Source organism: Cupressus sempervirens, chromosome 6 (genome assembly GCF_028749045.1).
Source record: "Cupressus sempervirens isolate cs-2001-9-10 chromosome 6, ASM2874904v1, whole genome shotgun sequence".
NCBI lineage: Eukaryota > Viridiplantae > Streptophyta > Pinopsida > Cupressales > Cupressaceae > Cupressus > Cupressus sempervirens.
Window position 1 is genome coordinate 561,465,175 of NC_143123.1, and position 72,089 is coordinate 561,537,263.

Consider the following 72,089-nt stretch of genomic DNA (forward strand, 5'->3'; position numbering starts at 1 on the left):
TAGACTCAGATGTATGTTTTGGCAACTAGTACCATATGAGTAAATCTAAGGTCTACCTGCCTAGGTTTTGCAAAGCCTAAAGTAGAAGAAGCAATTCAGCTTTATAGTTGGTATAGGTTCTAGAAAAATTGTGTCCATCATAGGAGATAGCTACCCTTAGATGCAACTTTTTCTTGGCTAAATGGTAGTTGAAATCTTTGTTAAATTAGGAGCGAAAAAAGTGGCATCACTACTAGGGATATGTATTGAATCTATATAATAGACAAACCTTGAGAATTTGAAAATGGATTTAATACAACAAGAAGAAAGGAATAAAAGAGTTTGCTAAAGCAATAAGGTTATGATTTTTTTTCCATTTCCTTGTCGAAGATTCATGTCTCCCAATATTGTCTCCCAGTATTATCTTAGCAAATTACCCAAGCTTCTATTCACAACCTCTCTCTATCCATTTGTCTATAGATGGAATGTAGAACTAAACCTTAATTTAGTACCCATCTTCTTCCACAAAGTCTTCCAAAAATAATTAACAAACTTAATATCTCTGTTAGAAATAATACTTCTTGGTAATCCATGCAATCTCACAATCTCTTTGAAGAAAGTTTAGCATCATGCTTAGCATTTGATGTTTTCTTATAAGGTATGAAATTAGCCATTTTAAAAAATGTATCCACAACAACAAATATAGAATCATACCCCTTCATTATTTTAGGCAATCCAAGAACAAAATCCATACTAATATCACTCCAAGGTTTCTCAAGAACAACAATAGGTGTATACAAACCAGTATTCTAACTTACTCCTACAATTTGATAAACTCCACAACTCTTCACAAATTTCGAAACATCCTTATACATTTGTGGCCAATAATTCTTATCCTTCATCAAACTCAATGTCTTATCAATTCCAAAATGTCCAACCAATCCACCACTATGCTTTTCCTTGATCAAATTAACTCTCATAGTACTTCTAGGGATACACAACTAAATTCCTTTCAACAACATACCTTCTTGAATGAAATATTCATCATACTTACTTATGTGATATGTTAGATTTGGTGTTCTGAACTCTCTCCATGCCTTCTAAAAATTAGGGGTAGTATCATACAACTCTTTCATTTCATCAAAACCAAGAACTTCAACCTTCATCTTAGTTAATAAGGAATGTCTTATGCTCAATGCATCAGCAACTCTATTAGTAACTCTGCTCTTATGCTTGATAAAAAATGTAAAACTCTACACGTACTCAACCCACTTCATATGTCTCTGTTTCAATTTATGTTGACTTCCAAGTAGTGTAAAACTTTATGATCAATATACAACACAAACTCCTTAGGAATCAAATAATGTCTCCACTTCTTCAAGGCTTGAACAATAGCATAAAACTCCTGATCATACACAGATTACTTCCTTTTAGCATCATTCAACTTCTCACTAAAGAAAGCAATAGGTTTACCTTCTTGACTTAGTGCAGCTTCTATTGCACTACACTACCATCACATTTAACTTGAAATACCTTATTGAAATGAGGTAAAGCTAATACAGGCAACTCGGCAACCTTTTGTTTCAAAGTCTCAAAACTATTATTAGCTCCATGTGTCCACTTGAATTCATTTTTATCTCCTTTCATTGTCTCAACCATAGCATTACAAATAGAACTGAAATACCTTATAAACTTCCTATAAAAAATAGCCAAACAATGAAATGATCTTAACTCACTCACATTCTTAGGTGTAGGCCATTCCAAACTTTCTTTAACCTTCTCATGATCCATCTTCAAACCATCAGCTGAAATCACAAATCCCAAATATGCAATCTCTTCTTGCATAAAAGAACACTTTTTTAGATTAATCATCAACTTCTTCTCTTTCAATCTCTGCAATACTTCTGTGGCATGCTCAAGATGTTCTTCCTTAGTCTTACTAAATATCAAAATTTCATCCAAATAAACAATCACAAACTTACTCGAGAATCTTTTTAGAACTTCATTCATTAACCTCATGAGAGTACTAGGTGCATTAGTCAAACCAAAAGGCATAACCAACCATTCATACAAGCCATCTTTTGTCTTGAAAGAAGTATTCCATTCATCACCTTCTCTAATTTTGATCTAATGATAACCACTCTTCAAATCAATCTTTGTAAAATACTTTGCTCCACTCAAACAATCCATTATATCATCCATCATCAGCATAGGAAACCTATATTTCACTTGGATCTTGTTGATAGTTCTGGAATCAGTACACATTCTCCATTCTTCTTAGATGCTAATATAGTAGGTACAACACATGGACTCAAACTTTCTCTGATAAAACATTTTTGCAATAACTTATGCACTTGCCTGTTAAGTTCTTTATTCTCTATAGGTGTTAATCTATATGGTGCTTTATTCGAAAAACTAGCTTGAGGAATGAGATTCATACAATGACTTATACTCCTTACTAGTGGTAAACCATTTGGAACATCTTCTACAACAATATCCTTCTACTAATTTAGCAAATATTTAATTCAACAAAACAAACTTGGTTCCTTTTCATTTCTTTTTTAAATTGTTTATGATTGACCATGCAAATTTTCATAGTATTATAATTGACCTCATCTGGACTTTCAATCAAAGGTAGCAATATTTTCTTTTTCACATGCGCCCAAAGAGTATATTGATTCAATCTTCTATCATGTATAGCATATCTATCATATTGCCAGGTCTACCCAATAAAATATGACAACAATCCATAGGCATAATATCACATAGAACTTCATCAAAGTAATGTCCAAGCTTGAACTTCACAATACATTGTTCACTTAAGAATATCTTATGCTCATGTTTTATCCATGAAACATGACAACTAGTCGGATGCTTCAACCTTTGCAATTGTAGCTTTGTAACCAGCTCTTCTAATGCCAAATTTGAAAAAATTTCATTGTCAATGATTACCTGGCAACATTTTCTAGCCATCTTACATTTGGTTTTGAAAATAATTCTCCTCAAAATAGGTTCCTCATTACTTTCCTTATTACATAAGGTTCTTCTCACCATTAGATTTTCTCTAGCCTCAGGTCCACTTGGTGAACCCTCATTATCTCCTTGAATCACAATATTTATGTTACCTTGCACACTTTTAGAAGATCTAAATTCAAAGAATCTATGCCCTTCTTTACCACATTTGAAACAATTACCACAAAATCCACCTCTAGAATAAGAATTACCTCTTCTTCGGTAAGAACCAGTACCTCCTCGATAAGAATCACCACCTTTCCACTCGGTCTTTCCTTTGTCATCCTTCTTCCATTTAGATTTTCCCTTGTCTTGCACATAATTGTCATATTTATCACCTTCTCCATAAGATCTACCTCTGCCTCTTTGGAATCTACCACCTCTACCTCTTTATCTTTGTTCATGCTTTTTTGTCAAGATCTCCTTAGCTTTTAAGGAATATTGGTATGCTTCCTCCACAATTTCCAATTTCACAAAACTTATTTCATCTTGAATTCCACATCTCAATCCATTTATGTAAGTTGCAATTTTCTCAACATCATTATCCACATGTCCAGATCTGATGTCCAATTTATAGAATTCCTTAGTATACTCCTTCACAATCATGTCTCTTTGTCTCAAATCCTACATTTTTCTCAACAAGCTAACTTGATAATCAACAGTAAGGAATTTTTTCTTCACTTCACCCAAGTTCTAATCTTTTCCTTTTCTCACCTTTGTCTATGAATTTGTAAATTCTCCCACCACAGTGAGGCGTGTCTTTTCAACCTAGTAACTATAATCTTCACCTTCCTATTATCAAGAGTTTTTTCATACTCAAAGAACTTCTCCATTTTAGAGATCCAATCTAACAGAATACTAGTATCCAATTTTCCATCATAAGGAACAACTTCTATAGCAGGCTTTGAATTTTCCCTAGATAATACTCTCAACAACCTTGCCTCATCTTGATCTTCTTTAGGTTTTGGATTAGGTTTTGGTGTTATTTCTTCATCATTATCCATATCATCAAGATGTGCTCCTCTCCTCTAGGTTGTCTCTATAGCATCTAATCTAGCTACAATTTGTCTCAATGTATCTAATATTGCATTATCAACATTTCCTCTACCTTGAACCATTTTTACAAATCAGGTTCTTGCAAGATTGTAACCCTCTGCAAGTTGTAGGTCAAATCCTCGGATTTACTACCCCACAACCAAATTCACTTAGGGTTTTATTTAATCCAATCTCCACAAGGATGGACCTCGAGCTCTAATACCACCTGATGCAAGGAGGGAAAGAAATAACTAGGGCCAAGGGCATACCTAGCTATCCAAACCACCTTGCAGAGTAAACACAATAGAAGCAAACAATAGAGAACAACACCAAGGAGAGATCTAGAACAAAATATTGATTGATTCATTAAATAATTAGTATACATGCCCAGCTGTAAGGCCTTCTAGGTTATAACTAGTTACAAAATACAACTTCCAGATCCACAATCCAACATCAAATTTGCATTTGTAGACACATATGCATTCCCTCTTCAAACCCTCTAAGTTCTGCCCCTTTAACCCAAGCCTAAGCACTCTATTTATACTTGTTAAAATGCCTTACAGAAGATTCTAGAGCATTACATAATAGAAAGGCAAACCTTAAAATGGTCAACACCCATCTCTAAATAAGATCCTATTATTAAATTCATGATCAAAATTAAATGTGCAAGTTGGCTCCCACTAAGAACCAAAAACATAGACAACTTGGCTAAAGAAGGAACTAAGTATCAACAAATAATAAGCTCACTCAGCATATACTAGATGACTCAACACACACTAGATGACTCTTCACACACTGGATAACTTGGCACACACTGGAACTTGGCAGCAACTAGAAACTAGCACTCGATAGTAACTAGAACTCGGTAGCAACTGGAACTTAGCAATAACTGGAACTCGACAACAACTAGAAATTGGCACTCGATAATAACTAAAAACTGGCACTCAACAATAACTAAAACTCGGCAGCAACTGACAGAATGAACAAAAGTGTAGGATTACAAGGAAACCAAGGATGCTCCTACATAATGAGCCAACAACCTTCATAATTATTAGTATATTTTATTAAATAAAAATGGAGAAAATTTAGAAGTGTGATTATATCTTTTTGTTACTTTCATGTTTTTTTGAGCTATATTATACATGTAACATATGATTGCACATTGATGTATATTTTTAAAAATATAAGTGGGTTTATTTTTTTTAAAGAGGAATTTTACTAGGCTTACACTTCAACAAATTCAATCCTTCAAGGTCAATTGAAACATCCCAATTAGAGCTCAGGAAGTTGTCATTAATCTTGAATATCAAGAGCTTAAAGAGAAATGCATTCTAGAGACAGCCTAAAGTAATTAAAGGTATCTAACTTATAATCATGGGCGACTCCTATGATCAAAAGATTAATGGATTGGCTAGAAGGTAATTGAGGAAAAAGGTTGCACATGTTAATAAAGAAACATGTATTAACCATTCATCCAAGGAGGAACCCATGCTACACCTATGGTAATTGATGAAAATACAAATATTGAACCAACTAAATGGAATACCTAAAGTGGAGGAGATGGACAACAATTACATAAAAATAGGGTCAAAACAAAAAGTGTCTATGAATTCAATGAAGAGAGTACCCCTATAAAACAAAAGGAAAGTGATGATGATCCTAATGTAATGAATTAGTAGACTATGTAAGATTACACCATATCAACCATAATAGAAATACATTCCTCTCCTACACCTACTACCCTTGTAACTCTTTCATGTTCACTGGGAGTAAAAACAACCAGAGCCAATCTTTCCTCCCCTATTTGGGTAACCCAAAAGGTAGAGAAGAAAATGAGAAAGGTAACCCTAATTAATTATAAATTACACTATATTTATCTACTCTATAATAGTACAAAGAAGATAAAAATGAATAAATAGATGTCTAGGTATGTTGTTGATGCTAACACAAGACATCATGCCCTAGAGATAGTTGAACCCACTAAAAGTGAAAATTTATATGGGTATTATAACACAAACAAACTATAATATTTCATGTGTTGATATTGGGCCTACCAATCTAGATTAGTGAGGTAAAACTAATGTCTAGCAAAATGTCAACCTTATAAAGAACCACTAGCATCTATTAGAAGTTTTCTCAAAGGTGAATCCTTCACTCCTTTACACATTCAAGATATAGAACTCCTTGAGAAATTCAATGATGGAATTGGTAAGATTCAAGATTTATTACAGTCAATAGAATAGATGTGGGAATAGGGGATTACACTCATAACTTCTCTCAAGAACCTATATATAAATGTTATGAGTAAAAGGAAAGTTATAATTCTAGAATCATAGAAGACGAGAAAAGAGTAGAGAAACTAGTATGTCCTTGATGGGAATCTTAGGAGAATACTAGAATTAAAACCCACAACATTATAAATCAAGAAAACAATAGATAATCCTACAATAATTAACCTCTCGTGGCTATACTCTAATAAATCAAATATTTTCTTGTATAAAAAGATCCTTAATTGTCTCAACCAAACCCTTGATAAGTACACATCATGTTGATTTGACTGATGATTATGAGGAAAACATTGTTGAGATGGAAGAGGTGAAGAATAAATTCAATGAGTTATTGGCTCAAAATATCAATAAGGTACAAGAAGGCAACACAAAGGTGTTAGACCAAGTTAGTAACTTGCATTCATTCCTCAAAGCTCTCAAGTTCAAAGGCAGGGTGATTCGAAAGGAAGTCAAAGCTACAAAAATGGAATTATCTAGTTAGAAAACTAAGTTTCAAGTTACTATTTTTACTAACTATCAAACCATCAAATTTTACGCCAATAGGTACCTAGAGTATCACTGTAAAGTAAGGGAAACTAAAGTAGTGAAAGGATTATAGTAGTCGATGTCACATTTATTGAAAGCTTAGAGGATGTGGGATCTAGAAAATCTTTTGAAGTTTTATGATTTTCCTTTTAAACAATCTTTAATTTCTTTAAATTTTAAAGAACTATTTATTAGTAACATCCCTTCAAACCATTACTTTGCATTGTTTAAATATGGGTTACAAACACATTTTTAGGATATTTTGCGTAAACTCTGACTGAATTATTAGAACATTCCAAATTTATGTTTTGATTTCATGTTTTAATGGAAAATGATAAACTGAAATGCAACTATCATATTGAAGTTCTACATGTTTGATTTATGAATCAAATGGTGTGAATTATTTTCATGTGATAAGGTAGTAGTAAATGAATGCATCAAATTTACTCTTGTTTTTATTTGTGAGATGTTGAATGAATTTCTTTCAAAGTAATGAACTATTATGCAATCTTTAAAAAAAAAATTCTTTCCTTTTTTTTGTATCAAATGTCTTTATAATATTTGAAGTTAAAAGCCTTACTTCTTCCTTTTAGGTTTAAAAAAACCCCAACATTGTTTCTTTACCATTAATTATAAGAAGGTAATTTCCAAATTTTAAAATACGCATACAACTATTTAGCAATAGTTTTTTTTTTTAATTAGTTCAATTATGGTTACATTTATCATATTATCTAGGTTTTAGAAGATAGAGCTAGTTGATAAATATGTAAACTAACACTTTCTAAGATTGAATCTAACCTACAAATTAATCCCCCTCATAGTTCCATCCATATTGAAATCATTAATATTAACCCATTGCAAATGAAAAACCCTAAGAAGAAAGGAAATTTACTAAGCCCTCGATAAAAAATTCCCTTGAAGATGAGATCTTAGATAATACTTGGAAAAAATAAATTCTTTATGAGTAAATCAAGCTCATCTAAGATGAGGAAAACTAGGAAGGGTATCACAAGTGTAACTCTGATAGTTAAAATTAAAGATGCCAAAGAGAAGGTAGATGAAATGGAGACTCATACAAATAAGGAAAGATAATTAATAGTTATGGCACAAATGGGTAAGAGCCATAGAATCGATGTTGCATTCTTTTCTAGTTCTTTATATCTAAGGGAAAATTAATAGATTGGATTAATGAACTAGAGGATTACTCTTTAAAACTTGAATATGTTAGATATCCTCAAAGAGTTTGGTTAGCATAGACTATGTTGAAAGGTCATGTTTCCTTATGCTGAAATATTTTTAAAATATATGAAATATAATGGTGAACCTAATATCACTTAGTGAACAGTTATGGTTTTTATACTTAAGGCTATGTTCATGCTAAAGGATTATGAACTAAAATTATTTTAGAGATGTGATAGTTGTCGACCTAAAGGAAAAGAAAAACTTGTGATTACTTAATTATAAGATTTGTGAAAGGATAAGAGGCAATGTAGTATTCAAAAGTACTTCTTTTGGATGTGGAAATGTTGGACATAGAGATTTCTAATGTTTGGTTGGTTCTAGTAAAAAAAAAAAAGAACATATTGGTACATGAGGGACATGTTGAAAGGGAAGCTACACCTAAGATGAGATAATCTCTCATGTTTAGAAGGGTTGTGTTGATTAATAAGAAATTAGAGCCTATGAAAAGATTGAACTTATTTTCAAATTCTTTTTAAATTATAAAGTAAATATTTCAAGGTGATAAAAGATGGTGGAAGTATGGATAACCTTTTGTGTAAAGAAATGGTACTAAAGTTAGGATTGAGGAGTGTTGGTGTAAATAAGTATTTACTATTTACACTTACTTAAGTTTACTTAGGTTAATGCATATTTTTATTATTTATTTATTAGTCACCTAGGAGTATGTGCACTCTTGTGAGTTGTCATGTTGACAACATAGGAGTTCGCACCTCTTTTATGCACATGGTGTGTACAACACAGGAGTTAGGCACACTAATTAAGCACATGGTGTCTACAACCTTCTCATTCTTATCCACTCATCTAGAATGATGGATAAGGCATGTGCTTAGTTGTCATGATGCTTATCTTATCTCCTGGTTCTTTCTAGAGACATTCTAGGTGCTTCTTGAGAGGCCTTTATATACAGGCACTCCTAGTGTGTCTGGAAATCATATAGTGAACAGAGTAATGTATTAGGACATACTCTGATTAATTAATCATATCTATTTTTGGTCTACTATTGTGTTGTGTTTGAGTTCTTAGTTCCTAGGTGAATTTTGCCCTAAGGAAAATTCTTACATGGTATCAGAGCAACTTGGAGATTTTCTCATCACATAGTCATTCAAGACCACTATTGCTTTAGCACCTCAGCTTGAATATGGAGTACTATAGAAATTGGGAGCATCTAGAGCTAGATATAACCTTGCCATTGTGTCAAGAATGCTGATTCGGTGAAAATCGGCTATAAATTTGACTACCCTAGGCCAAAGTCAATTGTGAGGCAAATTATTTGCAAACTAGTAGCTGAAGGCCCGATTTGTAATTTTGGTATGATCATTTCAAATCTTTACATTTAATTTTTAGATCTGCATCTCTACTATTTTTTTTGGATCTACATTATTTTCTGGAATTTTTTTGTCCATCGGGCCATAGGAGAGATTTTTTGCAGGTGATGATTAGTGCTTGCTAGTGCAAATTAGATATTTGCATCACATTTAGAAGGTCAAAAAAACCCTAGATCAGATTTTGTTTCATCCAAATCAGACATCTAAGGCAAAATCTAGAGCCATTTGATTTTTGGAGGCGTGATGGTGGCGATTCAAAAAAAAATAACAGCAGCAGCGATTTTCAAACAACGATATCTCCCTCATACGGACTCTTTTTTGCGAGCAATTTTTTTCTACCTTTTCATGATCTACACATTGGTGTAGGTGGTTTGAAATCTCTGTTCCTAAATTTGTTTGCAACTCGCAAATCCCAATTTTTGCCACTTAAAATGCTTAGTACGGGCTCATCTGAACTCCAAATCAAATTCTATTTTTTTTGAAAGTGCATATTATTTTGTCTACTTTCTAGATATGAAATTAGATTATAGGTTCTATAGACAGAAATACTGCTTTAAGAAATAGGCCCTAAATTGGCAAGTGGCTATCAAGTGCCTAAATCATACATTGGGGGGTTCTTTGATTCATTATTCTTTGATTCTTTGGGGGGTTCATTGATTGATCTCATGGAGGAGTATTGTTTCACATGTCGGTATGGCATTAGACACAAGTTGACAAAAACAAACTATCAAACATGGAGGGATACACTCCTTGATCATCTTAGAAGAGAGCATAAGGAAGTATTTCCTTATTTATGTTCCAATGACTTGATCTCTGATGAAAAAAAGCCACCTATTGGTAGACTGATCATTATCATTCTTACCAGTCTCTCTTCTTCTGATTATCATAAGCTGGTTGCCAAGATATGGCCTCCACATGATTATTGGATGTATCTTTGGGAGAAGTATGGAGATCCAAACATTCTTCCATTCCCAAAAGATATTTTACCTCTAGTTGCAGCTGACTTCTCTTCAGATGAGATCACACCTCCAGCTCCTATTGCTCATATTGATCATGTTCTACCCATAGATGCTTCAGATTCAGTACAGCAGGACCCTTTATGTCTTCCTACTCTACCTTCATGCAAAGATTTCCTTCCCTTGTAGGCCTATTCATGGAGTCTAACATTGAAGATGTGAGAGACACTATTGATGATATTTGTCTTCTCTTTGAGGCAAATAATTCATTCATTTCTGTAGTGACAGATTCATGTACTTCAACACTGCAGGGTACACTTTGTCTTCTAGGTGATGACTTCTTGTCAGACATTTCAGCTCTGTTCATGGAGTCACACATAGAAAATTTGGAAGACTTCTTTGATGATTTACTGCTTCTCTTTGCTGAGGATGATCCTTCTACTTTTGTTGCGAGGGCCCACCCTAATCCTCATGTCCATTCTCTACATGATCAATCTTTTTGGGCTGATGTGATTGTGGATACTTATGTACAGCATCTCCAGGAGGTCTATTTGTCATTTGAGAAGACTGTTGGTTTTTTGAAATAGGTTCTACATCACTTCTTGTTTGATCTGCACTTCTTCTCAACAGTTTTGGAGGAAGCCATCATCAGCATTGACACAGGGACACTTGAACAGGTTTCAGAGATAGCGTTCATCTTAGAGATTCCTTCTCTATACAGGAAATGCATCTACTTTGTACCCTTACCTTTGTTTCTTCCAAAGGGGAGGAACATAATTCAAAATTCATGGATTAGCTTCTACATTGGAGCATTTCTCTCTAGTTGGCACACTACCTTTAGGAGGGTCTTGATTACTCCATCCATCCATGCATCCCTTTTCCTTTCTTTTTGGGGGAGGGTTTTTCCCATGAGGTTTTCCCTCTTTCCCCACTTTATGAGAGATTCATATCATTATGTACGTGGGTACCTAACTTGGCCTAGTAGTCAGGACCCATTATGCATCTTCATCCTATTTTCGTAAGCTTAAGGGCATTCCCCTAAGTTGCACTTAAGGGGGGACGTTTGTGTAAATAACTATTTACTATTTACACTTACTTAAGTTTACTTAGGTTAATGTATATTTTTATTATTTATTTATTAGTCACCTAGGAGTATGTGCACTCTTGTGAGTTGTAATGTTGACAACATAGGAGTTCAAACCTCTTTTATGCACATGGTGTCTACAACATAGGAGTTAGCAAACTAATTAAGCACATGGTGTCTACAACCTTGTAATTCTTATCCACTCATCTAGAATGATGGATAAGGCATGTTCTTAGTTGTCATGATGCTTATCTTATCTCCTGGTTCTTTTTAGAGACATTCTAGGTAATTCTTGAGAGGCCTTTATATATAGGCACTCCTAGTGTGTTTGACAATCATATACCAAACAGAGCAATGTATTAGGACATACTCTAATTAATTGATCATATTCATTTTTGGTCTACAGTTGTGCTTGTGTTTGAGTTCTTAGTTCCTGGGTGAATTTTTCCCTAAGGCAAAGTCTTACAAGGAGACTCAAAGATTCTTGTCCTTGTAGGATTAATTTGGTTTAAGGGTGATCATATGGTGGAAGTGAAAGAATTGTGTTGGATTAATTTAAAAATTGAACCATATTGAGATGATGTATTGTGTGGTGTGGCTAACATGAGTGTTTTCCTTGTTTAATTGGGCAAACCTTAACAATATGATGATAGTGATATTCATTATTTCCAAGGGAATATTTTATTAATTGTAAAAGATGCTTAAAGATTCACTTTACTTCCTTTGAAGAAGAAATGAAAGATAAGAACTTTTAAGTATGTTGAGGATGTACAATTTAGGATATCAAATTGCTTTGGATCAAAAGGTGATATATTTGTAGTGGGTGGTTGAAAAGGTTTATGAGATGATATAGTTATTGAAGAATTTGATAATTGAATATGAACTAGTGAAATTGAAGTCTATGGACGATTGGATGATTATGGTACAAATGGGGACTGGTAAGAAGCTATTGGATAAGTAATAGAATCTTACAAGTGGATTAGAGAATGCAAAGTAGTTCAATGATGTGAGAGGTGGAGTCAAACTAGAAAAGATAAAGTGTACATTGGTTAGTGATTACTAAAGTGATAAAGCTAGGTGTAATGAGATTGATTAGGTCAAAGGTTGTGAAAGAAAAAGACAAGAAGAATTTGATGTTAGAAGATATTCTTCTTTAGATCTTAGATCATTGGCCATCTTCATTGTGGCATATCTAATTGTAAATTTAGGAATTTTCTTCTAAGGTTCTCTTGCATTCATTGCATCACTTGTAGCATGTGGAAGAATGCTCCCTTATTAGTTAAGTGGATGGTTGAGAAATATGATACTCATATGTGTTTTAATTTTGATGAAAACTCTATTGATTATAGTAATAGAAACGGGTATGCTAATTTATTTTTGTTTATGTGTCTTGGTCCTTTTGTTGATTTTTGGTGTTGAAAAGTTCTTACTCTTGAACTTATAATGGCCTGAGGTGTGGTTGTAATGTGCTAACTTGTGTCCTCTCGTATTATGGCTCTTTCTTTGTTTTTGATAAAGAAGACATAGAGAGAGCCTTGAATCCCAAGAACCATTAAAAATATATATAGTGTTACCCTAGACCATTTCGGCCATGCAGCAAGTTAAAGCATCATAAACTAGCTATGGCCCTTTCTTTGTTGATTCAATCCAAAATATATATAAGTAGATAACTAGTTTTCTTTAAAAGGATGGACAAACATGTAACTATCTAAATTCATGGATTAACAACTCTATATGTAGTGGGTATATCATTAATTACAAAGGTTGACATTCCCTCCCATTAATTAGCATGCCTTATTTCTTTTGCTTTTCTCTCATATTAACTAGCCCACACTTTATAATTTATTATCAAATATTACCAGTTTATTTTTTAATACATTATGAACTTAATAAATCTACAATAAACCACTAGACATATTTCTCTATTTAATATGTATTGAAATCTTAAAAATATATACAGCTAATGAAAAAGGAAGAGTGTTGATTCACAAATTATAGCATTCTAGAATCAAAATTCTCAAGAAAAAATTATATGTAACAAGTATGATATTTGAAAGGGAGGTTCAAAGATATTTCTTCTCAAAAACTCATCTCCTTTAAGTCAACTAAATAAAATTGAAGACTAATTTTTTATAATTATTTCAAAATGCCAAAATATGCACAATATGATCATTACAATTTAAGCCAATGCTGATCTGCACACACTTCTATATATATGTGTGTGAAAGAGAGTCCTATTTAAGAAAAACTATGTATAAGAATATAAAATAAGGAACTAAAAAACAATCAAATATGATTTATTTCAATTATTAAAAGATGAATCTAGGAAGGGAAGGAATTTTAAGATCTCAATCTACCCGGAAGGTAGTATTGAATTTGAGATAACCCTTATACTCATCTGGATCAGGATTATCAGTAATAATGGAATACCCACGAGCATACCTGAACTTTCCCGTTCCTCCCACCACAGAAAGCTCTCTTCCAGAAGGCTTTGTCCACATATCTGTTCCATGGAATTCAAGCGTACTCCCATTGTATTTCTTGTTCTCAAAGACAAGAGAGAACATCATGTGAATTGCATAGCCTTTCACATCTAAGCCGGCATAAAAACCTTTGGCCCTTCCCACAAGAGAGGAGAAGCGAGATGGGCATTCAGTCAGAAGGTCATCCATAACCAAAACAGTTCCAAACCTTAAGAGCTCTGATGATGTCCCATTTACTCCTGCCACTACTACCGCTGTTGGGTTGGCTCTCTTCACTATGTCGTGCATGTAAAACACAACATTCTTCTCTGCTACCAAAGCCCAAGAGAAGATATTAGGGCATGGAGGACAAGCGTGAGGATTAACATTCTTGCAGCCATGAAAGATCTGTAATCACAGAACAGGCTTTCTGATACAACTAAGAATACTTACAATATTTCAATTAATAGAAAGAGAGAAATACGAATGGCAGAATTCCTGACGAGGCTGGACAAAAAAAAATTAGTATTATAGTCAGTCCACATTTGAAGGTTGGTATGATAGGTGAGAATCAGTTGAGTATATTATCTTTCTGATACAACTAAGAATATTTACAGTACTTCATTTAATAGAAAGAGCGATACTAATAGCCAAAATGATTGTGTATAATAGCTAACTCACTTGTGGAGATTAAAATGGGGCTGGTTTGAATAATTGGTGGGAATGAGCTCTTCAATGGAGTATGAAAAATGTGATTGGTAGTTGGGCGTGATTTTTCAGTGGAGTACAAAAAGTATTATGACTGTTAATCTTTACAAAAAGATTTTGGTAAAAACAACAATATTGTACTAGCCAATAAACACACACTAGCTCTTGCTTTCTTTCGGTACTAGTTAGAATATCTTATAAATAAACAGTTATATATGAGAAAGAAAGAAAGAAAGAAAAAGTTCTCAATGAAATGCCCATAGGTATAAAACAGAGTATTAAGAAATAAAATATGAGATAACATCAAACAAATTATAAATTCCGAAAATCTTACATTAAGAAACTTTGTGAATATCTGATATATCTTGAAAAGAATTTAAGATATGCAAAATTAACTATGCTACCTTTAGACGCACAATCTTCACTGTTATGCTTTCATAATCTGTTAACCCTTGATAACAAAACTTTTGAAAACAAGAAAGAGTACTAACGAGACTTTGAATGGAAATTGAGACAAGCAGAACATTTCACGGGGTGCGAACAGTCGGCCTAATCAAAGCGTGAATTCATTGACACTATTTTAAGTTTTAAGTTGCTCTATTTTTATCCCCTATTTTAAATTCTGCAACTTTGGTAACCTGTAAACACTTCATAACAAAAAATTTTATGAAGACAAATAATATTAATGATACTTTGAATAGAAAGTTAGACAAAGAAAGGTTTCTCTCCTCATATTAGACTACTATGTTGTAGACATTTTGTGAAGTACATATTGGAAAAATAGAACAACACAAACTAAACAGAAAAAGAAAGATCTTCCAACTTAATTTTATCGAATAATAGATGCAAATTTATATAATAGCTTGACCCAACAACATTTCTAAATGACTACTAATTAGATTGACAGCAAACTATTTCATGATTGACAACACACACAAAGTTGACAACTAACTGAAACTTATTGACACCTAACTCTAACACATCTACAATAAGAACTTGATTCAAACTAGAACTCTTTGACCTACACCTAAAACTAAACTTGTGTTGCCAGCAACCCAACAGATTTGCCACATGTGCAACAATTATTATTGAGTATTGTTGGAACATTAACTCCAACACCCACACTTAATGTAACAACTAAAGGAAACATTTTGTAGAAATTATACTTTGAAAATATGTTATAGAGGAGTGAGACTTTCTCATAGTTATGGAGCTATCGTCCATCTTCGAAACACCATTGGGCACACCATCTCCACATGAAATGTCTCATAACCCTCGTAAAAGTACGATGCCAAGCTTCCAAAGTTTCAAATCTCTCTAAACTATTGGACACATTATCTCCACATAGAATGCCTCATAACCCTCATAAAGGTTTGGCAATAGTGGGATGAGATACAAGGACTTGACTCTTGGATAGAATCATCCATTCACCATGAGCATGTTTGGTTTAGTGTAAGTGAAGCTATAGAATTAAAAAATTGTAAGGGTATAAAGGAAAGTCTTTTTGGTATGCAAGAGTATGTAAATATGATATAATACTATGTACAAGACTTGATGCTAGATAAGAGAAGATGTGTGCTTCATCAGGACTAACACAACAGTCTGACGTTGTATATAGTTCTTACTTTTATCATAATACATTATTTTTATTGGATGGTGAGTTCAAAAGATGGGTTTACCCTTCATCCTTGAGTAGTGAGCTCCCTTTTTTTTCTCTCAGCTCCTAGCAAGGTTGCAAACCTTTAACATGGCCTTGTATCCTTACTACGACAGAAGTGATAAACGTAATGTAATGACTCCTAATAGAGTCATCTCCTTTAACAAGGACACTCTCATACTAGTGCATTATCTAGCGAATTTAATCCCCACCAGGGTTTCCCCTTGGCCATGGTTTCCTTAAGAACAAATCATGGTATTACGTCTTCTGTTGTTGTGTGTATTATTTATTGTTATGCTTTATCATTTCAATGCTTATATGCAATTGTGACAATATATTTAATTTATGAAGATGGAGATGTTGAACCCTTGAGATATAAGGACATCTAAAGAACATTTTTAAAGTTCCTTATTTGATCTCTTAAAAAAATTTAAACTTTCAAAAGAATCTTTTAATTGTTGAAAATCTCAATTATCCTTTATTTTTCTTGTATATATGGAATGAAAATCTTATGTATTGTATTAAATTGGGGAGGGATAACACAAGGATTGTGATTTTATTTGTTGCTTTAATATATTTTGAGATTATTTAATATACACATTATCAAAATAGCACATAGATGTAGTTTCAAACATGCAAATTATTTTCCTTACTTAAATTAAGAAGATGGAAATGATAGATCTTTGATATGTAGGAATATAGAAAACACTCAATCTAATAAATCCTTATTTAATTATTTGAAAATTAAATTATTAGTATCCCCTCCTCCCAACCACCACATTTTATTCTTTTTTTCATTTACTACAACACAAAATACTTGATAATGCTCCCATATTTTCTTAATTTTCATTTGATTGTGTAGAAAGTTTAAATGGTCAATAGTTTGAATAATATTGTTTTTAATTCTTTTCAAAAGACAAATCTCCTAGCGGTGGTGCTTTTGGTCGGCGTTGCTCTTCTAGAGGTTTTGGTGGTCAGCATTGCTCTACCTCGCCTCTGTGGAGGTCTAGTCCGAGGTGGTCCCCAATGGCTCCTCCTACTCCTGCTACCGGTTGGACCTCCGCTCACTTAGACCCCAAGTGGGTGTTTCCCCAGCTAGACTTAGCCATTTCTCCTCCCAAGCCTGAGGGAGAGAAAGATGAAGATAATGATGTTGTTGCTGATGATAGATGGGCTTGCCCTGAGTCATCTACTCATCCCACCCTTGGGTGGGGCTCTGATGATAAGGATCCTCCTCCCTCAGCTGGCACTACGCTAGCAACATGAGGATTTCTTTGTTTTCTATTGATTTCTAAAAGTTTTTTGATGAATAGTTGATTTCCGGCCTGTGGCCGTATGAACTCGCAAGGTGATCTTGTTTCCCCTAGCCCCTGTTTTTGTGAATATGTAACTTTATTTATTTATTTTTTTAATATAAGGAAGGGACTATTCATCAAAAAAAGACAAATCTCAAAGGTTAAGCTCATGGAGGAAACTCCTAGTTAAGAGCACTCAAGTTAGTACTGGAATGAATGACTTCCATAGATTCGTGCCAATCACTTGTCATAAAACATAGCTCAATGAATTTGAATCAAAAATTATACAATAAATCTTGATAAAAATATCTATGAATAACTAATGTTGCGCTAGTCATAATAGACTCGCTTAAAAAACTCAAATATTAGTAGAATAGGAACAAAGGGACGCGCCCAATCTAGAGAGGAAAGTCATGAGAGAAGATTATAATCTACTCGGAGGGTAGTGTTGAATTTGAGATAAGCCGTATACTCGTCCGGATCAGCGTTATCAGTTAAGATGGCATACCCACGAGCATACCTAAATTGCCCCGTTCCTCCCACCACAGAAAGCTCTCTTCCAGAGGTCTTCTTCCAGAGATCTGTTCCATGGAATTCAAGTGTGCTCCCATTGTACTCCTTATTCTCAAAGACAAGAGTGAACATCATGAAAATTGCATAGCCCTTCACATCTGAGCTCGAATACATTCTTTTGGCCCTTCCCACAATAGAGGAGAAGCGAGATGGGCCTTCAGTCAGAAGGTCATCCATAACCAAAACAGTTCCAAACGTTAAGAGCTCTGAGGAGGTCCCATTTACTCCTGCCACTACTACCGCTGTTGGGTTGGCCATCTTCACTATGTCGTGCATGTAGAACACAACATTCTTCTCTGCTACCAAAGCCCAAGAATAAGATATTAGGGCATGGAGGACAAGCGTGGGGATTAACATTCTTGCAGCCATGGAAGATCGGTAATCACAGAACAGGCTTTCTGATACAACTAAGAATGCTTACAGCACTTCAATTAATAGAAAGAGAGAGAAACTAATTATAGCCAAAGATATTGTGTACAATAGCTAACCCACTAATGGAGCTTAAAACGGGGCTGGTTTGAATAATTGGTGGGAATGATTGTTGGGCGTAGCTCTTCAATGGAGTACGAAAAATGCGATTGGTAGTTGGGCGTGGTTTTTCAGTGGACTACAAAAAGTGTTATGAATGTTAATCTTTAGAAAAAGATTTTGGTAAAAACAACAATGTTATACTAGCCAATAAACACACTAGCTCTTGCTTTCTTTCGTTACTAGTTTGAATATCTTATAAATAAACAGTTATATATGAAAAAGAAAGAAAGAAAGAAAGAAAAAGTTCTCATTGAAATGCCTATACCTATAAAACAGAGTATTAAGAAATAAAATATCAAATAACATCAAACAAATAATAAATTGCGAAAATCTTACATTAAGAAACTTTGTGAAAATTTGATATATCTTGAAAAGAATTTAAGATATACAAAATTAACTTTTGAAAACAAGAAAGAATACTAACGAGACTTTGAATAGAAATTGAGACAAACAGAACATATCACGTGGTGCGAACAGTCGGCCTAATCAAACCGTCACTTCATTGACACTATTTTAAGTTTTTAGATTTACTATCTCAGAGGAGGCACATGCTGCGAGGTCTGGTGCACTGCCAGATTTATAAATCTGAAACTAGACTAGTTTAATTATTTAAGCCTTGCAGGTGTCTGTAATGAAAATCTTGATCTATAGATTTATTTCAAGTATTAAATTCAATGTTGATGTCGTCTATCCTAGGCTTCAAATTCATCTTCATCAAGGGTAACAAGTTGCATCTCAACAGATGTGGAGCAAATTAAACAAAAACAAAATCATTTACTTACTGTAGCACTTATTTATTATTATTATTTAATAGTGCATTTGGTTTGGTAGTAGATTTTCTCCATACTGTCCATTATAAAAGACAGAGGCTGCAATGGTATAGTTGGATAGCACATGTTTAATAGGATATTTGGTTTGGTAGTGTCCATACCTTCTTATCGTTTATAAATATAAATAGTCTAAAAAAGTTTTAAGGACTTTTTTTAAGAATCTTATTTCAACATTAACCTTTTTTAAAAATTATTTAAAAAATTTAAAAATACATTATATATGTATATATATAAAATAAAATGTGTTTAGAGATATCCTTTTTGAGGTACTTATTAGATCTTATAATTTGATGAAAATAGGTCTCTTTAGAAAGATAGCTATTGTTATATTTTTTATCTAATAAGTATATACATGCTAGTAGCAATGTACGACACAAAAGAAATTATTTGAATTTAATTTATAATCATGTGATATTTGAAAGTTTTGTATATTGTAAAAGCATTGATAAAATAGGGGTTTTGCTTCTTTTCAAAGGCCAATGGGTTATAGAAAAGGGGGAGTTTCTTGTTTAGTTTCCTAATAATCTTGGGTGGATATAAACTTTCTTTCCATTTTCAAATTGCATTCTTAGTATGTACAAGAATAATAGTCTTTGGACTATTATATTTTATCAAAAGACAAATGCAATATATTATATATCTTTGTGTGTTTTAATATATTCATTTAAAATATTGTTGATCTTGGTGTCAATTCAATTGTCTCTAATAAACTCTTCCATTCACTAAATTGTGTTAGTGTGTGCAAGGAAAACTTGGAGTTTCATGTATTACACGGTCTGAAATAGATTATTTTGATACTCCCCTTGTTGGAAGCGTGAATGCTGATGATATTCCTATGGGGGAGTGTTGTAGAAACATGATTAGATCATTATTATAATGATATGTTATATGTATGGCTATGTTTGTCATTGATGTCAACATAGCAGTTATATGTGGTATCTAACAGAAGAACAGCGAAAAGATCAAGTTAGTATGGATAGACAATTGAGCATTTTCACTAAGCGAGGTTAAAGGGAGATTATAATATGTGTCTAGTATACGTAGCTAACCTCAAAAGCATAAGATATTAATTCTAGAAGAAGTTATGTAAGTTTTGGTGATGAATGTTATGAGATAGAGTTTACAAAGGCATGTTCTGGTAAACTTGTTATATCTTATAGCAGATTTGTTATACTGAGAAACCAAAGTTACAGATATGAAGAAGACATGTTGGAGATGATGTGGTTAAGTTCGCTCGTCATAATGTTATGTGTAAGAAAAATTATTCAAGTTGCATGGTAGAAGATTAATGTTATCGCTAAGTGTAATGGGTTCTCAATATGATCTTATAAAAATTGATTGAGAAGGTGTAATAGCCAACTCAAGGAATTATTTTATGGACTCGCCATAAAGGAAGGACATTTTCCTTTATCATGTACAAAGAAGGAGTGAGATGTACAAATGATTGTAAGTAGCACAAGGAGTGGAATGTGAAGTTAAGAAAAGCAGAGTGAAGGTCAAGGAGACTTCATTGTCAAAGTTTCATTGTGTGATCCGAACTTGGATACTATGATCCAAGGTTTTTTGACCTGGTCTACAAAGTCTAATAGTGATTGGTACAGTTGACAGGATAGAGGAAAGAAGTCAAAGTATATTGCATACAATTATTCTAAAAGTAATAGTTGAAAGATCAGTTGGACAGTGAATTTGGTGATCTTGCCCTAGAAGCTATTTGGATAGTAGGTCCTTCTATCTTCTACAACTCCTAACAGGGTTGGCATAAATCCTAACAGGGTTGGAATCTTCTAACAAGGATTCAAAGTCTCCTAACAGGGACTCATATGTACTAAATATTGTAATAGACTCCTAACAGGGTCCATCCTCTAACAAGGAATATTTATATTAGTACATCATCTTGTGGGCATCATTCCTACCAAGGTTTTTCCTCTAATCAAAGGTTTCCCTAGTTAACATATCTAGTATAATTGTGTATGTGCATCTTGTTATGGTTATTGTTTACTTTGGTTGAATGGATAAGATTGTTGAAGGTAGATAAATGTTTAATTATTGGATAACTGGTTCACCCCCCACCCCACCCTCTCAGTTATCTTAGTGGACTATTGTTTCTAACACTCCTCACTCTACTAATTGTGAATGTTTAGTTGAGAACCTTTGAGTTTCAATTTGGATTTACTCATTTGTAAATTCTCTCATCTATCCCATAAAATGTATAGATGGTGGCTCACATTTGTGCCTTCCAGTTAAAGGCATATCATTAATCCCATTCCTTGGATATCTTTTGAGGCAATTGTACTTCTATAAAATTTAAAGGGAAGTGATTAATAAAAACTTACCCAATAGTAGGTTTTAGATATCATCTTTTGTCTTTGGCATTATAGGATCATTTGGTTGAATTTGTGGAAGGATGAATCTATTCACTAATAGATTTTTGGTGACTCTACTAGTGAGGCCAAAGTGAAGATCAGTACCTAACTTGTTCTCTCCAATTTTCAAGTTCTTTGTGTATGTAGGTGCACTGAGCCACTATGGTGGAAAGAAGGGTTGTAACTAAGAAAAGACTATTTACATTCAATGAAATTTATTAGGTGGATAATATGATGTTACGTGAGTTCTTGGATCATTTCAAAGAAAGCATCAATCTTGTCACTAATACATTTGGCATTGATTTACGACGGCTATGTGTCATAATTATGATAGTAATGTGTCGCCATGATGATAGTAATAGACGTCATTGTTTTTTAGTCACAAATTATGATGTCTATCCTATGTCGTCGCAATTACGATGCCCATTCGTCGCTATACAACTACTTTATTGTGACATCAACCTTGTCACAATGCTTGTGCCAGACGTTGCAATTGTGACGTCTACCACAAGCATTGCGACGGGGTCACTATGGTGACAACGCCAATGGTCGTCGCAATGCATGTAGCGAACGTCGCCATTGCGACGTCTGCCACAAGCATTGTGACACTGGATGTCACAATTGTGCCATCTGCCACAAACATTGCGATGGGGTCATTGTGGCAACAATGCCAACGACCATCGCATTCAATCTGGCAGACATTGCCATTGCGACGTCTGCCACAAGCATTGCGACGGGGTCGCTATGGCGACGATGCCAACTGTCATCACAATGCTTTTGGGCGACATCGCAATGGCAATGTTCACCACATGCATTGCAACGAGGTCGCTGTGGTGATGACACCAACGGTCGTCGCATCGCATGTGGCGGACATCACCATTGCAACGTCTACCACAAGCATTGCGACATGGTCGTGGCGGCGATGCCAACTGTCATTGCAATTCTTGTGGCAGATGTCGCAATGGTGACGTTCGCCACATGCATTGCAATGACAATTGGCATCACACCACAGCAACCCCATTGCAATGCTTGTGGCAAATGTCGTAATTGTGACATCCGCAACAAGCATGATGATGGCAGTTGGCGTCGTCGCCATAGTGACCCCATCGCAATGCTTGTGGCAGACATCACAATGGTATTTAATCAACCATGTACCTTCTCACAAGCATGGCGATGGTAGTTGGCATCATCACCACAGCGACCTCGTCGTAATGGTTGTGGCAAACATTGTAATTGCGACATCCACAACAAGCATAGTGACAACAGTTGGTGTCGTTGCCACAATGACCCCGTCGCAATGCTTGTGGCAAATGTTGCAATGCTTGTGGTAGACGTTGCAATGGCATTTAATCAACCATGTACCTTCTCACAATCATGGCAATGGCAGTTGGCATCGTCGCCATAGCGACCCCGTCGCAATGCTTGTGGCGGACGTCGCAATGGCATTTAATCAACCATGTACCATCTCACCATTTTTATTGGAAGGAAATGAAAAATTCACCAAAGGTGAAATTCTAGGTATAGCTATGTAGGGGTTACCAAGTGGTTATCTTTAGTTAGTTCGAAAAATGGTCATTTAGCATTTGTAACCCCAACATCAAACCATTTTTATCGAATAGGATATGTGCAACAAAGTTAATGAGCCAAAAATAAATACTTTCTTATTTTTCTACTCACGAGTGAGGCATCAACATCATCATTCATTTGATGCATGTAAGCATCACGCATCACGCCAGTCTTTGCATGGCGTATTAGGTAAATAGAATCACATTTATTCAACAATTTGTGTTTTGTCATGTCCTTGAGTAAACTTTTGGGCATGATAGAAATTTTAGACCGTTTATAATTAGTTTCTTTTTTCATTTACACAATTTAATGGCAAGGTTGAGGAATTTGATTAAATTGCCCATTGACTCCTATATTTTGGTTAGTTTATGACATAGGTAAATATTTTAAAGTTTATTTCAAAAGGTTGCTAACTTGGTATGCAAATAACACCACTTCAGCTTGAGACATGATTTAATACCAAGATTCTAGTATGGGTACAAGAATGTTAACAAGGTTTGTAGTCAATGTGTCTAATCATGGGTTTAGACACCGCAAAAGTATGATTCGCTTGTGAAATATTATAATTTAGTTTGATGTTGTAGGTTGTAGTATGCTTTTGAATTTACTCAATTTTGTTCTGAGTCTTATAGAAGATGCTACAAACCCAGGCTTCACACCTATATATTATAATGAAAACCAGGCTTCACACCTGTATATAATAATGAAAATAACTGAAGTGTCAAAAATTATGTTTTGTTGCTAAAAGATATTTCAAGCATGTATCAAACAACTTATATGCTTGAAAAGTGTGGATTACACATGGATGTGGCTCTTTTGAATTTGACAATGTCTCACTGCATATCATGGTTTAGTTTTATGTTGTATTAGATAAATTTGGTGCTTTCTTTTCCATAATTATGATGCTAACATTTATTTCAGGTGATTGAAAAACTTTACCAATTAAGGTGGTCTCTTGTTGATGGTGTCGGTGCTATTATTATCTCACCAACAAGAGAGCTAGCACTTCAGATCTTTGAGGTGCTACGAAAAGTGGGAAAGCACCATACTATAAGTGGAGGCCTTTTAATTGGTGGGCGAAAAGATGTAGACATGGAAAAAGAAAGGGTGAATGCCCTCAACACCTTGGTCTGCACACCAGGGTGGTTGCTTTAGCACATGGATGAGACTCCCCTCTTTGACTGTTCACAACTCCAGGTTACAATTTCAAAGTTCTCTTTAGACTATTTATGACAAATTTGCAAATGATAAAGGATAAAAAAAAAAAATTGATTTGCAAGTTATTATATTACTATGATGGGGATGAAATTTAAATAATTAAAAATATTGTATATGTAATTCTAGGCAAGGCTATACTTGTGCAGCAAAGATGTGAAGGCTCACTATATGCATGTAATGACCAAGTTGCATGATAATTTGTTGAATTTAGGAGTTACACAACCTGCTTTCTAATTAAAGTTTCATATAAGAAAATGTTGTAATTTAAAACTCTTAACTAACATCTCTTTATCTTTATGATGAGTCTATTTTGATATACACTATACTGTTTGTGGTTAACAATAGGTGTTGGTGCTTGATGAGGGAGATCGCATTTTGGATTTGGGATTCTCAAAATCAATGAATGCAATCCTATCACAACTACCAAGAAAATGTTAAACTTTGATGTTCTCTACAACTCAGACACAACCAGTGTAGGATCTAGCAAGGCTTAGTTTAAAAGATCCTGAGTATATAGCTGTCCACGCTAAGTCTATAGTAGCTACTCTAGCACACCTACAAAAAATTGCAATTATTGTTCCTCTCTCACAAAAACTTGATATGCTATGGAGTTTCATTAAGAGCCATCTCAATTCAAAGATATTGGTATTCCTTTCAAGTTGCAAGCAGGTTGGATTCAATAACTCTTTCTTGCACCGCTTTTGTGATATTTGGTTACCTAAATATTTGTTTGGGATAGAGTATGAGAGCTTAATATAGGTAATAGTAGATGATGTGATTTCATTCCAATAATTTGATATTTGGTATAGGTTAAGTTTGTTCATGAAGCTTTTAAGAAGTTACGTCCTAGTGTTCCAATAAAATGCCTTCATGGGCGCATGAAACAGACTCAAAGATTACTAGTACTCTACAAGTATACAGAGGAACAACATTATGTTCTTTTTGCAACTGATATTGCTTCAAGAGGCTTGGACTTTCCATCTATTGATTGGGTTGTTCAGGTAAGTTTAAGGTAGAGGCGTCAATGCCTTTCTGCCATTTATCTGTGCTGAAGTGAAATGCTCGAATGATATTATAATCCTATTGTATGTTGCATTCTACGGCACTAATTTCAATTTTTTATTTGTAAATTTAAGGTGGATTGCCCAAAAGATGTACCATCTTATATTCATCGTGTTGGTTGTACAGCTCATTTCACAGCTGGAGGTTGTTCTATTACATTCCTGATGCCTTTAGAATTGAAAATGTTGAACCAGCTCCAAGCAGTTAAAATACCAATTAAAGCAATTAAGGTACATTGTTTATGATGGAAAGCTGAAAGTAGTTTCCCATAGAATTCATGGTCAAACTTCATGTTTCAAATGTCTACATAAGATTTTTAATGTTATACATCATATTGAAGAAAATGTGTTGTTTATCTATTTTGGGTGACCATGCAAGCAAATGAAAGCAAGCTGCTGTCTATATCAGGTCCACTAGTAGGAATTCTATCGAAAGATCCAGATCTTGAAATACATGGCACAGCGTGCATTTGTGACATATTTATGGTCCATCCATTTGCATTCTGATAAGGAACTTTTTGATATCTCTAAATTACCCATAGAGGACTTCTCTGTCTCTTTAGGTCTCCCAACTACTCCTCGAAGCTGTTTCTTAAAAAGAGGTGGAAAGAAACTAGAAAACATGGGGGGTGAACCTGAAAAAGAGATTGAAGAGGGAGAGGGAATTGGCAATGATTATGGCAGTGCAGATGATGGCAATGAAGAGGTCTTACTAAAGGTAGCAAGTGGAAACCCAAAAATTAAAAAAACATCATTCCAAGTTGGTTAGGGATAAGGATGTTGATACTGCATCTTTGGAGTATGATGAATTGATGCCCAAAAATGAGGATAAAGGGGATAATCTATTCTTGACCCAAAATAGACCGGTTGAAGATGGAGACACCAAGGCTATGAGGTATGCAAAATGGATATAGGTTAGGTCAGGGAATTGCAATTGCAATTTTTGTTTGTACTTTGACACTTACAAATGTGCTTAAATATTTTACAGTCTGGCAACAAGGGTCTCAAAGTAAAAGAAACTCAAGATCAGTGTCAATAAACCAGTTGGCCAGTGTGTTGTCTTTGATGACGAAGGGAATCCAATGGCCCCATTGGCAACATTTGCAAACAAGCAAGTTGGTGGTGTTCACAAAAATTAGATCATAGGTGTGATTTTTAATTTTATCAACATATCATTTAAGATATTACAGATATCATTTTGGATAAGTGAAGTTTGGCAAGTTGTAGAGTGCATCATACCAATTTGATTTTTTGATTTGGTATATTTTTCAGCAATCAGCTGCATAGATTTTGGTTAATTTACATTTGCCCATATTTCATTGGATCAAATAAACATGGTTAATATTGATGGAACATAGTTCATAAATATTATCTCATGCTTTAACTTTTTTAGGGAATATAGATAAACATTTGCCTTTGAATACTTGAAACTAATGGAATTGATATGAATCCTACTTAGCATACAGACTAACTTGGGATTGTTGAATACATACAACTACTGCATATAATTGTCTTCTAGACATGGCCCAAAAATTGATATCGAAACTAAAAAGAAAATTTATGCCAAGAATGCACCACTGGTATGCATCAAAAATCTTCTCAACCTAATGCATTACTTCTAGAACCAAGCAAAATTGAAGTTTGAACAAATTGGCTTAGGAGAAAGAAGTTATGTTTCCTTTGTAAAGAGTCGTGAACTCTTGGACCATAGATGCTTGGGTGAATGACATATACATTACATTGAAGTGGTGTTAGATAAAGACTTGAACTCAGAGGATGAAGTTGTGGTATTTGAAACGTTTGTCAGTCATATTACTGAAGGCATAAGAACATGAAGTCACAAGGAAGTATGCTTGCTAATCTCTTAGGTGCCCCTAAATATCTTCCCTTCAAGGGTTTGACATTTGTGGAGTGCTAGCAAGGGGGAGGATGACTATTTTTATTGATGGTAGGGCAACCCAAAACTTTATTGGTGAAGGTGATATGGAAATGAGATCATGGATATGGATGCAAACTAACATCTTAAATTTTCCTTAGCACAGTATTGGAACACAAATAGCTATAGTCCTGATAGGAGAGCTTAATGTTGGGATTCTATTCCTTTCTTGCAATGGAATTGAGATTATGAAGTGTGTGAGTATGAGATCTAGGGCTAATGTTAATAACATGATAAATAACAATAAACTATTTTTAAACTAGCTTTGGTATAGCTATACAGAGAGGAACCTAGATCTCAAAAAATGAAATGTGAAGTGTTGGACAACGACAAACTATGAAAAGGAAAACATAATTTTAGGCTAGATTTGGGATTGTTGTGCAAAGAGGAACCTAGATCTCAAAAATGGAGTGGAAAGTGTTGGACATAGGTGTTGGGTGCCCTAGTTTGAAGGTATCTGAAACTGACATAGATGAATTGTATTACTGTAAGAGGCTTGCAATGATGTCCCCTAGAATTTCAACCTAGAATAGCAGGATGGGGATTCTGAGTAAATTAGTTTGAGCTTTTTGGCTTGTTCAAAGTCTGTTGCAAACTGTAACAATCTTCTTTGTTCTGTTGTACCATCTTTGTTGTCGGATCTGAACCTGCACTCACAAAAAAAAGGGGAAATATAGTCGTGTTGCATGGGGGCTTGCCTAAGTCAAATCCAATGTTGGTGTTCCCACCTCCATGACATCTATTATGATGAAAATATGTGTCCTAGGGAGGATAGCAACAAAGCAATAATGAAATACTGAAATGAAATTATTATACCATAGATATGAAACCCTCCCATGGAGTTTCACCTGAAGTTGTGGATGTAATGCTCTTTATGGAAGTCCTGCAAGTGTTAATGCAATAGCATGTCAAACATGAGTCCATACTTAAATGGAGAATGCTTGTAGGTTGCTACTCAATATGCAAAAATCATGAATGGTGGAGGTTGGAACTCACAAATCTAGCAATTTGGGCCCCTTTTGGAGGGAAATGAACCAAAAAAATGGGTCATGATGTGTCTTGGTCTGAAACAGAAGACTTAGGCTTAGAATTAACATTTGACGATGATGAAGTTGCATGTTTAACAATTAAATTATAGGGTAACATAGATGGTAAGTGGGTTTAAAATGATCTATAAAGGAAAGAAAACTAAAGTAGGTTCCAAATAGAGTGTAAAGTTGTGAAGGGTATACAATTTATGACACTATAAAAGGTTTGTTGAGGAAGAAAAGCTTGAAGATAGAAGAATTTGAAGGTTTAAATGCTAGTCATCCCATTCACAAAAACTATCAAGCAACTCAACATTATAATGATTGCATTCTCTAGGGGAGTATTCAAAGAAACATTGAAGTATGGAATTTAAGTTCACAAACGATGGAAATGAATGTCCTCAAAGGGATCTCAAGTGAGCTATACAAGAGGTGACAACAAAGAGGATGGAGAGAATCATTTGATGTGACCAACTGTAATGTCTCTTCTAAAACACAAACAAGTTCAGATTCCACAACACCATTGCAAAAACTAGGGTTAGAAACTTATCTTACCAAGTAGGAAATCCCTTTCATTATGGTTAAATATAAATATTGCAACCATGAAATAAGTATAAATGTATATAAAGCTTAATTAAATTGTTAATAACTCGTGTATAAATAAAAAGATATGCAGATGTATTATATACTTAGACATATGGTAAGAAAATATTTGTAGCATATAAACTTTTATGGGCCATAACTATAGTGAGTGATGAATAAGAAGATATGATGAGGTGCCCTTTTTGTCACAGCCTTAGGCCTCAAGGCAAATACTCTCTCCCTTGGCCCCATGCCTAATTAGTTTGGTGTACCTAGCGGAATCATTATGACATTCCCCTTCATCATTCTATCTTAGTCCCTCCACCATAGCTAAGGTCCTTTAGCTATTGTATAAACCCTACCTTATAGGTTAGGGAAAGACTACAACAGGGTGCCCTAACTTAACCCTAGGTCTAGGAGTGGAACCTCTCATTCCTCTTGGCCTAATATTTTAATGAAGTGGTGTACCTAGTGAAGCCCCACCATTCTCCCTGATTGCCCTTTCCTCCCACCCCATCATTATTGTGATTGGATTGATAAACATACTTTCACATCATACAATTATAAATCACAAATATTGAATATATTAACATAGATCTAATTACAGTATGTGAATTATGGTCTTACTGTATAGCATGAATATCTAACACAAAGCCCTCTGTTTCTTTATGTCTATATCTTCCAGATGTGTGTGTGTGTGTGTGTACTCCATTTGATTAGTATGCAAACACACTTTAATATTTATGCATTTTATCCAGATTGATATGAGATCAAGTGAAATAATTTACACACTAGATACATTTATGTGTATCCCTACATATAAATAGCAATTTAAATAACTTGTGTTCAAATTTTTAAATAGCAATATGAAGATCTTGTGCTCAAAAATCTCAGAATTAGTCTTACCTTTCAGCGATCTTCCTCAGACTTCCTCCCTGTCGTGGTTTGCTGCTGACTTTCTTTGATGCCAATAGAGGTGGATATTTCCAACACATTTATACTTCCTCTTGGTTGGGGAAGAGGCACGTCCTTTCCCATGGGGCTTTATTTAAATCACACCCTTCCTTAAAAGACATCAATTCATATATGATTTATTCATGTTGTGATGTCTAATTGAATCACATGCTTTTAGTAATAACAATAGAGTAAATTAAGCATTGAACTAGAACTTAGCTATTCATGCCATGAAACCACAGAAGCATAAAGAGAGCAACCATAGCAATGCACACACTATCATGTTTAATGTTGATAACTTCATGAAAGAAAGTTTAATTCTAGAACATTAATTTGTCTTTATACTAATCTATATTGTTGTTTATGCTAAGATTTAGTCTTTAATTACTTTATTTTTGTGATGTAGATGAATCTAACATGAAATTAGTGGTAAGAATATGAATTGTGTGTGTCAATGTATTATTTTTTACCTTTATCATGGCAATTGTTCTATCTTATGGTTGGATCCTAGGCAACAGCATATCCTAAGGTGGATTTAAGGATTTTTCTCACGTAACATAGGATATGTTCCCATTTTAGTCATGCAAATTCTAGGACTAAGTCTTGGGTAGATATAAGAAATTATTCATGAGTGCCCTGTTATACAGTGTGTGTGATTAAATAAATATGCAGCCCATACATGAGGTTGCCACTGCTCCTACTCAAAGAAATCCTTCTTTGATAAATCTCTGCCACCATGGTTTTCTTTAGATAAATCTCTGCCACATGGTTTTCTTTAGACTTGTCAATCCATTCTTATATATAGATTGAACCAAGTGCTACATCTTAGACATACCGAACATTTCAAGATGGAGATTTAATATTAATGGTGCAATTACTTTTTTTGACAATTAATCTTGTATTATATTAGCAAAGATAATTGCTATCATATTATCCAAGACAAAGACAATTGTCTTGTATTATAGAAGACAATTACTTATGTGATTTTCTATTGGTTTTATTATCAAGTTGATAAGGTTATTTGCAGCTCGATATTTCTTTATCAAAGGCTTCCCTATTTGTAGCCATCTCTTATGTTAACAGAATCTACCTCCCTGCAACAATAATATGTAACCCATATACTACTTCCGCACTGTATTCAATGCTATTATAATGCCATACTCGGTTATCCTTTGGAACTGTTGGTTCTTTATACCTTTTTACCATATAAGTGTGTTTTGTTGGTCTATCTGGTAGCTCTTTATATGTTTGAATTTGTGAAACTATGTAGTACAAGTTTCACTCAAATAGTTTTTTTATTACCTATTAATTAATGTGTGTCTTCATCATTGCAGTTGAAGAGCGATACTGTAAACTTAAGGAAGAGATGAAACACAGGGACAAGGAGGATAAGCTTATTTTGAAACAATGATTATGTGAAAAGTGAACTAGAGATAGACGTAAACTAAAAAGGGATGCATCATCTAGTTCTGAGTCTGAAAACTGTGTTGTATACAATGACACCAAGAAATCAAGGAAGGTGTATTTCCACAGTGGTAGCTCAAATGATGATACAAGCAATGATAATGAAACAAAGAAAACTACTAATTATTTTACTATTAATAAGTAGTATCCACATGGTTTCGAGGAATGAATAAACACATTTCTATCTCTAAAATTTCCATTATGTTTTTATTTATGGTGTGAAAGTTAAAGTAATGGTATTCTATTTTATCTCAAAAAGCAACATTTCTTATGTAAATCCATTAGCTTATGAAAAAAACTGAAATAGAAGATCTGATTGTGTCATCCTATGGTTTCCATTCAGAAATATATATAAAGAAAAATCTACTTAATTTATGTGTTTGTTTTTTCATCTTAGTTTAATAGTGCACGGAGATTCCATTAAATAGAATAGGAAAGTAAAAATATAACCATAATTACTTTGGAAATGTGCTACCAAAACTGAACTACACAGAGATTTGCTGTTAATGTGGTTTCATTTTGTGCGGTACCAGAAGGTCCATGTTTTTCCTTGTAATAGCTCTCCACATAGCTATTAAACTGATAAATGAGAGACAGTGTTGGGACAAGAACATTCAAACTTAAAGATATTTTTAAAAATTTGTAGCACAATATGTATTCTGGTCTATAAATAACCATACCAATGATTGCTCGCCAAATGGTTGCACTATAGGCATTGGTTGTGAATCCATCAAAGAACCAATTACAGCACCTTCTCTAAGAAACCCACATTGGCCAAACTTAATGACAAGCATTAAAACATCCAAGGAAAGTGGTAGATTTCCAAGAAATTGACCATATAGTGTTGGTTCAACCTTTTTCCTGTGATCAGATGATACCTTAAGAGCACCTATTGAAAACAACATATCTGTAGCATCTTCAATAGTTTCTCAAGGAGGTGGATCAAGTACTTTTTGAAAGAAGAATGTAAAATATTAAATGATTAGCTAATTATAGATCAATTGAAAGAAAGAAAATGCAAACATTTTTTGGCTATTTACAGTTAAAACTTAAAGCAATGTAATGGTTGATTGTAAGAATAAGAACTTCAATTAAACAATATAGATAAATATACTCATAGTAGTGAAAGAAAAAAGCCAGACAGCAACAGAATAAAGTATGCTATATAACGCAACTGTTAAAAGTATTACATATGGCATTCTCACTAAGAATAATAATAAATAAATGTGAAAAAACCATAGGAGGCAGTGCAACTTCAATTATAAACCACATAATCTAGATTTTCAAATAGGCCTGCATGTGACATTTGGTATAACAATGTATACATTGAGAAGAATGAAGCATCTCTCACCATACAAGGCTGAACTCTTTATGAAAAAAAAATATTAAAACAATGAATTATATTATGTATTGAATGATCAATCAAGATTCTATGAACAAAGAGGCATCTTAAAAAACCATGAGAAAAGTAAATAAACAACTGCAAATGCAAAAAAACAAAGAGTACGTACAAAAATAACTCAGGGTCAGTGCAAGAAGTTGGGTCTCACTTTTGGCCAAAAAGTGGAAGTGTTTTCCCTGTTTTTCAAATATTTTGTCAATTGATGCAAAAATTTGAGCCATTTAGAGATTAAATATAAAAAAACTTCAGAAATAAAAATTGTAGTGCTTGGAATCTTCTTTTTGAATATGTAATTTATTTGTATACCCATATGATAGATTTTTTTTTGGTATGGATCTTTAAAAACCACTTTTTCAAAATGTATGTTTCAAGACCATACCACGCTCGTGTACTGACATCATAATTTGACACAAATGAATGAATTTTTGTGAATCCTTTTAAATGGAGTTACCTAACACACCAAAGATTGATGAGAATTTTTTCTTGAATTTTTTAATGAATATTTTTTTTTAATTAATTTTTAATTGGCTATAAAAGAAAATTTTTTAACCTCTTGTGTATGGACACCATAATTTGATCAAAATTTCACTTTTTTCAAAAAAAAATTTTTAACTTCAAAAGAATTGAATGTAGATTGATGACATATAAATTAATTTAAGAAAAAATATAAAATATAAAAGTTATTAAAGTTTTAGTGAACGTTGCTATTTTACATTTAGGTGCCACCTTTGATTAAAAAATAATAATAAAATAGTAAATAAAAACATAACTCTATAAAATTTATATTTCTGAAATCAGGACAGTGAGAGCTCTAATGGGTTTTTGTTTCGTAAAAAAATTTGATAGAGAAGACCCTCTAAATATTATGGCAAAGGCATGAATTTGTCAGTTCAATGCCTTAGCCAAATCTTAAGAGGCCAAGGCATAGGCTTGGTCTCACCAAGCTTGTCCCAAACCAAAATCCAAGGCAGGAAAAAAAAATCCCGCCTCATGTTGTAAAAAACGGGCACCTATTATTTGAATTTCAAAAAATGGGTACCTGTTTTGAAAAGCTAAAAGCGGCATGTAAAATCCATCGAAAATTTAAAAAATTGAATTTTTAAGAAACGGGTACCCATTTTTTATTTTTACAAAATGGGTGCCTGTTTCTTAAAAATTTAAATTTTTCTTTTTTTGAGAAATGGGTGCCCATTTTTTGAAAATAAAAAATGGGTACCCAATTTTTAAAAATAACGAGTGCCCGTTTTTTAAATTTAGGGTCGGGCACCCAAACCAAAAATGGGTGCCCGTTTTTTAAAATCGGGTACCCGTTTCTAAGAAGTTTCATTTTGCGGATTTGACTTCTGCGGAATTGCGACCCAACTTTGTGCATTCACCCCTCAAGAGAACAAAAAGATAACAAGACACTACAATGAAATACAATCTTAACTACAAAGACCATAGCCATTCCATTTGCACACATTGACATGGTGTAGCAAACATGTAATTAGAACACAATTACTTGGTTTTAAAATGGGAAAATTTTGGCATAACCTCTGGGAACTAATAAAATCATATAATAGATAAAAAACTATGTTTCCAGTACAGGTTTGGGAATGGGTACAAGATCTGAGTCTACTGGTACAGAAATTTTTTACCCCTACATGCAATATGCTTGGGTACTGTGTGGCTATACATACCAATATTTAAACTAAAGAAAAATACATAATTATAAAACTAAATACAATCTATAGTAGATACTTCATCATTGATCAATGAGAGATGCCAAAATGGTAGTGATAAAGATAAATGACAATTCATAGTTCAGACTTTCAATATTATGCCATATGTCATTTATCAACTGCCCTTCAAAATATCAAACTGAGAAAAGAGAGTGAAGAGAGCACAAAAATTCTTGTATTGAGCTACTTGGTGCTTCTAGAGGCATTTTAGGGGTATTGTGTGCAAAAAAAAGTGTTAAAATATAGCTTATTTTGTTACTCTTTGGTGCTCAATGCCTTTGGCTACCCTTAGTATGCCTAGGTACATAGCCCAAGCATACCCATGCATAACCCCAAGCAAACCCATATCTAAATATCCACAGCCAAGGGTGCAAGAAGTGTTAAGGGTGTAACCAGTACCTTGGAATAAAAACAAAACAAAAAATGATTCTCTTATTTCATGCCAAATATAGTGTGTACACTTTATAAACATAGTGTCATGAGCCCTGTTGGCTTACACTCAACTATATTGAACGATGAATTTTCTGTGTATTGAAAGTTTTATGTGTTTTCTGTGTTTTTTTGAATATATGATTTTTTCCTTTGTTCAGAATATGAAATATATAGCAATGCATGGGAGTTGAAAGTGCAGATCCTTCCTTCTATATTTTATTGTGCAAAGTAAGACAACAATGACAACTGTATACAATGCAGTATGCACACACTAAAATTTCAAATTGCAAAAACCTGGTAATGTTGGCATGCAACATTGGGGTCCAATAATAACAAAATTCTCATAATAAATTTGCCCAGCAATGATAAGAACCCTTTAGCAGATGAAATGCAGGTTTGAAATTGAGATCACTGACCTTCTTTGCACCCATGATTGCCTCTATAAAAAGTGTTAAATAATCAAAATTGACTCTTTTTTTTCTTGGTATGTAATGCTTACAACAAAATGTTCCTAAAAAAAATTGAATAAAACATGTAGAGTGTAAAATTTTCATGGAAGAAAGAGCCCACCAAAAATTCAAGCTACTTAGGGTGTTGCAAGTGACGATGGGTGCCCAATTCATCTGTCATTTCTCTTCCCAAATCACGAACATGATCATGCATTCTGAATTGAAGCTTGTCGCCATATTCCTCATCATTTCGGTCATGAATTATTGTGACTATTTTACTGCAAGATTTGTAAGTACATGTAAATTAATAACTATCAAATGATAAGATATCTGGAACAATCATTGCCAACATAATGTGCTCCCTCTTTATTAACATCCACAGAGGAATGTTATTGTTGATAACAAAAATAGGCCACATTGAGTAAACAGATCTCATCTCTCCAAATGGATTGACATCGTCCGCTGCCAATGAAAGCCTGAGATTACGAGGTTCTTCTTTGAAGTGTTGCCACTTTTCCTCTATGTTCATAACTGTTGAACCATTCGCAAGGATTCAAATAATGTCATCTTGACTTCTATTGCGTGCATGATAATCCATAAATTGAGCCAAGCTACTACACTTGAATAATTGTTGCATCCGTGGAATAATGGGGATGTAACGAAGAACCTTTTGAGCCACCATTTTTGTTAGTCGATCTGTTTGATATCTACTCGTATGACATACAGGGCATTGTGTTGCAAATTCATGTTCTTTATAATATATAATATGATCATTGGGACAAGCATGTATTGCTTGATACTCCATTCCAATATCTTTCATAACAGTAGATAATTCTTGATATGAGCGAGGTAGAATATTTGATGGTGGTAATAGAAACTCGCCTATCAATCTACAGCAAAAAATATAAGTTGTTAATATAAACAATATTAGTGCTGCATTATTCACCCTTTGTTAACTATAAAGACATATATGACATACCTTAACATACGTGACATTTTTATGTTGGATAAACCATTCATAACCTTCAAGTTCAACAACAACAATACAACAAAGAGAAGAGTTCTTTGGGATTCTTTGTATAGGGGCTCGTATGCCTTCTCAAGTAGAGGTACATCGAGGCTATCATCATCATCATGATCAAATACGCTTGGACTAAATGTGTCATGGATCAATGTATTTATACCATCATCTTCAATTGTGTATTCTAGCACATGATCGTCATCTTCCATGGGATCATTATCTTCACCTTCGATATTCACACCTCCATGTTCCTCCACTTTGAAAACCATATTCTTCGGATTGTTGTGGTTCATATCATGTACTTCCCTTGGTAGATCAATCTATATAAAATTGATTAACATAAATAAACCATGATCATCAACTAATCATCAAGTGATTTCATATGTATATAAATTGTTAAAATGATATAATGAACAACTTACCAGTGGATGATAGTCATGCCCCCCTTCAATGTGACCATTCTCCTTACAATGTCTCTTAACTATTTTGATTAGCAGTCTTCTATGGTTTAAGCCCTTAAAAATTTTTCAAGGATAATAACATTTTCCATCACCTTTTCTTTTCAAGTTAGACCACAATCTATCGATTGTCTCCCTATTTTGTTCTTCACTTATATTATCTGACATGATCGTTCTTCGCAGGAAGCAAAAATCGAGCTATGAAAACTTCGATCTACAACTTTCACAAACTAAGAAAAACTGTTGAAAGTGCACAAATCTTCTTAGACCTAGCTAAATACTTTCTTTGACTTTATTCCTAAGACATTTTACCCAATCACCTTTTATAACATTCAATCAATTGCTCTAGGCAAATTTGTGGATAAGATTATTTGTAAAACATTGACCAACTGCCTGAAGGTCTTATTTCAAGAGACCTTACAACATTAAGCCACGAAAAGAAATTTCAAAAAAAATAAGCTAAAAGTCTAGTTAAAATATACATTAGATTAAAAAATATACAATTTTCATACCCGAATGCGCGGCTATAACTCATGCAACGGCCTTCTTTCTTAGCTGTAGAAGCTCTCCAGCAATCGAATTATACAAGCTACAAGGCCTAACAGAAATTTCAAAAAATATAAGCTACAAGGCAAGACATATTACATGACATGGAAAAATGAACAAAATTAACAAGCTTTAGCAAGACATATTAAACGACATCATAGTGCTAGAGAGATCACAATTATATGAGTCAAACATAGTCATGAAAAAGCACATAAATTATCTAGTTATTGATTTGTTGACATATTGTTGTTGATAATGCTTTGTTATTATCCGGTTCAGAGATTTGATATATACTCATTATTGTTGTTTAAATGCATATATTTAATTACATTATTATTATGATGGTTTAAATGGTGATCAGATATGAAAGGGTTAATGTCCTAACATTTGAATATATAAGAATGATTATGTCATCCAAATGCCCCTTTATTGGTTTCAATTTTTGGATTATTTGCATAGGCACTTCAGCTATTTTATATGTATTTATTATTTAATGTCTACTTCCAAGTGATCTTTAGCAGAGAAGAAATATCTAGCCTTTTCCATTCCCTAAGGCTAGAAAAGTGATTGAATAGTAAGGGAATGAGTGAATAATAAAATATTATCCCAAAAAGCTAAAGTCTATTTGCAATATATTTAATTTAGCCAATAGGCTATTTGTGAAAACTTTCCTCCTGAAAGTTAAATAGTTGAGGGAAAAGTTGTCAGCATGCTGAAAATTTCTCAATTTTTAAATTTTTTGGTTGCTAAATCAATTAAATTTAATGCATGGTTAAACTTGAGTAAGTCTTTTGTCTACTACATGTAGTATTAATATTATAATTAATACTATAATTTTTCTCTGTGTAGACAAGAGTCCACCATAAGATGACCAAAGTTCTCCTATCGGCAAACTCATTGCATGCACAAAAGAAGGCAACTGCTAGTTATTCATTATGTCTAATGATGAGGCCATGGTAATTAATAAATATGTAATTGAACCTTGGGAGTTATGCCTAGTTGCCATTCTGAATAATCTAGAAGAATTTAAAATTTTTGGAAGGGATGGGGTTATTATAAGAAATGTTGATGCCTTAAAAGACTTATTCATTGATCATTAATGTTATTTTCTCTTCACCAATAATTGAGTTCTCTGCGATTTTCAGTCTGTCACAGAACAAAACCCGTGTGAGCTGCCTGGATGTAGCCCCAGTAGCCACAAAATTTAAAGGGTAGTGAATTATGCCAGGAGAGACTCAGACAGCCTTCCCAAGGTGAAAGTCTAAATTTTATAGAAGGGTTTAAGGCTATCTGATAATTGCTAGAGTCTTCCCAAAGGAAAGTGTTGCACCCTTAATTTGCCATATTGTTCACAATGCAGCCCAAAATCAGTCTGTTTTCTAACAACAATGATTCACAACACCATTAGCCCTTAACAACAATCGCCTTCATCAAGGTGTGCTGATATAAACAGAGCTTTCATAAACTGAGAATTTAATTGTTACTAGATGCCTATTTGTATTAGTGCTTACGGAAGAAGTTGGATTTGATCAACATTTATATTGAAACAAAATCTTCATTATCTATGATAAGAAATTAATTTCCAGTTGCCTGTAGCTAAGTCATTGGTTAAAAATTGTTTAATTGGTGAGTAGCTACACTTAATGTGTGTTGTAGTGATGGCAGGTACCTGACATCAACTCCAACTAGCTTCACAAGTCTACCTGTGTCTATATCACCAACAGTGGTTAGAGGAGATAGTCTTATTGGCCCTTCATAATCTATAGCTATTATCGTTTCTGTTTGGGTCAATGTATCTTTGTTTAACTAATTTCACCTCTGATTACTATATATAGGTAAAGTCCAGATTGATTTTATTAATTTCTAAAACTAGTTTTAGGCCATGAATGGCATTTTATTAACATTGGATTTTGTGCATTGTGATATGTTATCCCCATGTGGAGCATTGGGTATAATTTTTGTGGAATTTTCATTTCAGGTGCATTGGGATCTGAACTCTTGGTATAGAGGTTGATTGAGTGTGCATATGTGCATGATTGGACAATTGTCATTTTGAGGTTATATTCTTTGTGGTAATACACTTAAACTTTACATGTGCTATTATATGGCTATGTGATGTGAAATGTACTTTGGATCACTTAGGGATTCATACTCTTGGCTGAGATGCCAACTGAGTATGCTTGTTGCACATTGCCTTTGCTTGTAAAAGGGGATCTATGCAATGTTGTGCATATTGTGATTTGGTATATTAATATATTGGGATATTTCTTGGTAATGTGAGATCTTATTGAGATCCACCCTCTTGGCATGTTGGCCAATGGAGTCATGTTATTATATTGTGTGATCATCTTGGGACCTGCACTCTTGGTGAAGACCAATCAAGTCTTTTGAGTTTATATTGTTACCTTCTCTGAAAAGTTTAAGCCATAGGATTAGGTGCTTTGACTAGGTATGGAAAATAAAATAATAGAATCCATGAGCATGTTAGCACTTTCACAAGGCTATGATGACTTCTGAGGGTAGCTGTACGATTGAATCTACGAGCATGTCGTGGGCAGTTTCTTTAGGTTGTGGGTGACTTGTGAGGATAGTACGCATAATAGAAACCCCAAGCATGCCGTACGTGCTTTTACAAGGCTATGGGTGATGTCTAAGGGTAGTATGCATAATAGAATCCCTGAGCACACCATAAGCGGTTTCTCAAGGCTATGGCTGAATTGTGAGGGTAGTTTCACAATTAAATCCCCAAGAATACCAAGAGTGCTACGTCAAGGCAATGGGTGACTTGTGAGGGTAGTTTCACAATTAAATCTATGAGCATAATACCATGAGCACTTCCTCAAGGAAATGGGTGACTTTTGAGGATAGTTGACACATGTATGGGCATGTGATGGAATTCCCTATGCACTGTACTCAACCACCGAAGTCCTAGTAGTATGAATAGCACGTCTTGGGTATTGGTTGATTGAGTGTGTTTAGCTATTGCATTGTGGCCATTGCTTCATGTTTTGTTGCTCCATGTTTTCTCTTAAATAAGCCTATGATTTATTTGCACTCTATATACATTGATTGGTGTGAGTATTCTTATACCTCATTGTATGCCTTGTGTTCTTGTTTGGGCTATGTGACTATCTCCACAAGCATAGTGAGGTGGACCTAAGAGTACCACATGATTCAGTGGTGTGACAAGGAACTTTTGGGGACCAGTGTACAAGTATTAAATTAGATTTAGTGGCACCTATATGAGTTCCTTCTGCACCTCTCTCTCTCTCTCTTCCAATTTTAGTAAGAGTCATGCATGTATTCATGGATATTGTAATGTAGAAAATTGATGTATATGTATGTTATTATACTCAATTGATTTGGCCTTGACAATCATGTTATTGGACCCTAACTGAAGAGGATGTTATGTATTCAGCCATATGTTGGAGTTAGCACAATCTTGGGTGAATATTAACTCATCTTGTGAGCAAGTTTGCTAGATTAATGTCTCCACCAATATTTCAATGCATACATTAATCAGTGCCTCCAACTGGTAAATCGCACCTTCATCCCTAGTAGTCTGATAATAGGCCATTTGTGTCAAGCAAAACAATGGAATGTGGGAATTTCATTGCAATTGTTTAGTAGAGTTTCGGGTGACCCTTGGAAGTGTGTCAAGACTTCTACTTGTGCACAAGCACAAAGTGATAGTGTTTTTTTGTTCATTTTTGTTCATGTTGTTAGCATTATTGTCCTAATTTAAGTGTGTAATGATGCAATTGCTTTAACAAAATCCCCTGCATGTTTTACGCTTAGTTCCAAGGGTTCCTTGGTAGGGCACTACATAGCCAGTACAACCAAAATACTTTCAAATAGAAACTATTTAGTAACCAGGACAGAAAATTCTTCTAATAGAGAACATTGCATAGAACCAAATCTAAGACACTATCATGCATAGAACTGAATGTTATGGTTGTGATCTTCTTTTCAAATCTATGTAGCACAGAACATTATACTTATGTGTATAGATGCACTTCCTGTATGTGATCCAAGGCTCGTATGTTATCCAGTGTGTCCAATGATGGGGAGAGACCTCCGTGCAAGCAGAAGATCTGCAATGAAACAAAAGAAAAGAAAATTTTCTTATAGTAAGAACAAGTTTGTTGTGCTGCACAGGGTACCAACAAAATAGTGTATAATATCTTTTTCTTTACCTGGCTTTCAATAAGGGCTGTCAGTGGCAAGTAATCAAAGAGATCTATAAAATACTTCCATACATTTGCATTTCCATATTTTCTCAGACATTCATTGTAAAATCCATACTTGAAATTGCAAGAAAACAAAATAATTCTTGAACACAGTCAAAAAATTAAGATAAATTACAAATAGATTGACAAATTTTGGTCACCTTTCTAATCTCCCCATTCAGATACTAATATTTTGCCTCCCATAATTTAGATATAGCCTCAAATGGCAAATAATGTACGTGTCTGCTTTAAGCATGAGCATGAATGTCTTCTAACCTTAATTCTAATAAGCTACATGGCTTTAAACTCTTCTCACATTGATGCCCTGCCTGGCACAAAAAATTGCCAGCTTCTAAGCCAAATATCTTTCTTAAAAAACAAAGATTCCATCTGATTCGCAAAAGCCCTTAAAACTACCAATGTCTGGAGATATGGGGCATGGATTTCAATGATCACGAAATAATAATAATGATTGGAGAAAAAAGGATTCTAAGAGTAATGGGTTTCTTTGTTTTGCACCTTGCCATCATCCTCCTCTGAATGTTGCCTTGGCCCTTTCATCACAGAGATCCCTATGTCGATTTCAAATGAGCAACATTTTTTGGTTTTTTTTTTTTTCTTCCTCTTATATCCCATTAGCATCGCAATTGCAATATTTTTGGGTTATAATTGAAAAAAAAGGCCAAAAATACATAACATTTTTTGCCATCGCAAACTTTCATCGCAATTCCACTCCAAATGTATTGGATTTAGCATCGCAATTGCGACGTCGTTGAGCTAAAAAATTTATAAAAAAAAAAGCCAAAAACACATTACATTTGCCTGTCATCGCAAATTGATGTTGCAAATTGACCCCTAATCTATTAGTGTGTCATTAAAAAAAATATGAGCTTTGAAATGATCACAATTCTACCTTGTTGTGGAGAAGTCTCTATGAAATATTTCATTAGTTCAAGGACTTGCAAGGGCTTGAAAAGAAAGTTTTTAGCCAAAGGAGGAGTTAGAGGTAGATGATGATAAGGTCCCAATTATTTCATCTCATTTCATTTTTTGTAACTACCCTATTTTAAGTGGAAAAGAGGCTAGAACATTAGTCTTTCAGCATCAAGAAGATCATACATCACCAAGAAAGAATGACCAAGAGGACTTACACTGGAGTGAGAGCTTCAATGACAAAGCTTTACTCAAATTTTCCTTTGCTCCTCAAGTGAAAATTTTTAAATCTAGAGGTATGGAAAGCTACCTTGTTCCCAAAGTTATAAAAATGAAAGATTTTAGACCTACGCACAACCACAATGTAAAACTTTCAGTCTCATGAAAAGAATGGATAAATATGATTATTTATGCTTAAAAATTCATGACCATCCTAAGGAAGAATCTTGCCCTTTCAAAAGTGAAGTTTGTATTGATAAGATGGTAAAGCCATATTTTAGTAAAGATTTTTCTCTTCTTTAAAATTTAATGAAATCTCAAGAATCTAAAATGAAGGTGGGACAAGATGATGATCATCTTAGTACAATAATACAATTTCAATAAAATTTTGAGGATTCTCATGGTCTTTGTTCTAAAGAAGAAGACATCATATAGAACATTTTAGTTTTTCTTCAACAATTACCCTCTACTAATAATCTAGATATTGACTTGGTCTATGCCAAAAATGGGATGTTGACTAAAAACCCTCCCCTTCATCTTCTTGGATTTGGTGTTGTTGAAAATTTTGCTAAATAGTATGATGACATAATGAGAAAAGAGGGACATGAAATGTGTTTCATATTTGAAAACGGCTTGATTCTTGAAATAGATGAAAGAAATGAAAGAAATGTTTACATGACGTTCAACCCTATGCTAAATGAAGGATCAATCTTTCCCAAGTTTTATGATGTGGAGCCTAATCACTAGATCATAATAATATTGGACTATCTTTATCAAAAGGATTTATGGAATTCGTTGGAAGGAAAATTGAAGAAACAAGGAACTATGTCAGATGAAGACTAGGAGATTTTAGATAGAAAGGCACTTGGAAGCATTTGATTATGCTTGGTACCATCAGTGACATTTAACATTACAGAAGTGAAGACGATGAAAGAGTTTATGGAAACCCTAGCAAAATTGTATGAAAATCACTTCACTTCAAATAAGGTATTTCTCATGAAGTGTTTATTTAATATGAAAATGGAAAAAGGTGGATCTATTACAGATCCTTTAAATGAGTTTAATATTGTTACTAGTTAGTTGTCTTTGTAAGAATTTGCCTAAGGGAAAAATTCACCCAGGAACTAAGAACTCAAAAACAAGCACACAGTAGACTAAAGAGAGAGAGAGTATGATCAGAATAATAATGTATTCAATAACTAGTTCATGAGTACATTAGGAGTGCCTGAATATAAAGGCCTCAAGAAGGCTTCTAGAATGCATAGAAGTTAGCAACATGATGTGTCATACAACTAAGCACATGTCCACCAGATATGGGTTATCCTCCATTAAGCATGGAAGTAAGTGCGGTGATGAGAGGATAAGCCTACAAGGGTGTGGCACATAAAATAGTGCTATAGACACCATGTGCTTAAATAGAGTTGCGTACTCCTGTGTTGTCAACATGACAACTCAAAAGGTGTGCAAACTCCTAAGTGTCTCACAAATAAAAATAATAAAATAATGCAAAATAATTAAATAATGCATTAACCTAAGTAAACTTAAGTAAGTGTAAATAGTAAAGTATGTATTTACACCAACACCCCCCCTTAAGCGCAACTTAGGGGAATTCCCTTAAGCTTACGAACTAGGAAGAAGATGCATAATGGGTCCCGACTACTAGGCCATATTAGGTACCCATGTACATAATGATATGAAAATCTCCCATAAAGAGGGGAAAGAGGGAAAACCTCATGGGAAAAACCCTCCCCTAAAAAGAGAGATAAGTAAGGATGCATCGATGGATGGAGTAATCAAGACCCCCCCATTACGACATACATCCAGTATATACAAAAGAGAAAGAGAGAAGGAAGATAGACAAAATAGGCTCCCCCCCCCCCCAAAAGAAGAATGCCAACAAGTGAAAGCCACTCCGATGACGAAGCTGGTCCATGAATGCAGAATAGTGTTCCTCCCCTTAGGAAGAAACAATGCCAAAGGTACAGTCCTAGAGATGTGTTCTAGCCCTGAAACCTACTCAAGTATCCCTGTACTGATGTTGAAGTTCACCCCTTCCAACTGTGCTGAAAAGAATGAATGTAGATATGTCAACGATGTCTGTTGAACCTGTTCCACTAAACCATATGTCTCCTCAATTGACAAAGAGACCTCCACTAATTTTTTTTTCATAAGTATCCACAATCATACCAACCTTTAAAGATTGATCATGTAGAGAATAGACATGAGGGTCAAAGTGAGCCCTTGCAACAAGTGTAGAAGAATCATCATCAATGAGAAGATGTAAGTCCTCAAGTCTGTCTCCCAAGTCAACTAAAGCTAGAGCTGGAAGATGAGATGTACCATGAGGTGATGGACCTTTCACTGTGGCAATGTAAGCATGTGGACTAAACTGATGTGACCTCTCACTACAATTGTCGACAGAACCCCACATGTCTGAACCTATTGAAGCACTATTGTTGGGGTCACTATTAGTTTCCACTATGTATGATGTGTGGAGAGGAGTAAAGGATAAGCTCGGTGAACTTTCCTAAAAGTGAACATCCTTCTCCACAAAAATCTCATGCATCCCTGGATCCATAAGTTTGTAAGCCTTCACATTGTCTTCATAACTGATGAAAGTACAAGGCCTAGATGTTAGTGCCTTGCAACTCCTAGAAGAAAGGTTTGCCCATGTTGGACAACCGAAGACTCTAAGCTGACTCACAACCAATTTTTTGTTGCACCATGCCTCAAAAGGAGTCTTTCCATCTAAGGTTGGATGAGGAGACCTATTAAGTATGTGAGTAGTACTGATAATGGCTTCAACTTCAAGTGTAGGATCAAGAGACTTGGCCTTAATCATGCAACTTGCCATGGTCTTGAGAGTCCTAATCCTCATAGCTACAACATCTATCTTATGCGGACTGAATGCTAGTGAGTTTTGAAGATCAATCCCCTCAATTCTACAAAAGTTCTTAAGTCTTTTGTCAACATATCTATTCTCATTGTCCACTCTTAATACTTTGATGGCTTTCCTTGACTTGTGTTCAACATGAGCCTTGAAGTCTTGAAGCTTATGAACTACTTCATTCTTATGATGAAGGCAGAAGACCCAAGTGAATCTTGAAAATTCATCAACAAATGTGAGTATGTAGTGGCCTTAGCTGACTGAAGTCACTGTAAAGGGTCTTGCTAATACCATGTGAATTAGCTGAAGAACAACTAGGGCTCAAGAAGACTTCCCTTTATCATAATTCTCCTTGAGATTCATATCCATTGAACAAGATGAACATTCTCCCTTAGAAAATATGATATTAGGTAGACCTTTGACCATGTGTTTTGAGCAAAGTTGCTGAAGAGAGCGGAAGTCAAGGTGACCAAACCGCTCATGCCATAAGTTGTTGTTTGAAGTAGAGTGAGTTAACAAGGCTTGAGAAGAACTCTTAGGCACAAAGTGGGAGAAGGAATAAAGCCTCTTGTCATCATTGACTTTCCCCACTACTACCAATGAATCATCTTTAAGACTTCGCACCATCACTGAATTGAGAAGTAACTCAACTTTATGACCATCTCCAAGGTGAGTGATTTGGTAAACTGATAGGAGATTGGAGCCTAGATTTGGAACATAGAGAACATCTTTGAATTCCCCATCTTCCATTTTAATATGTCCTTTCCCTTCAACTTCCATTTTAGCATCATCTCCCATAAAGATGTGTGGTACCTTTGACTGCTTCAATGAAGAAAATTCTTCCTTTGAAGAACCCATATGATAGGAGGCACCTGAGTCAAGTATCCATTCCAAAGAAGAATTTGTGTTTGCCATAAGTGCTTGACCTTTACCCTTTGAAGAGGTTGGAGTAGAATCCTTGGAAGCACCTGGCACTTGAATCTTGTTCTTCTTGAGTATATTTTCTAACTCATCGATTCTTTTTGTCTTGCAATGATGTCCATCATGATTTGGCTTTTTACAGTATGCACAAAAGAGTTTGTGCTTCTTTTCATTACTTCCCTTATTGTTTGGAGAAGAACCACCTTGTTGAGAGGAGTCATGGTGTGTCTCAAATTGTGTTTTCTACTTCCACTGCTTCTTCTTCTTGTTGCTTTTTCCCCCTTGACTAGACTTGTGATCATCACTAGCCACCAAGGCTTTGGTCTTTGATGACATGAGAAGTCCAAAATCCACCAAGTGAGATTGTTCAACAATCAACATTTCTGAAAATCCATCAAAGGAAGGCTTCTAGTAAGTAAATCCCATGGTTAACCTATGAGTATTAAAACTCAAAACAAAGGTGGCATACTCAGAAGGTATCTTCTTCAGGATGTGATGAATCAACATGTCATCCTCCATGGGATTTCCACAATCTTTTAGAAGTGTCGTATACTCATTGACTTTGATGATATAATCTTGAATTATGTCATAATTCTTAGGATCCAAGAGAAGTAGATCATCCTCAATTTGAAATTCCTTTTCTTCATCCACTTTACCATACAACTGTTCAAGTTTATCCCAAGCTTCCTTAGATTATGAACAATTTTTAATGTAAAAGAGAAGATCCCCATGTACACAAATCCTAATTACACCTAAAGCTTATCGATCTTGTCTTTGCCAATCAATGAGTTCTTTAGCATCAATAGGTTTGGTAATTGTACCATCAACATAAAGACTAAATCCTTGTTCCATTAATCTACTCCATGCAATATCTTTCCATGTAGAATAGTTGTATGAAGTTAAAGGAGGACATTTAAAACCCATGATGCAAAAATGAAAAGAGCACAACAGAGAGACACAAGAAACACAGTGTACACACCCCCCTTTTCACTCAATCAAAAGACACCCGCAAAAGAGACGCTTTTGGCACTTTATAAGTATTGTGTTTACAATGGGCCACTTGTCAAAATGAACAAGGTGGAAGTGAGAAATTAGTCCAACAACCCTAGAATTTGACTTCAGATATGGAAATTAGACGAAAAAATATGCACTTTCAACAAAAATAGAACCTAAAAAAGTGACCAAATGTGCCCATACAGAGCTTTTGAAGTTGCAAAACACAGGATTATGTAGGTACAGTCCCCAAAAAATGCAATTTCTACAAAATCTATGCACCAAAACCAGAAAAAAAAACCACCACTAGAAAATTCTGGAAATTCTACCTGATTTCAAAAAAATTGCACCTAAATCAGAGTCTGAATGTCCAAGTTATGGGCTCGCAAAGTCAAGCTACCAAACTGAAAAGAAATCTGAAGAGGGGTCTAGAAGAGAAACTACGATGCTAAATTTGATGGTCAAATGACTGTCGCTGCAGTTGTAAAATGCCCGAGAATGATGGTTAAATGGCCGTCAAGTTTAACCTAGCATTTTGCTGATGTTAGCAAAAATGGACACTTGTGTTGACGTGGCAGGCTGAGTCACTATCTGTACTATACAAAAATGACACATCGCAAGATTTTTGTACGCTAACGTGGAAAAAAAGATCAATTTCCACTTGGTGAGGTGGCAGTACCAGAATGGTCTTCCATGTCAGTCGTGGAGGTGTGTCGAAGCTGAGCTAGCGGGCAGAGGTTGACAGGATGCTATTTCAGCAAGGACAACGTAGCAAAGGTCTGTCCATGTTTCAGAAAGGTAGACTCCACGGGCGGGAAAATTAAACCAGTGTTGTCGAAATCCTGGCAAAAAACCAATGCACGGGAAAGATAGCAGCCGGATTTTTTTTAACTCACGATGGTGCAGTGTTAAGTTCTTCGGTTGTCGAAGACTCTTGCACTGTGAGAAACTAAACAAGTTCCACTAGGAGGTAAACGCAGGTGGGAGTTTCCAACTCTATGGGCAGGAAAATAGGAGCAGATGCCGAATTTTTGCAGATCACCGAAAGTTTAGTCCCACATCACGTGGGTTGGGGTATATTGCACTATTTTTAATTCAACAGTCACAGTGTTTAACACAAAGAGCAAGGCCTATCAAATGTCTTCCTTGCCAGAATTAATTTGTAACCTGTTGTTGGAGGAAGTGTAGTCAGGCCTGAGTTGTCAGGGGCTAAGTAGTACGGCCTCAGTCTTTAATACTTGAATACACCCTGCGAGAAATTTAAAAAACCTCCACAAATGACCAGATTCGGGGTGTCACTACCTAGGTCTGTCAAAAAAAATTTCTCTATCATGTGTCCAAAGGGAAAAAAAAATTTCGCAAAAAATTTCTCTGTAAATGGAAAATTACAGATCTGAAAATAATGAGCATACCCATACCGCAAATCAGGGCCTCCGGGTTTCGATTTGCAAAAAAAATTTGCTTCATAGTCAATTTTGGGCCAAGGTAGCCGAGTTTATAGTTGATTTTCACTGGTTCAACATTTCGGATGCAATGGCAAGGTCGGATCTAGCTCTAGACACTCCCAATTTCTGTAGCACTCTGGATTTAGGCTAAGGTGATGAAGCAAGCATGGTCTCGAACGGCTATGTAATGAGAAAGTCTCTATGCTCTGATACCATGTAACAATTTGCCTAAGGGAAAAATTCACCCAGGAACTAAGAACTCAAACACAAGCACACAATAGACTAAAGAGAGAGAGAGAGAGAGAGAGAGAGAGAGAGAGAGAGAGAGAGAGAGAGAGAGAGAGAGAGAGAGAGAGAGTATGATCAAAATAACAATGTATTCAATAATCAGTTCATGAGTACACTAGGAGTGCCTGAATATAAAGGCCTCAAGAGAGCTTCTAGAATGCATAGAAGTTAGCACCATGATGTGTCATACAACCAAGCACATGTCCACCAGATATGGGTTATCCTCCATTAAGCACGAAAGTAAGTGCGGTGATGAGAGGATAAGCCTACAAGGGTGTGGCACACAAAACAGTATTGTAGACACCATGTGCTTAAATAGAGTTGCATACTCCTGTGTTATCAACATGACAACTCAAAAGGTGTGCAAACTCCTAAGTGTCTCACAAATAAAAATGATAAAATAATGCAAAATAATTAAATAATACATTAACCTAAGTAAACTTAACTAAGTGTAAATAGTAAAGTACGTTTTTACACCAACAGTCTTCTATGGGTATTAATTTTGAGGAAGAAATTAGGGCTCTCTTGGTTTTGTGTTCTTTTCCTAAAAGTTGAAATGGCTTGGTAAATGGTTGTGAGTAATTTTGTTTCTAGATCTAATACCCTAAAATTTGATGATGTGGTCAGTGTTATTTTGAGTGAGGAAACTCGTAGGAAATCCTGAGGTGGATCTACATTAAGAAGTGTTTTGAATGCACAAAGCAAAGGCAAAATGACTAAGAGAGGAAATAATTCCAAAAATTGTGGGAAATCAAGAGGAAATTCAAAGGGGAAGAGGTCTCAATCTAGAAGATCAAGAGATTGCTGGTAATGTGGTAAAACAAGGCATAAGAAGAAAGATTGTTGGACTTGAAAGAACAATGAAGGAGATAAACTAAAAGGGAACAAGGAGAAAAATGTGGTAAGTAACAAATCCAAAGAGGATGTTTTGCTTCTGTCTTTAGAAAGTGTTGATGATTCATGGGTTTTAGATTCTAGTGCTTCATTTCATACTACACATTATAGAGGTTATTTTATTTATTATGTCCAAGGGGATTTTGGGCTTTTTTATTTGAGGGATAATGAACCCTGTCAAATTGTTGGAAAAGGAAAAGTTAAGATTAAGTTGCAGAATGGGAATTATTGGCTACTACATAAGGTCAGACATGTTCCAAGGCTGAGTAGGAATTTAATTTCAGCAGGACACCTCGGTGATGAGGGTTGTGTAGTTACTTTTAATGATAAAAATTGGATGGTTTGAAAAGATTCCCTTGCAGTAGAAAAAGGTGTGAAAGTAGGAACCTTATATCTTTGTAGAGGTCATAGTATTCCTTCTACTTTGATTATTTTAGAGAAAAATGAATGTTCAAGAACAATTGTTCCAATTGAGCAGGGAGAACAAATAGCTACTATAAATTCTGATATAGCATTGTGGCACAACAGAATTGGGCACATGAGTGAGAAAGGTATGAAAGTAATTCATTCAAAGCAAGTTTTACCAAATCTGAAATATGTCAATATAGATTTATGTGAAAGTTGTGTATATGAAAAACAAAAGAGAGTGAGTTTTGTGAAGACTAGGAAGGAAAAGAGAAGTGAGAGATTAGAGCTTGTGCATATAGATGTATGGGGACCAGCTCAAGTATCTTCCCTTGGTGGCTCTCATTATTATGTTGCATTTATTGATGATGCAACTAGGAAAGTGTGGGTTCATTTTCTTAGACAGAAATCTGATATATTTCAAACTTTTAAGAAATGGAAATGCTTGGTTGAAAATGAGACTGGAAAGAAATTAAAATGTCTCAGATTTGATAATGGTGTGAGTATTGAAATCATGAATTTGAAGATTATTGCTCCACTAATGCTATTCATAGACAAAAAAAATTTTCCAAGGACTCCACAAGAAAATGGTGTGGTTGAATGCATGAACAGGATTATAATAGAGTGTGCAAGAAGCATGAGGTTGCATGCAGGGTTTCCCTTCAACATGTGGATAGTGGCTATCAATATTATTGTATATTTGATTAATAAAGGTCCCTCTACTCCTTTGGATTGTGGTATTCTAGAGGAAGCATGGACTGGTAAGAAGGTTCCAAAGGAAGCATGGACTGGTAAGAAGGTGAGTTATTATTTTCTCAATAGTGAAAACCTTTAGTTGTGAAGCATTTTCTCATATAGATTCTGAAAATATAACCAAGCTAGAAGATAAGTCAAAGAAATATGTATTTTTTGGATATGCAATTAATGAATTTTGTTATATGCTTTGGAATTTTGAAAGTCATAAAATTGTGGGAAGCAAGGATGTCATATTCAATGAGAAAGTGTTGTACAAATATCTGTTGCAGCAACATGAGAAGAAATAAGATGATTATGTGGTATTGGATGATACTCCAAAAGCTATTGTTCCAGCAATTCTTCATGATGTGCAACAACTGCAACAAAAAATACTACATACCCCAATGAATGTTAGATGGTCAATAAGGATAAGTAGACCTCTAGAAAGATTTTCTCCTTCCTTGTACTCTATTTTACTTACTAATGCTAGTGAACCTGAATGTTGTGATGAAGCTGTGTAGGTGGATAAAAAAATTTAGTGGGAGTCTGCAATGAAAGAAGAAATGGACTCTTTGCTGAAAAATAAGATATGGGATTTATGCAAGTTTCCTGCAGGTAAAATGGCTTTGCGGAATAAATGATTTTATAGGTTAAAAGAAGAGGATGGAGGTAAGAAAAGATTTAAAGCTAGATTATTTTTAAAATGATTTTCACAAAAAAAAGGAATTGATTTTGATGAAATATTCTCTCTTGTTGTTAAAATGACTTCTATTCACATTATTTTAAGTATTGTTGCTACTAAAGATTTGCATTTAGAGTAGTTTGATGTTAAAATAGCCTTCCTTCATGATGATTTTGATGAAGAGATATATATGGAATAGCCATAGGGATTTGAGGTCAAAGGTAAGGAAAACTTAGTGTGCAGATTGAAGAAACGTTTATATGTCTTGAAACAATTACCTCGACAATGGTATCAAAAATTTGACAGGTTTATGCATGAGCATGGATATAGTAGGTTTCATTCAAATCATTGCGTTTATTTTAAGAGGTTAGATGATGATAGCTACATTATTTTATTTTTATATGTTGATGATATGCTTGTAGTTGGGTCTAACATGGATCATATTAAGGGGCTGAAATGCCAATTAGCACATGGATTTGCTATGAAGGATTTGTGAGCAACAAAAAAAATCCTTGGTATGAAGATTTTGAGAGATAGGAAGAATAGAAAATTGGCATTATCTCAAGTTGATTATATTGAGAAGGTGTTGCAACATTTTTCTATGGAGAATGCTAAAGTTGTTAGTACACCTTTACCTGGTCATTTGAAGTTGACTAAGAAGATGTGTCCCAAGACACAAGAAGAGGAGGACAAGATGTCTAAAGTACCTTATGCTTCAGCTATAGGATCCTTAATACATGTTATGGTATGTACTAGACTAGGTATTGCATATGCAATGGGAGTTGTTGGCAAGTATATGAGTCATCCAGGAACTGAGCAATGGAATGCAGTTGAATAGATTCTTAGATATTTGAGAGGAACATCCAATAATTCTTTACACTTTTGGGGATCTACCACTACTTTACAAGGATATGTTGACTCAAATTTGGTAGGAGGAATTGATACTAGGTGGAGTACTATAGGTTATGTATTTACTATTAGTGGGGTAGTAGTGAGCTGAGTTTCTCGATTACAACAGGTTAATGCTTTATCCACTACAAAGGTAGCCAAGTAGATGATATGGCTTTAGTTCTTCATGGAAGAATTGGAAAACCCACAGAGGGTTAATTATTTATTCAAAGATAACCAAAGTTTCATTCATCTTGCAAAAATTTAGCTCTCCATTCAAAGACAAAACACATATAGTTGTGGTACCATTTCATTCAGTCAATTTTGGATGATGGACAATTCAAGTTGGAGAAGATACATACAAATGAAAATCTAGTAGATATGTTTACAAAGGTAGTAACAAGGGAGAAGCTCAACTCCTCTTTAGCTTTGATTGGTCTTTTAGACTAAATAGACTAAAAGAATAGTAGAGTCCAGGGTCGTTTAATATTCCAGTGGGAGTTATAGGTTTAGTAGTGCTATGATTAGTCTCCAAGTGGGAGCTTATTATTGTGAAGTTTGATCAGTCTCCGAGTGGGAGATTGTTATGATATGGAGCCTAATTAGTGATGCAGGAGCATCCACAGGTATAAGGGCAATCCTGTGTCACCCAAAAAAATGTACTTAGACTTAGTTTATGTTTCATGTGTTTTCATTTCTGCATACCCATTTGGGTCAAATAAAGCTTCCAACTCTCATAGTTCCACTATCAGTGTTCTAGGTTAGAGTATTTGAGCACCTTGGGATACGTGTAAATGCCAAAAAAATAGGACTATGTAATTGAACCATAATTATGGTGGATTAGAAGGTGTAAATTGGAGGGAGGATTAAAATTGTAATTTATAATATTCCAGAAAAAGAATCAAGTCAAAAGGCTGCACAGTTTGAAAGTTATCACAGTTTTTCAGTTTCTGGTGACCTCCTAAGAATGCTTCAAAGTTAGGTTTAGGGTATTAAATGACCTCGTACAGGGCTAAAAAATTGGAGATGGGAAAATATTGTCCATAGGGCTATAGAGCACTTCAAAATCTTTCTAAAAATGTAAACAGTTCGTCAATTAGAGCTACGGTTCAAAAGTTATGCCTCCCAAAAGTTTGGTTACCATTTTTGGATTCTTCTAATTTTGCACCAACTTCTAATGTGGCTTTTGGAGCCTTCTATTTGGTCGATGGATACCAACTAGAACTTTCTAGAATATATTCCTAATCCTTAACCCTTTGAGGTCTCTTTAAGGACATTTCTAGCATTGTAAAAGGCAGTTCGAAGTGGAGTTTGAGAGAAGGTACTGGGAGAAGAAATTATCTCCAGAGTTATGCTATTGTAAGCCCATAGGGCATGTTTTGGAGTATGTTTCTCTGCACTAAGTGTACTAGCATATTTTCATAATTAATAAAAAAATTCCTTTCTTGTTGTGTCCATTCTGTGCTTGGGTTGTTGTCCCCATCAAGTGGTATTAGAGCAAGGTTTTCCTGAGTGTGTAGACAGAGCACCGATTGTGAGGCAGTTTGCACTAGGACTGTATGGTTATGAGTTTGAATTAAGAAGATGCCTCCATGAAGATAGTGTGGTGGAAGGGCCAGAGCTATTAATCCTGAGGAGGTTAGAGCCCTCCAACGGTAGGTTCAAGTGTTGCAAGAGGAGCTCCATAGAGGAACAAATGTTACTGCACGTGACAAAAGTGAGGATGACAATGAAGAAGAAATTGGACCAGAAGGGGAAGTTGAAGGGGAAGTTCTAAATCAGGTAGAGGAGAGGCTTTTTAGGACCAGTACTAAGTTTGGTAAAAGACCTACAATTTATGTGGGTGTATTTTCAAGAAATTTCAAACCAGATGAGTTGATCAACTGGATTAATGAATTGGAAGAGTACTTTGAGTATGAGGATATCAGGGATCTAGATAGGGTTAAGTTTGAAAAGGCCATACCAAAATTTGGTGACAAGAGGTTCAATTGGAGAGAAATAGAAGAGGAAAGGAGAAGATCACAAGGTGGGATCATATGGTGGACAAACTAAAGAAGCAGTTCATTCCTATTGACTACGAGCTTGATTTGTTCAAGAAGATGCATGGGTTAAAGCAAGCAGGAAAATTAGTCTAGGGATATATGGAGGAGTTTTATCAACTTCTTATTAGAGTAGGGCATGTAGAAGAAAATAAGGAGAAGGTTGCTCGTTATATCAATGGGTTACAACCTAGCATCCAGGAGGAATTAAGTCTAGTAAGAATGATCAGCGTTGAAGAGGCATACCAGTTTGCCCTATGAGTTGAAGAGAAGCTAAATAAAAAGTTTGAAGGGAGACAAAGAGGGCATGGTCAAGGAGGAAGGGGTAGTGGTAGGTCATCTGGAGGTCAAAATAAGACCTAAAGGAAAAATGAGGATTTAAACTGCTCCTGTGATCAAAACATTGGAGATCAGAGAGGAAGAGGTAGAAGATGTGGACAAAGTTCAGGAAGAAGAGGTTTTTGTGGTACCTATTTCCATTGTAATGAACAAGGCCATCATGCCTTTGAATGCCCTCAATGAAAAGGAAGAAAAAATAGGAGAGCTGAGGGCCAAGCTAGGGTTGCTCATGTGGATGAGGATGCACAGTCATCACATTCAGAGGATGTAGAAAGAGGAGAGACTTTAGTAAATGAAAGGGTTCTACTAAGTGGGGAGATTGAACTGGGATAAAGGAGGAGTCTATTTCATACCAAGTGCAAATATGAGAATAAATTTTGTGATGTGATCATTGATGGTGGTAGCACTGACAACTTGGTGTTAGAAGAGATGGTCTCTAAGCTGAAGCTCAAGAGGGAGAAACACCCATAGCCCTATCAAATTGCTTAGGTGAAGGATGATCATAAGGTCCTGGTAAGTGAACAATGTTTAATGTAGTTCAAACTTGGGAGTTACCATGATGAAGTTCTCTGTGATATTATTCCAATGTCTGCCATCTATTGTTGGGAAGACTGTGGCAGTTTGATAGGCATGCAGTACATGATGGTCATGCAAACACATACTCTCTAACAAACGATGCAGTTTGCCACAAACTGAAGCCCATGGTAAAGGAAGATGAAAAAGTATGTAGAAGTGCTAGGATTTGTCTTGTTGATGGAAGAAAATTTTTAGATGGCATGAAACATCAGCGTATGTGCTATGTTTTGATTCCTAGAAAAGATAAGGAAGGTAGTAGTGAAATACCACTTGAAGTTTCAGATTTATTAAGTGAGTTTGGAGATATCATTTCTGATAATGTTCTAGAAGGACTGCCACCAATAAGCCAAATTAGTCGTCAGATAGATTTAATCTGTAGATCTAGTTTGCCTAACAAGGTAGCTCATAGGATGACTCCTACTGAAATTGAGGAGCTAAACAGATAGGTTCAAGAGCTATTGAAGAAAGGTTTGATTCAAGAGAGCCTGAGTCCATGTGTAGTACCTGCAGTACTAGTAGCAAAGAAAGATGGAGAGTGGAGAATGTGTACGGACTCTCGAGCTATAAATAGGATAACCATCAAGTATTGATTTTCTTTGCCAAGAATGGATGATCTTATGGACTGCTTGAGTGGAGCTCAGTACTTCACAAAGATAGATCTCAAGAGTGGCTATCACCATATATGAATTTAAGAAGGAGATGAGTGTAAAACTACCTTCAAGACCAAGGAGGGTCTTTATGAGTGGCTAGTCATGCCCTTTGGATTGACAAACACCCCAAGCACCTTCATGCAGCTTATGAATGAGGTACTTAAGAAGTTCTTGGGAAAAAAATTTATTGTCTATTTGGATGATATTTTAATTTTCAGCAAGACTTTGGAAGAACATTTATTGCATATTCATAGTGTCCTTGAAAGGTTAAGGGAAGAGAAACTATTAATTAATCTGAAGAAGTGTAGCTTTGCTAAAAAAGAGTTAGTCTACCTGGGGTTTGTTGTATCACCTAAAGGTCTCAAAATGGATCCAGAGAAGGTAAAAGCCATCTTGCAATGGCCTACTCCAAGTTCTTGTACTGAGGTGAGATCATTTCATGGTCTAGTTAGTTTTTACGGGAATTTCATTAAGAATTTTAGTGGCATATGTGCACCCCTAACTAACACAATAAGAGGGGATAGAAAAGAGTTCAAATGGACTGTGGCAGCTGCGAGAAGTTTTGAATCTCTAAAGAAGAAGGTGATAGAACAACCTTTGTTGGAACTTCCTAATTTTAGCAAGGTGTTCCAAGTGGATTGTGATGCTAGTGGCAGTGCTATTGGGGCTATATTAAGCCAAGAAGGTAAGCCTATTGCATATTTTAGTGAAAAATTGAATGATGTGAAAAAGAATTATTCCGTTTATGATCAAGAGTTCTATGCAATAGTTCAGGCCTTAAAGAAATCGAGGCTTCATTTATTGCCAATGGAATTTTTTTTATATACTGATCACCAGGCATTACAATATCTAAATAGCCAAGGTAAATTGAATCAGAGGCATATGAAGTGGGTAGAGTTCTTACAGAGCTATACATTTGTGTTGAAGCATAAAAGTGGAAAATCTAACAGGGTTGTAGATGCATTAAGTAGGAGACAGTTTTTTCTTACAATAATGCAAGTTGAAGTAGTTGGGTTTGCTGAACTCAAGAATCTATACCCTGAGGATCCTGATTTTGCTGAAGCATGGAAAGCTTGTAAAGAACCTATTGCTGTAGACAGAAATAAGTGGTTAGACTATCTAATTCAGGATGGTATGTTGTTCAAGGGCAGTCAATTGTGTATTCCAAGGAGTTCCATGAAGGAAAATATGATTAAGGAGAAACACAGTGGAGGGATGGCAGGACATTTTGGTCAAGATAAGACCATTGCCATTCTTAGAGAATATCAATTTTGGCCTCACATTTCACAGGATGTGAAGAAGTTTGTACAGAGTTGTCAGATTTGTCAAGTGGCCAAGGGATTTAGTCATGATACTGGACTTTTTCAACCATTGCCTGTTCCATCAAAGCCATGGGAGGACATAAGTATGGATTTTGTTCTTGGATTGCGGAGGACACAAAGGGGTAATGACTCAGTATTTGTGGTGGTTGATAGGTTCTCCAAAATGGCACATTTCATTCCATGCCATAAAACTCATGATGTCCATATTGCAGACTTATTTTTCGTAGAGGTGGTAAGACTACATGGCCTCCCAAAGAGTATAGTTTATGATAGAGACACTAAATTTGTGGGGCATTTGTGGAGAACATTGTGGAAGAAGTTGAGAATGGACTTGAAATTCAGTTCCACGCATCATCCATGGACTGATGGCCAGACAGAAGTGGTAAATAGAAGTCTACGCAATTTGCTGAGATGTTTAGTTGAGGATAAGCCCAAAGGATTGGATTTGATTCTACCACAAGCGAAATTTTCTTACAATAACTCTATAAATAGGAGTACTGGTAAATCACCATTCTAAATTATATATGGAAGTAGCCCAAGGACTGCACCAGAATTGAGGAAGATGGAGCAAGGGGAGAGGACAAGTGTTGAAGCAAAAGAGTTTGCTGAACATATCAAGCGCCAACATGAGGAGGTCCAGGCACACATTATCAAGATGAATCAATAATATAAAGCTAGGGCTGATCAAAAGAGAAGACATAAGGAGTTCCAAGTAAGGGATCTAGTCATGGTACACTTAAGAAAGGAGAGATTTCCAATAGGTACTTACAACAAGCTGAAGATGAAGAAATTTGGCCCCTACAAAATTTTGAAGAAACATGACTTAGGAAATGCATATGAGGTGGAGTTGCCAGATGGAATTCACATTTCTCCTATCTTCAACATTACAGACTTGATAGAGTATCATGATGATGGTGCAGATGAGGAGCTGATGTTAGAGCCATGTCCAATTCTCACTTCTAAGAAGGAGGAGATAGAAAACATTATGGATCATCGTGTGGGTAGGAGTACTAGAAATAGGTAGTATGAAGAGTATATGGTTAAGTAGAAAGGCTGACTGATTGAGGACTCAACTTGGATATCAGTAGCTGAGATTTCCCATTTGGGATTTCCTCTACCATCTATAAAGTGATAGGATCACTTTTGAATCTACCCTGGGTGTTTGATGCAAGAGCATCTAGACGTATAAGGGCAATCTTGTGTCACCCAAAAACATGTACTTAGACTTAGTTTATGTTTCATGTGTTTTCATTTCTGGATACCCATTTGGGTCAAATAAAGGTTCCAACTCTCATAGTTCCACTATCAATGTTCTAGGTTAGAGTATTTGAGCAACTCGGGATATGTGTAAATGTCAGAAAAATAGGACTATGTAATTGAACCATAATTATGGTGGATTAGAAGGTGTAAATTTGAGGGAGGATTAAAATTGTAATTTAGAATATTCCAAAAAAAGAATCAGGTCAAAAGGTTGCATAGTTTGAAAGTTATCGTAGTTTTTTAGCTCCTGGAAACCTCTTAAGAATGCTTCAAATTCAGGTTTAGGGCATTAAATGACCTTGTACAGGGCCAAAAAATGGGAGATGAGCAAGGATTTTCCATAGGGCTATAGAGCGCTTCGAGAGCTTTCCAAAAATGTAAATAGTTTGTCAATCAGAGCTACGGTTCAAAAGTCATGCCTCTCGAAAGTTCGGTTACCATTTATGGATTCTTCTAATTTTGCACCGACTTCTAATGTGGCTTCTAGAGCCTTCTATTTGGTCGGTGGATGCCAACTAGCACTTTCTTGAATGTATTCCTAATACTTAACCCTTTCAGGTCTATTTAAGGATATTTCTGACATTGTAAAAGGTAGTTCAAAGTGGAGTTTGAGAGAAGGTACTGTGAGAAGAAATTATCTCTAGATTTATGCTATTGTAAGCCCATAGGGCATGTTTTGGAGTCTATTTCTCTACACTAAGTGTACTAGCATATTTTCATAGTTAATAAAATTTTCCCTTTCCTATTGTGTCCATTATATGCTTGGGTTGTTGTCCCCATCAATTAGAGTTAGAGGTTTATTCAGTGCAATTTCCCTCCAAATTATTTCTATGGGGGTTTAGGTGCAGTTCCCCCAAGATGGGGTCAAGAGGTAGCACACCAGGTGTGCTCCCTATCGTAGTATAGGGTGGGGTTGATGAGCAATGCCCCTGAAAACCCAAAGCCAAAAATGACCTTATATTGTAAAAGGTATCAGCTACTATTTTTCTATTATTCTAGCCCTAATTTTGTGAGCAACAAAAAGCTTGTATAAAAAGGCTTAGGGTTAGGGATTTTCATAATGTGTGATGCAAAAATTGGTTCTTGCAGCGATATTGAGTTGTAAGGGATTACAAACTATAATCAAGTTGTAATCACTGGATCACAATAATATTGGACTTACTATTGGTGGTAGCCCAAGGATTGGGTGAACTACGTTAAATCTTGGTGTCTTGTGTTCTCTTTTATGTGATCTACTATTTTCTAGTATTGGTTATATTTACATGTAACTGTTATTTCTATCTGAGGTTAATTCCAAAACCAAGGTCCATCCTAATGCCAAATTTTGTTAGAAATATAGTGGTCTGATAGCAAGAAATTCCAAAAGATTGTATAACCTTTCTCAAAGAGTTTCATGGGCATCATTTTTTTAGCTAGGAATATCATATTTAGAGAACACTATAGAAAGAACCATGGGAGATGCAAAAACTTATGATGAAAATTGGATCTTCAAGTGTAATATTATGTTCAAAAGATCCTCACATATAACTAGATTAGCATCAAGTAGTGAGGAGTTCATCTCATGTAGTTTGTATCTGATTATCTCATCCATATACAAGGCACTTCTCAAGAAAGGCTCTTACTTCTCAATACTAGTTAATGGGTACATCTATGTTCCCCTTCTTTTCCTTCTTTGGGTATATCTCCCTACCTATGTACATATTATAAATAAGCTTTTCTTTGCACATTTTTTTTGTGTTTAGTTCAATAGGCTGTTAGTTGTTGGCTTGTTGTCATCCTACTCACCTCCCCTCCCCACTTTTTGTGACTCTATTTCCCAATGGTTCCTGGCACTGATATCTTCTATTGGAGATATTGGAGTTCTTTTCTTTTGTAGAAAAAGTAGTATGCTAGTAGAGCCTATGTTAGCCCACTATTGGTCCCCATTTTAACATTCTAAAATCCAACAACCTTTTCTATTCATAATGGTCAGGTATTAAGTATGTGTCTATTCATTATGATCTTTTACAAATAGAGATTATTTTGGAAATGATTTTGTTCAAGTTGAACTAGTTTAGATAGATTTAAGAGATTCAACCAAGTTTATGTCAATTCAATGAGGCTCCTACTGGTTTCAACACCCCAAATTAGAGATTCAAAAGAACAAATTTAGTAGTTCAAAAATGCAGAATTATGTTCATAATAGCTTGTCAAAAGTTTTAGATGTGCGGTTTGAAGTGAGTTTAGAGATTCAATGGAACAAGTTTAAAAAGTTTGTCAAAGCAAGAGATTTGGAAAAATAAAGTAGGATGGCTATGAGTAAGTGGTGAATATATTACCAAATGAAACAATAATACTATAATGATATATGCATAACAATTTCCTTGTGAGACCCCTACATTGCTCAAACATATATGTTTTGCTAAGATAAAAACTTAGTAAGGGTCCTTGACACCTATGATTGAACTGCCAAGGTGAAGAAGATATAATATGAAGAGGCATGTTGACTATATACTCTTAAGTTGGACCGCTCAGTCTTGATGTGGCCACACAAACTCTATTAGTTTGTGATGGGTATCCAAAAATAATGCAAGAAATACCCTTGGGATGACAACAACAATCAACTTTTTTTCCCTTCTAGAAGTTTGATGCTTTAAATAGATGCAAATTCTCAACCAAACACATTGGGATACTATTTCCACATATGTCATGCATTTGAGTAGGTGGATATCTTGTAATTGCACTACTTCTAAATGAGGCGATCAGTTCATGCAATTTTGATACAAAGCGTACCTTTGCACTAGAAAATGAAGTGAAATTTGGAAAGTAAAATTTTGAGGAAAGCCAGTGATCATAGAAAACATGCTCAAAAAGTATATTTTTCTTCAATGTTATGCTAACAATAAAGCTCCATGATATAGGTCAAATGCTTGTGAGTGTTTTATTGCCATCATAGGAAATAAATAGTATATTTCCATGGGTAAATGTGATAGGTCAAATTTCTACGACCTTGTCAACAAGATTAGAAGATCATCGAGCCCACAATACCATAGTTAACATATTTTTCTATTAGAAAAACAACCTTAAAATGACTCCCAAATGCCCAAACCAAGAAGACAAATATCTGCAACTAATAGTTGGTTCTCTTTCCAACCAAAATACATAAGCACTCTTTGAATTATGTTGGGTGTAGCTTTATGTATGAGATGTTTAATGAACCCATCAAGTTAAAAATAAGAATGCTTTCAACTAAAAAGAATGAAAGGAACACAAACACCCATCCAAAAATATGGAATAGATGTGAAAGAAAAAAATGACTAAGCACAAAAGATAAATGGCACAAAGTCCATTCATCTAGACCTTACATTAGAGGGAAAGAAAACAAAAGAAAATATTATTATTCTTTCAAAATACATGAATAATCAAGATTCAAAAATCTAGCAATAAATAGATATGTGGCTATATAAGAAAAGATTCATTTCAAAGAGTACCTTGATATAATTCAAAGATTGATCCTGATCAAAATATATGCATATAGATTCAAAGTCCTGGCACACACATATGTCCCTTCTTTTAAAAGACAATATATCAAAGATCTTATTGCTCCTCTCACAATTCATTTTTAGAAAACTAATATCCTTTTATCTTTCATTACAATCAAAACGTAATCAAATCTTCCTCATTGTAGTACAAAGTCTCTAATAGTAGAAGTTGGAAACCAAAACCCTTTTTTCTTGAGAACTTCCTCCCCTAAATAGAGTTCACGAAGACTTTGTTTAGTTACAAAATTGAGTCTTATAATAAAGTTATTAATTAAATATGACTTTTTCCTCTTCTAACCCTATCTTCAATAATCTCTTTGTCACTTTAATATTCCCCTATCCTTTAAATTTCATTAAAAAATATAATGTTTTGTATTCTATCACAAGAATCAAAATATCATATTTTAGTGACATACAATATTAAGGGCATCAAGTAATAGTTTGGATTAGGGGCATCTATCCAAACAAAAGGGAAATATCTCCTACTTTGTTGGCAACATTTCATTGTCACATTTTGACACATCATCCTTCATTAATGCATGGGAAATCCTCCAAAATTGACATGGAGTGTGAGCCTTGGAAATGGATCAAGAAATAAATGTACATTGTCAAATATCAAATCTTTTGCATTTAACTAAAAACTCCAACTGGCCCTTTATCATTTGTGTCAACACTAGACATTGTCTGTGCACATGTTTTCTACACCTCACAAATTGTCAATTGCAAAAAAATTGATCACAAATGTTTAAGGAGGAAAAGGTGCATGGAATCACTTCCTACCCTAATCTCGAGAGGACAATTATGCAAATTCAACTAACTATTATACATATTTCAATGGATAAATAAATATGCATAAATGAAACATCATAATAAGCACATAATAAAATCATTATTGTGGGGAAACCCTTCCATAAGAAAAACCCCACCCTCCAAAACTTGCATAATGTATTACCAAATCAAGATGATTACAATACTCTTGCAATGCAAGTTCTTACAGGAGCATATAACCACAACTCAAGCTCAGAGAGACACCTTCTAGCATCCATTCTTGAAAATAGAAATCAATGATCAAACTCCTCCCCAAGCCCTCCTTATATAGTGGTTTAACAACCTGAAAGCTACTTGTGGTTTTACAAAACCATAGGCAAAAAAAACATGCCACATGTTACCCATTCTTGACATTTGAAACTCCAAGATGGGGAAAACAACCAAGTTAAAATAGTATTTCCATACATGATTTTGGCCACTACTTTAGACCCTCATAGAATTCATGTAATGAGTTGTTTATACTCTAAAAATAGCCCACCTATATTCTACTAGGGACAAGGCACATTTTTTACAACTTATATACCTTTTTCCAACACATAAACATGTGGAAAACAACCACAAACAAATTTTAGAATTTTTTGAAAAAAGCTTGCAAGGTTAAGACACATGTTTCTCAACATTCTCCCATTGTCAAACACCTCGCAAGAGTGAAGGGATCCAAAGTATAATGGACTTAATTGCTAGAGGTTGAGAGGCCCATAGACTCATAACACCATCTGAACTTCTTTATGTTCATGGGCTTAGTTAATGCATCAGCAACATTTGCCAAAGTTTGTACCTTCTCCAGCTTCACCTTGTCATCCTCGACCATATCTCTCACAAAATGATATTGTACATCAATGTGCTTGGTCCTGGCATGAAATATCAGGTTCTTCACTAGGTAGATCACACTCTAACTATCACTATAAATTGTCACTACACACTATTTCAACTCTATATTTGAACACAATCTCTTTAGCCAGATGACTTCCTTGTAGGCATGAGTAGCTTCCATAAACTCTACCTATGTAGTTGACAAAGAAAGCATAGCCTTTATCTTTCTCATCCAATTGATTACACCACCAAATAATGTAAACACATATGCACTACTAGATCTTCTGCTATCAACATTGTTAGCCCAATCTAAATCCACATAGCCTTGAATATCCAAGGAATGCTCATTTTTAGTTTCATGAAAATATATAGAGTAGTCTGAAGTACCCACAAGTATCTAAAGAATCTTTTTACTACATCCCAATATGTTCTTCCTGGATTGGACATGTATCGGGAAAGTACTCCCACTACTTAGGTAATGTCTAGTCTTGTATAGACCATAACATACATCAAACTTTCAACAAAACTAGTATAGTACTTGACTCTTTCTTCCATCTGCAATGGGGATGTAGGACACTATGAGATAAAAATCTATGTTCCCATAGTAATAGAAACACTCAGTGGTCTAGAATCCTGCATATTGAATCTTCTCATTATAGTACCAACATACTTACTCTAGCCTAGTCAAAGCTTTCTATTTTTCCTATCTCTTATAATCTTCATTCCAAGAATGTGCCTTGTTGCACCAAGATCTTTCATTTTAAAATTGATGAGAGCTGAGATTTTAATTCTAAAATCAAACCTTTTCCTTTGCCAATAAACAATATGTCATCAACATATAAGGCAATAACTAGGAAATGGTCACCGTTAGACCTGAAATATATACAATGATCTAACTTTGAACACACAAATCCCAAACTCAATACATATGTATCAAACTTTTGGTTCAACATCCTAGGACTTTGTTTTAAACCATACAAGGATTTCTTCAACTTACAAACTAAATGACTTTTACCTTTCACCGCATACTATTTTTTTTGTGTCATATAAATGTCATCCTCCAAATTTCCATGAAGAAAAGTTGTCTTCACATCCATCTACTCAACTTCTAGATCATAAGTTGCTACAATAGAAAGTAAAAATTGAATGGATGTCATTTTTTCTATAAGAGAAACAATTTCAATTCATGCAACTTAGGAGTAACCTTTTTCAACCAAACGTTCTTTATACTTCTTAATGCTTTGATCTGAACTCATCTTTCTATTGAACACCCATTTACAACCAGCAGGCTTTCATCCTTCAAGCAATGCTACAAGATCCCATGTGGCATTCTTCTTAAGATTTGTCATCTCTTCATCCATGGCTAGTTTCTAGGACTCTAAATCATTCATACCAAAAGCCTCTTCTACAAATCTTGGTTCATCAATATTAGCATTCAAAGAAAATATACACCTCCAATCACTAGGAGAATATCCATACCTTTCTAGTGCTTTCCTCTATCTACTAGACCTTTGAACAAGATCTAGTTTAGGTTTAGGTTCATGTTAAGGTTTATGATTAGGTTCTCCCTCTTCCTCTAATGATTTTGAACTTGTAGAGCTCTCCTCAACATCTTTTCTTTCTAAGGGCCTTGATTCAACTTTCTTAGATGTAGCAAGAAGTTGAATCACGTCTTTCTTTTCTTCTATATGTTATGGCTACAATGTAATAGAAGAAGGCTTAGTTTCTCTAAAGATAACACTTCTAGAATAAAATACATTTTTTTCAACAAGATCCCAAAGCTTGTATCCTTTTACACCATAACTATATCTGATGAAGATAAATTTGACAACTTTGTTGTCCAATTTTGTCTGCTTCTCCTTTGGCACATGAGCATTGCCTCACAACCAAATACTCTCAGGTGTTTAAGTGGAGGCTTGTGGCCCGACCATGATTCCATTGGTGTCTTATCAATAAGAGTTGATGTAGGAGACCTGTTTATCAAGTAGTAGGTAGTGGCTATAGCTTCAGCCCAGAACTATTGCCCTAGTCTAGTTCCACTTAGCATACTCCTAGCCTTCTCCATCAAGGTCATGTTCATTCTTTTCGCGACTCCATTCTATTGTGGAGAATATGAAGTTGTTTTATCTCTTTTTATACAACAATCTTTACAAAATGTGTCAAAATTATTAGAGAAATATTCACCATAATTATTATTTCTCAAACACTTTATCTTCTTTCTAGTTTGTGACACAACCATTGCTTTGAATTCTTTGAAATGACTGAAGACTTTAGTTTTACTCCTAAGGAAATAAACCCATGATCTTCTATTGAAAACATCAATGAAAGAAACATAATAAATTGATCTACCAATAGAAGGAATGTCAACTTGACCAAATACATCTGAATGTATTAGATCCAAAATACATTAGGACTTATGAGAACTTGAGTAAAATTGAATGTGGTTTTGTTCACCATAGATACAATGCTCACAAAAATAAAACACTAGATTATAGTCATTCAACCCATCAACAAGGTTTTTATTTTTAAAGGTTTGTAGACCCTTCTCACCTATGTGGTTGATTCTCTAACCTGTCATAACATAGTATTTTTTGCAGGTAACTTTGATTCAGTAGATAAAGCACCCTTGGGTACCCAAAAACTATGACCATCTATTGAAAGTGAAACCCTCTCCTCCTCCAATAAAGTAGTCATTTTTACAATCTTATCAAAAGTACTATTGTACTCAACTGTGCATGCATCAAGCTAGTATAATGTACCCAATTTGGTTCCTCTTGCTATTATCATAGCACCTCTCACTATTTTCACACCTACTTCAGAAAATTGTGCATGCACACCTCATCTATTAGTTTGCTAATAGTTAATAAATTCCTTACAAGTCCTGGGATATGCAAGAAACCATCAAATCTTCTAATTCTATCATGAGAAAATTTCACACAAATACTTCCACAACCAACAATGTCAAGAACTGAGTTATCACCCAAATACACCTTACCACCATCAAATTTTTCATACTTACTAAACCAATTTCTATTGGGATTCATGTGGAAAGATGCACATGAGTCTATCAAATATGCATTGTCACCTGCATGAGTGGCCAAGGGTTAGATGAAAGCATCTCCATCTTCTTTCTCAGGCTCAAAAACATAATTTTGTTTCTTCTTCTTCTTTTCCTCTTTGCAGTCCTTTCAGAAGTGTCCAGGTTTGCCACAATTCTAGACTATTGCCTTGGACTCACCAAGAGATTTTGATCTTCCCTTATTCTTGGACTTAGAATAGCCATGTTTCTTTTCATTCTTTCCTCTTTCTTTTGGTCTTCCTCGAACACTCAAACCCTCTTTGTCATTTAGAGAGACCTTCCTTCTCATTTCTGTAGAAAGTAGAGAACCAACAACATTCTCCATCTTCAAGACAACTAAAGTGCTACCTATGGCCATGAAAAGGTTGTCCCATGAGTCTAGAAATGAACATATCAAGATTTGACACCTTTCTTCTTCATCTATTGACACCCTAACAGAGGTCAATTGAGTCACCAACATATTAAAATTTTCTAGATGCTCATAAATCTATCCACCTTCTTCTATTCTCAAAGAATACAACTTCTTTCTTAAGAAAATCTTGTTCACAAGTGATTTCACTTGATAGGCCTCACTTAGCTTCTTCAAAAGCTTCTTCACAATAGGTTCTTTATGGAAATTTATTAGAATTGAGTCTACAAGACACAATCTAATGAGACCTTTAACTTTTATGTCTATCACATCATATTGTGTGCTAAAGTTGAATCTATGGGACTCTTCTTATTCTAATCAATCACATCCCTGCATAGATCTTGATCAATTAATAGATCTTTCATCTTCAACTTCCACATCTCAAATTTTATGGCATAAAAATTCTCTGCATCAACCCTCACTAACATGCTTCCCATCTATATAATCCTAAAACATAGAAATGAAAACCTTTACACAAGCTCCCACTCAAACCTTGATTAGCTCAAAAACCCCTATAACCAACAAATAGAACCAAAATTGGCTGGGCTCTGATACCACTTGTAAGGAAGCAAAGGTGCACAAAATTTCTTCCTACACTAATCTTGAGAGGACGATTATGCAAATTCAACTAACTATTATAGAGATTTCAATGGACAAATAAACATGCATAAATGAAACATCACAATAAGCACATAACATAATGATTAGTGTGGGTCCCAAGAGAAAAAACCCACCCTCCAAAACCTACATAATGTATTACCAAATAAAGATGATTACAATACACTTACAATACAAGTTCTTATAGGAGCACATGACCACAACTCGAGTGTAGAGAGACACCTTCTAACATTCAGTTTTGCAAATAGAACTCAATGATCAAAATCCTCCCCAAGCCCTCCTTGTATAGTGATTTAACAACTTGGAAACAACTTGTGGTTTTACAAAACCATAGGAAAAACAGCCATGCCACATATTTCCCATTTTTGACATTTGTAACTCCAACATGGGAAAATAACTAAGTTAAAATAGCATTCCCATTCATAATTTTGCCCCCTATTTTAGACCCTCATAGAGGTCATGTAATGAGTTGTTTATACTCTAAAAATAGCTCACCTATATTCTACTAGGGACAAGGCACATTTTGAACAACTCATACACCTTTTTCCAACATGTAAGGATATGTAAAACTACCACAAACAAATTCTAGAATATTCTAGAAAAAGCTTGCAAGGTTGAAACACGTGCTTCTCAATAGAATGAAACTTGAACATGCCACCATTGATAAGAATGGCCAATCCCATGTTCATAAAAAATTATACTTAATTTTTGATGTTGCACATTCCTGATAAATTAAAACTCTTCAACTCCATAAGGGTATTGTGATCGGGTTCGTGATTCTGTCAAATATATTAGACATATCTCTCCTTATCATCTGCAATCATGAACTATGTGGTGCTAGTAGCAAGTACCATACTCATAAAGTTTTTGCATGGGAATAGACTTTACAGCCTTTAAATGTTTTTGGCATCATGAATTGTGATGCTAGATTAATTTTCAATGCTAACCTTTTTTATTAAAAAACATTGATAACCATTGTTGGAAATTTGGGATGTATGGAAATAGATGTTACATGGAATAGTTGGCCAAGACTCTTCACATTTGATATCATGCATTGGTAGTTGCAATTTTCTCTTAACATATCTCCTTTAATCAACTAATTAATGGCTATGATGGGGCTGGCACTATGTCAAACATTTGGCCAGCATTTTCTTAATGTCTTTCTACACACTGCAAAATTTAAACATAACACACTAAGAGAATAATTAAGCTTGGGGAAAAAAGTCAAATTTGACTATTTAACACTTTTGGTCTAGGAAATAAGCTTGGTGTGTGATGTTTAAGCCATTCCCAAAATTTGAAGGCATCAAGTGTCACTTTGTTCAAGGCTTCTCCAAGGAGTTGGCAATTAAGGAGATCGATCTCTTTTCTTTAGTTATTGATAAGATGGCATTCGACACTTGACACAACTCTATTTTGTCTATCCTCAAACACTAAGATTATGCAAAGAATCTTGGGGATTCTTTCAGCTATGAAAATGACTATATATCTTCAAAGATACACCATTTTAAAATTTTAGTATCAATCTTAACTAACAAAAATGCCTTTTCTTCCCATGTATTACTTCATTTTTTGTATTCTAGATTTGTCAAGAAACCCCTTATATCAATCCTGAGACCAAAATTGAGCCCATGAGACTAGCACTATGTGAAATAGTTCATAATGCACACTTTCCACTTGTGATTTGAGCTATGACTAATGGCTTGATTATCTAGATATGTGAATGGGAGTTGACTATGCACCTGATATCATATGTATGACATAGTGAAGATGAGAACTTCACTCAATTTTGTGGGTATGGTTCATTATTCATGGTGCCTCTAAATCATTCCAACATACAAAGAGTGCCTCCTTATTATTTTTGTAGCTAGATGAATCTCATACTCACACCCAGATTGTAGTTTTTGGATGTCTGCAAATCATAAAGCTTCAGGTGTTAGCGAATGATACTCCACGACTATCTGGGCAATAGGGCAAGATGTTAGATGATTGTCTATTGGAGTTACCTCCAATACTAGTCTAATCTTCTTATTTCTTCACTTTTACAACTTCATCCAGAAGTATTTTGTAATCTCATTCAAGTGTAAGGTTTGGGGTTCAATATATTTCTATTTCAAAACATCAATCAACCATCCCCAAATTGTTTTAATAAACACTAATAGGTGAGATTGTATTGTATATTACATTTGATTTTCCCAACACATCTATTAGCCCCTCTTTGAGTGCCTTTGTTTTCAAAATATTTTTGGATTTTGAATTTCAATGGTCTTTTTTTTTCATCCAATGCGAGAATATTAAAATAAACCTAGGTGTGATGAAAAAATTTAAACCCCTCTCATTATATTAATCCTTTATTAAGGTATTATTTTACCTAGTTTTTTGTTTTAGAAGCATGGGGTTATTTCCTTTTATCCTTGGTTTTATTTTACCTGTGGTTATGTCTTTTTTGGTCTGTGTGTTATTTAATTGTTTTTGGTTAACCAAAGGGACGAGCTATTTTATAATCTTTTAGTTCATCTTAGATCTATGGTTCTCATGTTGTCTCTATGCAAAGATGCAATTTCCTTTTTTTTTGTGACAAAGAAAGTTGGTGACACTTATCCAATGGGAACAAAGAAATGCAACAACTCTAACAACCAATCTCAACCCTCATATGCCAAAATAATCAACATCTACCACTTTTTTGTTATGGGAATTTGTGTTTTTTCTAACCATCACAGCATAGCAAGTGCATGACATGTGGATGTGGTGGATCCATAAACCTCTGAAAGAAGTCCTATCATCATAAGATAGTTGTCATGTTGTGGTTGGTTCATAGCTCAAGGCCAAGCATATTTTAGGATGTCTTCTTGATTGTTGATCAAGTTGAAGATCCATAGATGTCACATCATTGTTATGGAGAAATTCACATGTTTGAAGCAATGTGAGAATGTGAGAATTTTTCACATGTCTAGTGGGTCCCTATGATATAGTAAAGTATGTATTTTTCTTAGTTATTGATCTGAAAGAAGATCAATAGTGGTCATATAGTCACAATTTCAAGCTACATGTCATTTAAATAATGTGAGAAAGTGACTATTTTTCATGTGTCCATTGGGTCCACATAACTGCAATGATATTAGTGTTGAGTATTTTTTGTTGGATCTAGGCCAAATATACAATGGTCACATAGTCACCAAAAGATAGTGTATGATTTTTAATGAAAGCAAGAAAGCAACGTGAAGACATGTGGATGGGGTTGGACCAAAAGGTTTGCAAGCTTCAATGGGACAATTATGTTCGGAAACAATAGGATTCAAGTTGTGGTTTTCTCATGGTTCACTTTATGCAATTGTTAAAATATTGTCCCTAATCATTGATTAAAATGAAATTCAATGATCCTCGCTTTGTCACCATAAGGAGTAACAAGGCCA

The 72,089-nt window shown here is 34.8% G+C and overlaps 1 protein-coding gene and 2 pseudogenes across 1 annotated transcript; 1 reads left to right on the forward strand and 2 right to left on the reverse strand.

Moving 5' to 3' along the window:
* Positions 1–13,552: 13,552 nt before the first annotated feature.
* LOC149553504 (pterocarpan synthase 1-like) lies at positions 13,553–14,529 on the reverse strand (annotated as a pseudogene).
* A 3,283-nt stretch (positions 14,530–17,812) lies between these two features.
* On the reverse strand, positions 17,813–18,620 carry LOC149553505 (pterocarpan synthase 1-like). Its single transcript, XM_089788931.1, has one exon. The coding sequence runs from the start codon at positions 18,508–18,510 to the stop codon at positions 17,980–17,982; it is 531 nt and encodes a 176-aa protein (XP_089645057.1). The 5' UTR covers positions 18,511–18,620; the 3' UTR covers positions 17,813–17,979.
* A 3,912-nt stretch (positions 18,621–22,532) lies between these two features.
* LOC149553506 (DEAD-box ATP-dependent RNA helicase 32-like) lies at positions 22,533–31,819 on the forward strand (annotated as a pseudogene).
* Positions 31,820–72,089: the final 40,270 nt, after the last annotated feature.

What these genes read in the sequence shown, in the direction of transcription:
- LOC149553505 (XM_089788931.1), bottom strand. Translation starts at nt 18,510, where the DNA reads ATGGCTGCAAGAATGTTAATCCCCACGCTTGTCCTCCATGCCCTAATA.